Source organism: Myxine glutinosa, chromosome 2 (assembly GCF_964187855.1).
Source record: "Myxine glutinosa chromosome 2, kmMyxGlut1.1, whole genome shotgun sequence".
Lineage (NCBI taxonomy): Eukaryota > Metazoa > Chordata > Myxini > Myxiniformes > Myxinidae > Myxine > Myxine glutinosa.
In genome coordinates, this window is record NC_136262.1 from 260,897,215 (window position 1) to 260,969,303 (window position 72,089).

Sequence of the window (72,089 nt, forward strand, 5' to 3'; positions counted from 1 at the left end):
TTCCTATGCCATCTCCAGGCATTGCAAATCGTCATTGCTGGGCACCGAAGGGGGCTTGGCAGTGACGCACGCTGAAAGGGAGTACTCAGTTTTCACACTGGTTGTTTGTTTTCTTGCTTTCTTGTTGTACACCGCACCTTTCCTATGCCATCTCCAGGCATTGCAAATCGTTATTACCGGGCACCGAAGGGGGCTCGGCAGTGACGCACGCTGAAAGGGAGTACTCAGTTTTCACTCTGTTTGTTTGTTGTACACCGCACCTTTCCTATGCCATCTCCAGGCATTGCAAATTATCATTGCTGGGCACCGAAGGGGGCTCGGCATTGACGCACGCTGAAAGGGAGTACTCAGTTTTCACTCTGTTTGTTGTACACCGCACCTTTCCTCTGCCATCTCCAGGCATTGCAAATCATCATTGCTGGGCACCGAAGGGGGCTCGGCAGTGACGCACGCTGAAATGGAGTACTCAGTTTTCACTCTGTTTGTTTGTTTTCTTTCTTGTTTGTTTTCTTTCTTGTTTTCTTTCTTGTTTGTTTTCTTGCTTTCTTGTTTGTTTGTCCGGACAATATCTCAGCCATCCTTTGAGCTAGGAAGCTGAAATTTCGGCACAGTAGTGAGGAAGTCCTTTGTCAAAAATGTTATTTTTTGTTTTTTGAATAATCAATTAATTGAGGAGTTATTTAATTATTGGCGATTAATTAAGTACTTATTTAATTAATCAAATTTCCTTTCTCTTCTGACCATTAACTCAGGCACCTTTTGAGTTAGGAAGCTGATATTTGGACATGCCAATGACCAGGTGATTTGGCTGCAAAGGATATTTTTGATTTATTAATTAATCAATTAATCAATTAATCGATTAATTATTTAATTATTCGATTAATGACTAAATTTTTTTTTTTTTTTTTCAGTTACAGATTCTGATGAAATGGTGGTGGTTTATGTGTTCTGTGACCGAATTGATTAATAATTTAATTTTTTCATGATTATTATTTATTTATTTTCATTATTAATCATTTATTTATTTTCTTTCTCATTTGGCCAATATCTCAGGCACCTTTTGAGCTGGGAAGCTAATATTTGGATATGAGTGACCAAGTGATGTGGCTATCAAGGATATTTTTGATTTATTGATTAATCAATTTATCAATTAATCGATTAATTATTTAATTATTAGATTGATTACAAAAAAAAAAAAATCAGTCACACATTCTGATGAAATGGTGGTGGTTTATGTGTTCTCTGACCGAATTGATTAATAATTTAATTTTTTAATGATTATTATTTATTTATTTTCATTATTAATCATTTATATTATTTTCTTTCTCATTTCACCAACATCTCAGGCACCTTTTGAGCTGGGGAGCTAATATTTGGACATGACAGGGACCAAGTGATGTGGCTATCAAGGATATTTTTGATTTATTGATTAATCATTTTATAGATTAATTATTTATTGGTGAATAAATTAATTATTTATTTTTTTATTAATGACTTATTTAATTACATTTCTAAAAGATACATCTTCAGATGAAGCACGAGTGGTTTAGTTATGCTATTAGCCAATTGATTAAGAAAATAATTTGTGATAATCTTTTATTGATTTTAATTATACAATTAATCAATGAATTAGCGTACACCTCTCCCTCCCAAAGCAGCCTCTATGAGCTGCACTGCGGTATTGCCGGGCGCCGGAGGCGCCCCGGCAAAGCCGCGCTATAGGATATTTAATTATTTGGCAAGGGGGCGGTGTACTTGTTTTCTTTCTTGTTGTACACCGCTCCTTTCCTATGCCATCTCCAGGCATTGCAAATCGTCATTGCTGGGCACGGAAGGGGGCTCGGCAGTGACGCACGCTGAAATAGAATACTCAGTTTTCACTCTGGTTGTTTGTTTTCTTGCTTTCTTTCTTTCTTGTTTGTTTGTTTGTTTGTTTGTCCGGGCGATATCTCAGCCATCCTTTGAGCTAGGAAGCTGAAATTTCGGCACAATAGTGAGCAAGTCCTTTGTCAAAAACAATTTTTTTTGTTTTTTGATTAATCAATTAATTCATGAGTTATTTAATTATTAGCGATTAATTAAGTACTTATTTAATTATTTAAATTTCATTTCTCTTCTGACCATTAACTCAGGCGCCTTTTGAGTTAGGAAGCTGATATTTGGACATGCCAATGACCAGGTGATTTGGCTGCAAAGGCTATTTTTGATTTAATAATTAATCAATTAATCAATTAATCGATTAATTATTTGATTAATGACAAAAAATTTTTTTTTTTTTTTAAAGTCACAGATTCTGATGACATGGTGGTGGTTTATGTGTTCTCTGACCGAATTGATTAGTAATTTAATTTTTTTATGATTATTATTTATTTATTTTCATTATTAATCATTTATTTGTCTTCTTTCTCATTTGGCCAATATCTCAGGCACCTTTTGAGCTCAGAAGCTAATATTTGGACATGAGTGACCAAGTGATGTGGCTATCAAGGATATTTTAGATTTATTGATTAATCATTTAATCGATTAATTATTTATTGATTAATCAACCAATTATTTAATTTTTTATTAATGACTTATTTCATTAAATTTCTAAAAGATACATCTTCGGATGAAGCACTAGTGGTTTAGTTATGCTATTAGCCAATTGATTAAGAAAATATTTTGTGATAACCTTTTATTGATTTTAATTATACAATTAATCAATCAATTAGTGTACACCTCTCCCTCCCAATGCAGCCTCTATGAGCTGCACTGCGGTATTGCCGGGCGCCTGAGGCGCCCCGGCAATGCCGCACTGCAGGATATTTAATTATTTGGCATGGGGGCGGTGTACTTTGAATGTATCTGCACTTGTTGTACACCGCACCTTTGCTGTGCCATCTCCATGCATTGCAAATCGTCATTGCTGGGCACCAAAGGGGGCTCGGCAGTGACGCACATTGAAAGGGAGTACTCAGTTTTCACTCTGGTTGTTTGTTTGATTTCTTTCTTTCTTTCTTTCTTTCTTTCTTGTTTGTTTGTTTGTCCAGGCGATATCTCAGCCATCCTTTGAGCTAGGAAGCTGAAATTTCTGCACAATAGTGAGCAAGTCCTTTGTCAAAAACGGTATTTTTTGTTTTTTGATTAATCAATGAATTGAGGAGTTATTTAATTATTAGCGATTAATTAAGTACTTATTTAATTAATCAAATTTCCTTTCTCTTCTGACCATTAACTCAGGCACCTTTTGAGTGAGGAAGCTGATATTTGGACATGCGAATGACCAGGTGATTTGGCTGCAAATGCTATTTTTGATTTATGAATTCATCAATTAATCAATTAATCGATTAATTATTTAATTATTTGATTAGTGACAATTTTTTTTTTTTTTTAGTTACAGATTCTGATGAAATGGTGGTGGTTTATGTGTTCTCTGACCGAATTGATTAATAATTTAATTTTTTAATGATTATTATTTATTTATTTTCATTATTAATCATTTATTTATCTTCATTCTCATTTGGCCAATATCTCAGGCACCTTTTGAGCTGGGAAGCTAATATTTGGACATGACAGTGACCAAGTGATGTGGCTATCAAGGATAGTTTTGATTTATTGATTAATCATTTAATCGATTAATTATTATTTATTGATTAATCGATTAATTATTTAATTTTTTATTAATGCCTTATTTAATTAAATTTCTAAAAGATACATCTTCGGATGAAGCATAATTGGTTTAGTTATGCTATTGGCCAATTGATTAAGAAAATAATTTGTGATAATCTTTTATTGATTTTAATTTTACAATTAATCAATGAATTAGCGTACACCTCTCCCTCCCAAAGCAGCCTCTATGAGCTGCACTGCGGTGTTGCCTGGCGCCGGAGGCGCCCCGGCAATGCCGCGCTGTAGGATATTTAATTATTTGGCAAGGGGGCGGTGTACTTTGAATGTATGTGTACTTGTCTTGTTTGTTCCTGTTTTAACACTATCAAATGTAGAACATCAGTAGGGGAAGAATGTTGCTTCTGGGACACCCCCAAATCCTCATTCACTTACATGTTAATTTTCCTCTCATCCTCACTTTTCTTCATTTCCCCTTAACACCCCCATTACTGGCTATCACATTCCCCTTAACACCCTTATGAACCTCCTAACATTTACCCTGATGGACCTATGATCCTTCTAGCCTTATGAACCTCCTAACATTTCCCCTTATGGACCTATGATCCTTCTAGCCTTTTGGACCTCCGATCCTTCTGGCTCTTCTACTATTGCCACTGCCCCCCCCCCCCCCCCCCCCGAGCCACACACCATTTTTAAATTAAAGTATATTGTTTTTCCTTTGATCAATTGACATCCATCAAAGTTTTCCGTCCACTCAAAAATATTTCCATCTTTTTTACCCAACTCACCGGTATTTAAATTAATTCTCTTTTTTGTTTTGTGAACTTTTTTACCAGTTGCCATTTCAATAACTCTTATTTGATATTTTTCACATTCATTATGTTTTCCATTTATATACCAAGGTTGATTACACCTCCACTCTTTAGTCTGGTTGATACTTGGTTCTATCATTTATATAATAGTAAAAAAGGTGGCGGTAGCCCGTTAAAATCCCTAACCCCCCTTTTTAACTTATCACTGTGGGTGGGGTCTGTGTGGGCGGGGTCTGTGTGGGTGTGGCTTATGATTTTAATTTATTTATTTATTTAATTTTTTATTATTATTACTACGAATTAAATTAGCTAATCTGGGTGGGGTGGATGAAAGTATGGATGGTTGTTGTTTAATGAATTATCGGTTTTGTTTTTCGTAATTCTTGTGAGTAAAATGAACCCAAGATTTCTTCTCCATTTAAATCAAATAATTTGTAGGTCCAAGGACTGTATCCATTACATCAACGATTTTAAATAATTCATTAGTCCATCTCTTTGTATAACCTTTCTCAAAATGACTTTTCCATCTGTATATTCTTACAATATCACCAACTTTGAACTTGTAGTCTAGTAGGAAGACTAGGTCCCCCTGCACCCCCCGGAGATATACTTCTAATCAGTGTTTCTAGATTGGAAAAAATGTGTAGAAAATGACTAGCTATGGCCCCAAGCTGAAAAAATGTCCCACATACCATTTTTATGCAAATTACTGCTGCAAATTTTATGCAAAATTATGCAAATTTTATGCAAATTTTTGATGAGGAGTAGAGTTGAGGGGTCTTTGAGGGCTTCATCGAGGTGCTCTCGGTTGCAAGACTGGGTCATTCTGAGAAGCACAGCAGGGTCAGAGATCATGATGTTCTCCTCCTCAGTGAATCTCTCCATCAACAGCCTCTCCATTGCCTCACACACTGTTTTGAGGCAAAAGAGGGACTTTGCGTAGGCCTTTCCACTGAGAACACCTTTGAGAGATCCACTTGTTACTAGTTGTGCCTCAAAGAGAATCTCTGCATATCCAGAACCACGCATCTTGTGTCCAGTGAGCATCCCGATGTAGTTCATGGATGTGTGGAAGGGTCCAATCGTTACTACATGACTAGCAAATTCATTTGGCCAGCGCCAGATGATGGGAAGGGCTTTCATGCAGACACCCAGATCAAATGTATTCAGGACCCATCTCTGACCCACCTCAGCAGTTGCTGCCTTGGAACGCTTCAGTAGCTCACGAACAACTGCGTTGTCTGTGATCGGTCTGTGCCTGGTGCCTGCATGGCATGGCAATGGCCTGCAGCCTGTGCCTGGGCTAGGGGGTTTCACCTCTGCAACTGGTTCTCCCCCACCCAGCAAATCAACAGTCGACTACTGCACGCCTATCCACCAACCGATCACAGACAACGCAGTTGTTCGTGAGCTACTGAAGCGTTCCGAGGCAGCAACTGCTGAGGTGGGTCAGAGATGGGTCCTGAATACATTTGATCTGGGTGTCTGCATGAAAGCCCTTCCCATCATCTGGCGCTGGCCAAATGAATTTGCTAGTCATGTAGTAACGATTGGACCCTTCCACACATCCATGAACTACATCGGGATGCTCACTGGACACAAGATGCGTGGTTCTGGATATGCAGAGATTCTCTTTGAGGCACAACTAGTAACAAGTGGATCTCTCAAAGGTGTTCTCAGTGGAAAGGCCTACGCAAAGTCCCTCTTTTGCCTCAAAACAGTGTGTGAGGCAATGGAGAGGCTGTTGATGGAGAGATTCACTGAGGAGGAGAACATCATGATCTCTGACCCTGCTGTGCTTCTCAGAATGACCCAGTCTTGCAACCGAGAGCACCTCGATGAAGCCCTCAAAGACCCCTCAACTCTACTCCTCATCAAAAATTTGCATAAAATTTGCATAATTTTGCATAAAATTTGCAGCAGTAATTTGCATAAAAATGGTATGTGGGACATTTTTTCAGCTTGGGGCCATAGCTAGTCATTTTCTACACATTTTTTCCAATCTAGAAACACTGATTAGAAGTATATCTCCGGGGGGTGCAGAGGGACCTAGTCTTCCTACTAGACTATTGGGTTTTCTCAAATTAATCTCCTTTTCATATTCTAATTTTGTAAATGATTGACGGTTTTGATTTTGTGGATGAATGAACTGTATTGTTGTAATTATCTACAATATCCTGAATTAAATATACCCACTGTTGAGAACCGAGTTGCATGAAGTTTTTAAATAGTTTCTCTTTCAAAGTGCGATTAAAACGCTCAATAACAACTGCCTTTCCTTCATTAAAGGTGCTGTATAATTTAATACCCTCCCCCTTAAGAAATTTCATAAATATTTTGTTATAGAACTCTGTTCCCTTATCAGTCCATAACTTCTTTGGTTTCCTTTTATCCCTATCAAATATTGGTTTAAAGGCTAACATTAAAGTATCACCCCTTTTATTTTTTAAAGGAACAACCCAGGCAAATCTACTCCTCAAATCAATAATAGTTAAAGCATACCTGTATCCCCTATCATTATTCAATTCAATTAAATCAGCCGACCATATGTGGTCAGTGTCTTTTGAATAAACCTTCCTTCTTTTAAACTTGGCGATTATAGGTTTGTGTAATTCTTCAGCCAAAAGCTCCTCAGTCTTGATGACATCATTAGAGCCCAATAGTTTTTTGAGGGTGAATAACCAAGACCAAGTTTCAATTTAGCATTTATCAAATTTCTCACAATAAACCTATCAACTTTCTCTCTCAACGTTGGATTTTGTATCAAAGACAAATTATACAACATTTCTCTGTCGGCTTTATGTTTTTCAGTCAACGTAGTGGTTTTCCCATAAGCAATATCATGCTTCATACACACTTCGTCAACCCTATTTGTAGGTTTAGACCAAGGTTTAGGATTGTCAGCCTCATCTAATCTTTTATCCAAGTTTGTTCCTGGGCCACAGAAAGAATACCCTGGAAGGTGTAATTCCCCTGGAATTCCAGTTGTTGTAAATTTGCTCCCTGACAAAAACTTTTGTATGTCTCCTCAACTTTTAGGAGAGATGAATTGGCACTTTTTAGAGTCACACACTTGACATATTCCTTTTTGATAAACTCTATTATTTTTAACTTCAACATAAGAGATATTTTTAGATTTAGTTTTCTTTTTACATTTGAGACAATAACACATATTTATTTATGAGAAGAAGTCCTACATAGTGCCAAAACCTTTTTGGTTTTCAACATATACATTTCGATCTTGATTTTTAAAACATAAAGAATCCTTAGGAATGCCTTCACTCTCTCCTCCATTTATGTACAAATAAAACTAACTAAAGTCAATAACACCAACTTCATCAACTATAATATGTATATCTTCCTTAATCTTAAAGGTTACCTTAATCCAGACAGCCGCTGATTTGTCTTATTGCACTATCTGGTTTTGTACAGGGTTTTCCTTAAAATAATACCGCATTGAAGGAACTGTGCTCCAACGCGAGTCGAAAGAATTGACGCGACCAAAGACGGAATTCGTCCGAGTTGCTTTATTGAAACAAAACAGCTCAGGTATTCTGACAAGCCCGTTTATCGGGCAGCAATATATATACACATTTATGTCGGGAAGTTTGCCCGGCAAAAGCTATACCGGGCATGCCCGGGTGTCAAGGGCGAGCCTTGGAAAGGCGAGTCTGGACCTGCCCGGGCGTGTTTGGCTGCGGCCTGGCAAGTCGAGGCTGGGCGTGCCCGGGCGCTCTGGACGAGCCCTGGAAAGGCGATAGCGGGCATGCCCGGACGCTCTGGGCGAGCCCTGGAAAGGCGATAGCGGGCATGCGCGGACGCTCTGGGCGAGCCCTGAAAAGGCGATAGCGGGCATGCCCGGACGCTCTGGGCGAGCCCTGGAAAGGCGAGAGCGGGCATGCCCGGGAAAGACGAGACCGGGCGTGCCCGGGAGGTTCGGGCGTGCCCGGGTACAGTGAGTCCGGGCATGCCCGGGAGAGGCGCGTCTGGCCGTGTTCTGGCCGGTGCAAGGCGATTGTGTGCATCCAGCGGTAACCGCTACACACGCCCCTCCAGAATCGACCTGCACCGGCAGGGTCAATTTAAGGGGGGTCCGGATGACCCGGCCGAAGCGACCCCTGGAGGGTCGTGGGGAGGGGTCCGACATGGTGGTGGGTGGTCGAGCGGGGGGAACTGTGGACGGGGGGCGGCCTCGCCGTGGAGGAAGGGCCAACCGTGGTGGTCGGTCGACGTCCATGTGCGCCGGTTTGAGGCGGTCCACAGAAATCCGGTCCGGCCGGCCGCCGAAGTCGACGATGAAAGACTTGTCGCCCCGTCGCAGGACCCGGAAGGGCCCGTCGTACGGCGGCCGGAGTGGCCCCCGGTGCGCGTCATGACGCACAAAGACGTACTCCGCTGTGCGAAGCGCCGGGGGGACGTAGGACTGGGGGCCACCGTGGCGGGACGTCGGCACGGGGGCAAATCGTCGGGCGGCCTCCTGGAGGTCCGAGCGCTGGCGAGCGGCGGACCAGGGACTGGTAGCGTCGGGCACGAATTCGCCCGGGACGCGGAGCGGCTGGCCGTAGACGAGCTCGGCGGCGGATGCCTGGAGGTCTTCCTTGGGGGCCGTGCGAAGGCCCAAAAGGACCCACGGCAACGAGTCGGCCCAACCGTCGTCCTGAAGGCCGGCCATGAGTGCGGCCTTCATGGAGCGGTGAAACTGCTCGCACAACCCGTTGGCTTGGGGGTGGTAGGCCGTGGTGCGGTGCAGCGTGACCCCCAACGAACGGGCGACCGCACCCCAAAGCTCAGACGTGAACTGTGGGCCGCGGTCGGACGAGATGTCCGCTGGTGCGCCGAAGCGCGCGACCCAGGTGGCGATGAACGCCTGCGCCACGTCGGCGGTAGTGGTGGAGGCGAGGGGCACGGCCTCCGGCCACCTGGTGGTCCTGTCCACCATGGTGAGCAGGTGGGTGAACCCCCGCGAGGGGGGCAGGGGACCCACCAGGTCCACGTGGACGTGGTCGAAACGCCGTTCAGGCACGGCGAAAGGTGCCAGCGGGGCCTGGGTGTGGCGGTGGACCTTGACCCGCTGGCAGGCCGTGCAGGCGTTGGCCCAGTCGCGGATGTTTCGTCGAAGGCCGTGCCAGACGAAACGCGCCGACACCAGCTTCTGAGAAGCTTTCCGGCCCGGGTGAGAAAGGCCGTGGATGGAGGCGAAGATGCGGCGCTGCCAGAAAACGGGCACGATGGGGCGAGGCTGGCCCTGGGAGACGTCGCAGAGCAGGACGGTGCCCGCGAAGGGAATGTCGGCCAGGCGGAGGCCCGTGTCCGCCGCACGGAGTGCCTGCACCGAGGCGTCGGTGGTCTGGTCGGCCGCCATGAGCGCGAAGTCCACGCCGAGGTGGACCGCGTTCGCGCTGGCCCAAGAAAGACAGTCGGCCACGGCGTTGTCTTTGCCGGCGACGTGCCGGATGTCCGTGGTGAACTCCGACACGGCGGAGAGGTGGCGCTGCTGGCGGGCCGACCACGGCTCCGTGACCTTAGCCATTGCGTATACCAACGGCTTGTGGTCGACGAAAGCCGTGAACGGGCAGCCCTCCAGGAGGTGTCGGAAATGGCGAACGGCCAGGAATAGCCCGAGCAGCTCGCGGTCGAACGTGCTGTAGTTTAACTCGTTCGGCCGGAGTTGCCGGCTGAAAAAAGCGAGTGGCTGCCAAACCCCGTCCACCCATTGCTCATGGACGGCGCCCACCGCGTAGTTGGAGGCGTCCGTAGTGAGGGCGATGGGCGCGTTGAGCACCGGGTGAGCCAGCAGCTTTGCGTCGGCGAGGGCCCGTTTGGCGCTGGCGAAGGCCGCGTCCATGGCCGCGGACCAAACAATGTCATGCTTGGCCGGCTTGCCCCGGAGGGCCTCGTAAAGGGGCCGCATGAGCTGAGCAGCGCGGGGCACGAATCGGTGATAAAAATTCACCATGCCGAGGAACTCTTGGAGGGCCTTGATGGAACGGGGACGCGGGAACGTGTTGATGGCCTCGACCTTGGTCGGCAGCGGCACGGCCCCGGTCTTGGTGATGCGGTGGCCCAAAAAGTCAACGGTCGTCGTGCCGAAGTGGCATTTGACCGGGTTGACAATTAAGCCGTGCTCGCTGAGGCGACCGAACAGTGTTCGGAGGTGGAGGAGGTGCTCGGCGCGGGACGTGCTGGCGACGAGGATATCGTCCAGATAGACGAAAAGAAACGGCAGGTCGCGCAGCACGCCGTCCATCAAGCGCTGGAACGCCTGGGCCGCGTTCTTGAGGCCAAATGGCATCCGCAAAAATTCGAACAGGCCGAACGGCGTGATGACGGCCGTCTTCGGGACGTCGGCCGCCCGGACAGGTACCTGGTGGTAGCCCCGTATCAGGTCAATTTTCGAAAAGATGACCCGTCCCGCCAAACGGGCGGAAAAGTCCTGAATATGCGGGATCGGGTACCTGTCGGGGGTGGTAGCGTCATTGAGACGGCGGTAGTCGCCACACGGGCGCCATCCACCCCCCGGCTTTGGCACGATGTGCAGTGGCGAGGCCCACGCGCTATCGGAGCGCCGCACGATGACGAGGTGCTCCAACACGTCGAACTCGGCCTTCGCCACGGCGAGCTTGGCCGGGTCGAGGCGGCGGGCCCTGGCGTAGACCGGCGGGCCCGTAGTGGGTATGTGGTGCTCGATCCCGTGCCGCACCGCGACGGCCGAAAACGTCGGCCGCGTGAGGGCCGGGAATTCCGCGAGCAGGCGAGCGAACTCGTTCGCTGCCGGGAGGGCGCACGCCAGTTCGGTCGGCGCGGAGCTGCTCATCGTGCACGCCAGGGAGCTGAAGGTCTCGGCGTTGACAAGGCGACGACGTTTGACGTCGACCAGCAGCCCTTGCGCGCAGAGGAAGTCGGTGCCCAGCAAAGCCATGGGGACGCAGGCGGTCACAAAAGTCCATTGAAAACGCTGGCTGCCGAAGCAGAGGGTGACGACGCGTGGGCCGAAAGTGTGTATGGCCGAGCCATTAGCTGCGACCAAAGAGGGGCCGCAAACGGCGTCCCGCCTGTCCTGCTCGGAGGCGGGTATGACGCTCAGTTGGGCGCCGGTGTCACACAGGAAACGCCGCCCAGACGCTTTGTCCCGAATAAACAGCAAGTTGCCCGAGTGGCCGGCGCTCATGGCTGGAAATGAACGCCGGCCCGGCCGTTTCCCGACCTGCCGAAAGTGCACGGGGGCCGGCATATCCGAGCCTTGTGTCCGAACCTGGCATGGTAATAACACCACGCCCGGTCAGGTGGAGGCCCCGGCCATCGTGTCGGAAGCGGGCGGTGCGGCGTGGCGGCCGCCAGTTGCACCGGCAGTTCGGCCTCCAACCGCGCAGGGCGCTCGGGCGTCGTGGGCGTCGCCTCGGACGGCGGTGGGCTCCAGGTAACCAAGCCGATGTGCTGGCCCGCCGAGGAGATCTTATCGGCTTCCCTGGCGAGGGCGCGGGAATCCGTGATCAACGTGCCAGCCAGGGCGAGGCGTACCGGGTGAGGCAGCTGGCGAAGGAACAGCTCGCGGAACAGAAAATCCGGAGAGTGCTCACCGAGCAACGAGAGCATATAGTCCATGCGCTCTGACGGGCGCGTGACGCCGAGCTCGGGCAGAGCGAGCAGGCGCCGTGCGCGTGCTGCCGGTGAGAGGGCGAAAGCGTCGAGGAGGAGTGTCTTCAGCGCGTCGTATTTGTCAGCAGCCGGCGGGTGCTCGAGGAGGCTCAAGGCGCGGGCCGCGGTGGCGGAACCGAGTGCCGCCACAACATGGTGGAAGCGGGTGTCGTCCGCGGTGATGCCTCGCAGGGCGAACTGAGAGTCCGCCTGAGCGAACCAAACAGCCGCGTGAGCCTCCCAGAAGGTAGGCAGTTTAAGCGTCACTGCCGTATCCATGTCGGTAGGTCACCAATGAAGGAACTGCGCTCCAACGCGAGTCGAAAGAATTGACGCGACCAAAGACGGAATTCGTCCGAGTTGCTTTATTGAAACAAAACAGCTCAGGTATTCTGACAAGCCCGTTTATCGGGCAGCAATATATATACACATTTATGTCGGGAAGTTTGCCCGGCAAAAGCTATACCGGGCATGCCCGGGTGTCAAGGGCGAGCCTTGGAAAGGCGAGTCTGGACCTGCCCGGGCGTGTTTGGCTGCGGCCTGGCAAGTCGAGGCTGGGCGTGCCCGTGCGCTCTGGACGAGCCCTGGAAAGGCGATAGCGGGCATGCCCGGACGCTCTGGGCGAGCCCTGGAAAGGCGATAGCGGGCATGCCCGGACGCTCTGGGCGAGCCCTGAAAAGGCGATAGCGGGCATGCCCGGACGCTCTGGGCGAGCCCTGGAAAGGCGAGAGCGGGCATGCCCGGGAAAGACGAGACCGGGCGTGCCCGGGAGGTTCGGGCGTGCCCGGGAACAGTGAGTCCGGGAATGCCCGGGAGAGGCGCATCTGGCCGTGTTCTGGCCGGTGCAAGGCGATTGTGTGCATCCAGCGGTAACCGCTACAGCATGCTTTAAAAGATGCTCATAAGTATTTAATTGTATTCATTGGTTGTTTGTTCCTGTTTTAACACTATCAAATGTAGAACATCATTTATTTACATGTTGATGTTAGCATGAAATGCTTATAAATAGATTTGCTTAAATCTGAAGAGCTGTCTGTGTAGCTTAGATTAACGAGCACTTGTCTTTGAGCCTGTCTTGTCTGCGTTTGAATCTAGACCCAGCTACAAACTAACGCCTTGGTATTTTGCATGTATGACAATGTATAAATGTGTCCGCCATCCATCTGAAAGACATTAAGTCAGAGGATCCATTAGCTAGCACTGGGAATATTGGAAGGCGATAAGGATTCCACAGTCTTTCATGAAGAGTAGGCAAGTTATCACTGGCCTCCTTGAACAAATTACATGTTCCTGCCAGTCGAATATCAATCCTGGCCAGCTGGTTCCAGACCAATTCCCTCTTACCACCCCCTCCCCAGACAACCCCACAGTAGGAATAATAGGGGTCGTTAAAGAAGAAGAAGAAGAAGGAGGTCACACTTAAGTCTCAAAGTGACTTTGAAAGTACAGTTTGAAAGCGTTTTTATTCTGAATTAAAAAAAAAAAAAGATTTAGGATGGTTTCTTCTCCCACAAGATGGAGCTCTCCACAACTACTGTCTCCACATTAATTGCCATATTCTGAAGATGCATAGATTGATGGCCAGGGACAGCCAGTTTGATGGCCTATCTGAAGGATGACATGTCGCCAGCAATGTAATATTGTATCACAAAGAGTCTATTGTGAAATAGTTATTGGTATCCTTTTCATTTTCTGCAGGTTGAACTGAAGGAATACAGTTGTATACAAGCGTTACGCCTTGGCCCCCCGTCGGTGAAGTGATGTGAGTTGACAAAGTGGAAGATGCAAGGCGACCATCTTGGATTTTGATGTGGCGACCCAATTTTCAATAGCGTTCTTCCTTATGCCTAGATACACCCACACACCAGATTAGAAGTTGGTACTTCGCTTATTTTTCAAGATATTCCGCTCACAAGGTTCAGACATACATGGCGGTGGCCATCTTGAATTTTGACGTTTCGACCCAATTGTCAATAGCGGTCTTCCTTATGTGTAGATACACCCACACACCAGATTAGAAGTTAGTAGTTCATTTATTTTTCAAGATATTCTGCTCACATGGTTCAGACATTTACTTTTCAAGATATCGCGCTCAAAGGTTTCGATATGGTGACAGCCATCTTGGATTTTGACGTGGCGACCTAATTTTCAATGGGGTTCTTCCATATGCCTAGTTGCACCCACACACCAAATTAGATTTCGGTCCTTCGCTTACGTGCGCACGCACGCACGCACACACGGATGGAGGGGAAAACCATAGTCCCCCTTTTGCTCCGCGGTGCGACAGGGGACAATAACTATTTGGGTTGATTTATCATTATGGGAGCCATCAACATTGTGTCCACAGGAGGAATAAATGTGTAAAATAATATTGAGAAAAAAAATGAAACGGTTAGGGATTAAGGGGGGGGCAGGGAAGAAAAAGAAATCTGAGAGATGGGAGTATTCAAGAGGGAGAATGAATGAATAGGGCATTTTGTATTCTTCATCGTTCATCTCATTTTTTCGAAAAGGCCATACTTGCTATATCTTTGTTCTGTTTGAATCACTGCCAAATGTGTGCTACAGAAACATCAGTTGCTTTCAGGGTGGGTGGAACGACTGTTCGGGCAGGTGCAGGAGTACACCTCTATATCCGAAGTAAGAAAGCATTTTAAACTAGAACGCCACTCAGTAGAGCGCATGCTCCCGCCGTGGGTCAAGTTGGAATAGTACGATTTCACAAAAGTTTGAGGGAGTAGTTCAGTGACAACACAAGGCAAGACAACACAAGACAAGACAGACACTGCACAGATATATATTTAGAATATATAGAAGATAATGTTTAAAAAAAACAAGGCAATTTCACTTACATTTTCGGATTCAGCGTTCAATTCTATATAAGTGAGTGTATTTTGAGGCATGTGTGACTTCAAATAAAATTGTAAGCCAGGAAAAACGTTCGTTTCATTCCTTAGGGATACAACATGTAAAACTGGCCCAAACGTCAAAACAAAACTCGCTCATTTTAAGTCGTATAAGCTAATGCGACCACTCATTCTTCTGGGAAGAATCCCGTGCACATGCTTGTCACACTTATAACTCACCTAAGTCTTTATAAGTTCATCAAACACTGACACCGCGATTCACATTCGCTGAGGTAAATGTTGATATCTCTTCTGAGGTAAAAAAAAAAAAAAGTTTTAAAGCATTATACGTATCAAACGATACATTTTATGAAACGGGGAAACCTAATACACACTTTTGTGGTTTTAAAATGACAGAATATGTCTTTATTAGAAAAAAAAAAAAAGAACCTTGAAGACGACGCTACTAACAAAATACACCGCTCTAACGCATAACCACGAGTTTAAACTACACTTACAACAAATATGAAAACTATTTTCATATCACAATGTTAAATATAGAATATATAGAAGATTTAAAAATGAGCCCTATCTTCCAATGGTAAACAATCCTTCAAAAAATTCCTGGATCCGGAATAATATCCTGAGCTTCACCAAAAACTAATCAATTTATTCCTTATCCCAAGGGCAATCATCCCACCAACCTTCATCCAAATCCGTTCAGAACTTTTCCAGATATCTTGTTCACAAACACACGAACACACACACGCACACGCACACGCACGCACGGACACGATCGAATGCATTACTCCCTGGCGGGAGTAACAACACTTTTGTGATGTGTGACACCCTCTTATTATTGAAATATAATATGATGATACTGGTTAAAAATATTTTTGAACAACTTTTTGTTTTGGTTAAAATGACTGCTTATCAGGTTTTCTTTGTCGTTTTTGTCCCCCGTCGCACCGCGGAGCGAAAGGGGGACTATGGTTTTCCCCTCCGTCCGTGTGTGCGTGCGTGCGTACGTGCGTGCGTGTGTGCGTAAGCGAAGGACCGAATTCTAATTTGGTGTGTGCGTGTATCGAGGCATATGGAAGAACCCTATTGAAAATTAGATCGCCACGTCAAAATCCAAGATGGCCACCGCCATGTTTGTCTGAACCTTGTGAGCGGAATATCTTGAAAAATAAGCGAAGTACCAACTTCTAATCTGGTGTATGGATGTATCTAGGTATAAGGAAGAACACTATTGAAAATTGGGTCGCCACGTCAAAATCCAAGATGGCCACCTTGCGTCTTCCACTCTGTCAACTCACATCACTTCACCGACGGGGGACCTAGGGGTAACGCTTGTTCATTTAAAGCTTCATGTGTTCTTGGTATTGTTGCTTTTTATTGATAGGACCTGCGAAGAGAGAATACCTCACTGAAGACGTTGCTGGCACAAACACAGCAGGAACCTGCCTTGTAAGATGTTGATGAGTTTGCTGCTCTCTCTACTCCATTTCACCTCCTACCAGGCCACTGCCTGTAGTCATCTGAGTGACCTTGCTCGTGTTGTACCCTGCTTTACATGTGGTTCTGGTTAAGCTTGTGTAGAAGAATCGAATACCCGGTTTGAATTGATTTTCCCCTACCCGAACCGTGATTCAAATCCCAGATTCTCCGGAGTTCCAAATTGAAATGTAATCAATACGGAAAACTGTATATCAACTTCTCATTTGAAAAGAAGGAAAGGCATTGAAACATTAATGAAAACATTCATCTTTGCTGAAATCTGTTAAAAAAAAAAAAAGGTTTGCTTAAGAGATACTAGGGGATCCAAGGGTTGCAAATAATTGGATCTGGATAAGAATATAAGCACCGAAAGGTGCACATGGTGCAGCAAAGTTGTTGTTTCCCTGTTTCCCACACCCAAATTATAGTCTTCCCAAGGAGTTTCGTTTACAGTTCCATGGTGGTCTTACCGTATTTTGTGGCGTACAAGTTGTTTTTTAACTCAACTGGACTATGTCCAGCTGAGTTTTTGTCGACACCCAGTGTCCGTCGTCCGTCGTCTGTCTGTCGGTCTCTCTGTCGTCTGTAAACAATTCGACGTCTGCGCTCTAAAAGTCACAAATATTGATTAAATTTGATGAAACTTGTTATGCAGCATCTTTAAGACATAAACTAGTTTGGGATTGCATTTGGGCGTTGCACGCCCAAAAATGGGTGCGGTAGCACGGCCATATTGAAAAATAAATTTTTGTCAATCTGGTACTTCCTAATGTAGCTGGAAGGCTGAAACATGGTGTGTAGATAGTATGTAACAAACCTCAACATATATATTACGGGTTTTGACGATGTCCAAAAAATGACCTCGTCGTGACCGATGACATGACTTGACCCATAAACATCAGTTTGTACGACGTCCAAGCTCTAAAAGTCACAAATACTGATCAAATTTGATGAAACTTGTGCCTTTTGCCACTTAAAGATATTTGATAATTTTCATTTTTCTGGTTTCCATGGAAACAAGCTGGACATAGTGCATTTTGTTATACATTTTGTTTCCGGAGCAGAACTCAAAAACCATTCAATATATCTTAACCTAACTTTGCACACATATTAGTTAGGTGCTGACCTGGTGCCTTTTGCCACTTAGAGATTGATTCAATACCATACATGTGTATTGTTTGACCAAGTCTTTCTAAATAAATTCAAGTCTGAAATCTGAGAAAAGTAATTGTAGTTTTAGTTTTTATGCCTCACTGAAAACTCAATTTTTTCTAGTTTCCTGTTTAAACATGAGATATCTTCAACGTTACTGTACCTCTTCAGCACATATAAACTATATAGTTTGTGGTTCTATTATGCATATTCTAACCATATTGATATAGACTAGTTGAGTTCAGGTTCCCTGGAACCTCGAGTTTCAAATACTTTTTCCCCGGAAGTCCGGGCCGAGGCTCGACTTGCACCCGGAATAGACTTCTTCTTTTTTTTTCTTTTTTTGGATACAAGATCGAGGCTCGTGAAACAGCTAACATTAATCACACAAAAAGTGAAACCGACATATAAAACACAAAAAACAAGGGGAGCGGTAGACAAGATGGGGAGAGAGGGGGAAGGACACAAACACAACATTTGAGAGCAGGGACATCGGGAGAAATGTGGGAGGGGGAGGGCTTGGGGGGAGGTGGGAGAGGTATAAAACATATGAACACTGCAACGACTTCCAGGAAAGAAGTTGGAATTTCCAAAAAAAAACGTGTATCTGGGGTGAATTAGCGGGGTTTTGATCAAGGTTTTGATCAAAAAGATCAAGGTTTTGGATGGGGGAAGATAAGAGATGGTGGTGAACAGCTGTTTTAAAGCCCTGGAAGGAGGAGTGGGATTGAAGGGAGTGGGGGAGTTTGTTCCAGAGGCGGGAGAAAAGGGGAATGAAAGAGTGAAGGTGAGCAGAGAGCCTAGATTATGGCAGTTTAACCAACCATTAGAGGGTTGCAGGCAGATCTTGTGCGACCTGAAGGAATATTGGGGGGGACAGAGCACAGAGAGCTGGGGGAGCAAGGCCGGACAGGTGTCGGTAGAAGACAGAAAGACCACCAACCTGCCTGCGGTGAGTGAGTGAAAGGCCCTCAGAGTTAACTTCATCGCAGGAGATTCCAATGATTCTGAAAGCTTTGGTTTCAACAGCGTGAAGCCGAGCTTGGTGTGAGGCAGGAGCACCAGCCCAGAGGGGGGAACAGTATTCCATTGAGCTGCGGATGAAAGCCTTGTATGTGGTGAGGAGCTCAAGTGTGCCAAGGAAGGACTTCGCACGATGGAGGATGCCCAGTCGGCGACTGGCTTTGGAGGCCAGCTTGGAAATGTGGTTTTCCCAAGAAAGATCATGGCAGATAGTGAGACCGAAAAGCTTGAGTGACAGAACTTATTGGAGAGGATTGTTGAGAAAGTCGATGGGAGGGTTTTCCAGTCGGTCCTTTCGGAGAGACATTGTAAGAGTGTGAGATTTGTCAGGATTGAAAGAAATGTTCCACTTGTTTGAGCAGTCTGTGATGTCCAGGTCTGCAGAGAGTGAGGAGGCTGCAGACTGCCGATCTGAGGGATGAGGAATGGAGCGGCAGATAGTGGAGTCATCAGCAAAGAGATAGAGAGGATTTTCCAGAAAGTCGGAGAGATCATTGATGAAGACCAGAAATAGCACAGGGTTCAGAAAACTACCTTGGGGAACTCCAGCCAGAACAGGAAGGGGGAGATGAGAGAAATCCATTCAGGGCCACACGTTGCCGACGACCAGAGAGGAAGTCCGCAAGCCATGAGTGGAGATTTCCATGGATACCATTGGAGGAGAGTTTGGTGAGCAGAGCTGGGTGCCAGACCGTATCGAAGGCACGTGATATGTCAAGTGAGACAGCTCTGATTTCCTGTTTGGCATTGAGGACCTCCATCCATTGTTGAGACAGCAGAAGCAACATGTCCAGAGTAGAATGACCTGGTCTGAATCCAAATTGATGATCAGAGATCAAGCCATTGGAGAAGAGGAAGGATTTGATATCCGAAGCAATGATGGATTCCATGACTTTGCTGATAATTGGAAGCAGGCTGATTGGTCTGTAGTTGCAAGGATCTGTTTTTGCACTTTTGTGTAAAGCAGTAATGTTTGCTGATTTCCAAGCTGCTGGCAGATGACCTTGAGCAAAAGAGAGGGTGAAAAGAACAGAGAGAGGGTGAGATTGAGCGGCAGAGCAGGATTTTAGGACCCTTGGACTGATGCCGTCTGGTCCAGTTGCAGAATCAGAGTCGAGGTTTGACAAAAACTTCTCCACCTTGTGAGGAGAGAAGGAGACAAAGTCCAGGAGCAGTTGGGTTCGACTGGGAAAGGTGGGAACAGAGAGAGATGCGTTTGGGACACAGGATTTTGAGGCAAACACAGAGTTGAGGCATTCGGCTTTGTCACGTGTGGTGTCAACTGTGTAGCCATTTGAGGTAAGGGAGGGGATGGAGGGGGAACAAACACCAGAAACGGATTTGACCAGACGCCACCAGGATTTGGAGGAAGGAGACAGGTTTGAGAGTTCAATCTTGAGTGTGGAGAGATAGTGCTTCCTGGCACTCCAGAGGGTAGACACACACTTGTTCCGAGCTTGGTGGAAGGAACTGAGATTGCCTTCAGTTGGATTTGCCTTCCAAGAGGCAAAGGCATGTTGTTTCAGGGCAACTGCCTCACCACATGATTCAGTGTACCATAGACGAGAGGAAGGGTAAGACAACTGGAGACGAGATGGGATAAATCTGTGCATGAGAGAGAGCAGTTTGCTTTGGAAGAATTCCCAGGAAGAATTGATGTCAGAGGCAGTGGAGATGGGAGACCAGTCCAGGTGATTGATGGCTGCTTGCAGCCCATGCCAGTCGGCCTGAGTGAAATGCCAGACTCGTTGGCGCTGAGGAGGCTCTCTAAGAATGGCCAGAGAGATGTCCACTTTAACAAGCACATGATCAGAAGAACCGATTGGAGCAGAAGAAGAGCAGCAGACCTTTGCAGGGAAGTTAGTCATAACCAAGTCCAGAAGAGAAGATACTCCATTGACTGAGATCCGGGTCGGGAAATTGACAGATTGTGTCAGTCCCAATGAGTCGCAGAAGTCCTTTGCTGAGGTGCCATGGCTGGTGAGAGATGAACCCACACCCAGCCAGCTGCACATGATGACAGTTGAAGTCGCCACATATGAGGAAGAGAGAGTTTGGATGAGTTGATAGAAGTTGGTCCATGTTGTCCGACAGCGAAATGTAAATGGAGTCATCACTGTTTGGAGGACGGTCCAGAACACATATGAACAAAAGGTGGGAGCAGAGAGGAATCCGTAGCCAGAGGTACTCCTGGGGGTGGGGTGGATAGAGCGCAGTGCAAGGGGAATGAGGAAGAGAGTTTTTGATAAAGATAGCCACCCCACCACCAGGACGAGGTTCAGGTCTATCATACCGGAGGAGGGAGTAACCAGGAAGAGAGTATTAAGGAATCAGAGACATCTTGAAGGAGGAAAGTTTCTGTTTAGCAGATCAAGTCTGTATTGTCAGAAGCAACCTGCATGGAGAGATCAATCAGGTTTGAGCGAAGGCCCCGGATGTTTGAGGGCCATACCGTTAATGAGAAGAGAGGGGGAGCATCGGGTGCAGGACAGGGGAGGGGAGGGGTAGGGTCAAATGAAGGATGTGAGGGGGAGGTAGGAAGAACAGTTGATTGTGTGTCAGAGATTACAGAAGAGTTACAAGACAGGGAAGGATGAGGAGGATGAAAGGTTTGATGGTGATGGGATGAGGCACAGTGAGGGGTTGTTTGAGGGGGTGGGCAGAGGAAAGCAGAAGGTTGGGGGAGGTGGAGGTATGAGATAGAAGGGAGACGAAGTGGGGAGGAGGCAGCTTTGAGAAGGAGGTGGGAGGAGGGAGAATTTGGGAGGGATGGTTGGGGGGGGGGGGAGATTTGAAGGGGAGGGGTTGGGGGGAGTTTTGAATGGGAAGGGCAAGGGTGGAGTTTAGGAGGGGAAGGGCAAGGGGGGAGTTTGGGAGGGGAGGGGCAAGGGGGGAGTTTAGGAGGGGAGGGGCAAGTGGGGAGATTTGGAGGGGAGGGGAAAGGGGGGAGATTTGGAGGGGAGGGGCAAGGGGGAGTTTAGGAGGGGAGGGGCAAGGGGGGAGTTTAGGAGGGGAGGGGCAAGGGGGGAGATTTGGAGGGGAGGGGCAAGGGGGGAGTTTAGAAAGTGGATGATTCATGAAAGATGAACATTTATAACAAATTGGGTTTGTTGTGATTTTCAAGTTGGCGATCCGTTTAAGAACGATGGAGGAGGGGTGGAATGAATGAGAATTTAGAGCATGTAGTGAGAAAGAATTATAAGAGACTAGCAGAGGTACCCGGCTTTGCACGGGAGTGGGAGGAGGAGGGGAGGGGGAAGAGGAGGGGAGGGGAACGGGGGGGAGGGGGGAGGGGGAAGCGGGGGAGGAGGAGGGGAGGGGGAAGAGGAGGGGAGGGGAATGGGGGGGAGGGGGAAGGGGGGGGAGGGGGGAGGGGAAGGGGGGAGGGAAGGGTGCGGGGGTGCCCAGGGGAAGAAGGGCCCCTCCCCTCCCCCTCCCCCCCCTTTCCCCTCCCCCCCCTCCCCTCCCCCCTTCCCCCTCCCCCTCCCCCTTCCCCCTCCCCCTCCCCCCCCTCCCATCCCCTTCCCCCTCGTTCCCCTCCCCTTCTCTTCCCCCTCCCCTCCTCCTCCCCCTTCACACCAGGGGGGTTGACTCAGCCTGTCATCCCACCGAGGTCGGAAGTCGGAACTCATTGTCGTCAAATAAATGTAGCCTGTATGTTTCACTCTTTGTCACATGCCGTTGGTCCCATGTCAATCGGATGAAGTTGAAAAATTAACGTTACGAAGGTTCTCTCGGACGTACTGATTCCGAATAATGAAGTTGAAAAATTAACGTTCCGAAATACGCTAATTACGCTAACAGAAGCGCTGGAGGGAGCACTGCGCTCCCTCCCTTAGATTCCCTCCCTCTTCTGCTAGCGCTAATTACGCGTAACACACTAATTTTAAAACCCGAAGTTTTTTTAATTTTAAGGTGTGCTGTAGTCAGAAGCGCTAGAAGCGCTGCGCTCCCTCCCTTCGAATCCCTCTCTCTTCTGCTAGTGCTAATAATACGCTAATTTTAAAACCCGAAATTTTTTAAATGTTTATGTCTCCGTGACATTCCTGGGACCATCCCGAGTCGAACAGTACTTTCCGCTCGCAAATCCGTCCACGGGTTCTCGAGATCTTAGAGATCATAGATAGATCAGGATACAGACACAGAGGCCAACTCTACTTTATATATATAGATTGAATATTTTTTTGAAATGGAATGAGTTGAAGAGGAAATTGAAAGGAGCCTTTTAAATAGGAAGAAAAACAGCGTGTTGTAATAAACCACTGAATAAAACACTCCAGGGGAAAGTTTAAACATATTTAAACAGAACCGTGAAGGACAATCTTATATTCACAAAAATACCAATGGGGAGAGGGAGCCGAGAGGGACAACCACGAGTCACTTGAACAGGGCAAAAGGTGGAAGGCAAGGGGATAATGGGGGCCGGGCGAGACAACGCACATGGGCAGAGGCAAAAGCACACGATGGGACAAAAGCACACGAGGAGAAAGGGAAATAAAAGTGTTTTTTTTGTTGTTGTTTTTTTTTGGGGGGGGGGGGTGGGGGTTACAACGTCAGACAAAGAGTAGATGTTCGGTGAAGTTTGGGGGAGAAGTGAAAATCAAAAAACCTAGCAAAACCAGCGAAGGAAGGAACAAACTTCGACGGGGGAAGCCTAAGGCTGCAAGGCCTCACACGTGGCACGGCAAACAGAAAACGATTAATTTATGAAAGATAAACACCGAGAAACTTGCAAGGGACACACTATAGGTTCACACACCAAAAGATAAATACAGTTTCGACAAAATACAATTGTGAACAGACTTAACTTTGAAAACGTGGAGACCGTGTGGAGCTTCGAAAATCCGTGACGTCATCTCCAAGATCTCACGAGGTCTCGCGATTTAAGCAAACTATAGGGACCCATGGAAATTTAGCGTAATGTCCAATGACTTATTTAGGGTTTAAGACATTTAATTGCATATAAATAAAAATAATTGTAATGTGTGATATTTTCTGAAATAAATTGTATAATAATTAATTTAAAACATTACAGAAATCATTGCCCGAAACGTTTGCCAATCGGGTGAGCAATTGAATGTTAATCCCCTTGCTAATGCATGCGAAGTTATCCAATCAATAACGAGCACACACTCACCAATTAGTTTCATCCAACACTTTCAATCCGATTCATATGTGTCAATCCTTACAACATCACCTTAAAATGCCTCCCGTAAAGTCACGCAAATCGTACACAGCAGCTTTTAAGTTGGAAGTTCAGTTCGCTGAGGAAAATGGAGGGAATATGGCTCCTTTGCACAGGAAATATGGTATCAGCGAGAAATGTGTTCGGGATTGCTAAAATGTAAATGTGCTGTAAGCCAGCGCTGATAATGATTTATCTTGTTTTAAATACTGCACCTCTATATGACAACAAACATGTTGAAAAACTATTTGCATTCCTAATTTATCTGAAAGGTTGTCCCACAAACTAGTTCAAATAATATGCCCAAATCAGCTCATTAATGTTCATGACCCTGAAATTACCATAGGCAGCAATGTGTTGTGACAGTGTCAGGGAGGAATTAACACTTCTGTTGTTCTGAATGACTAACAGTTTGTCTATCTACCATAGTTGATCGAGCTTCGTCTTGTACTCCTTATGGACTTATCTATGAATAAAGGAAAGAAAAAGGTGGAAATTATCCAATTCGACTTGTACTCCACATCAAGCTAAATGCCGAAATATAAAGGGAATGAAATGTGCTTCCAGTAGGAGTGTAAAATAAACCCTTCAATATCGCGGGGGTTATGGTCCTAGAAAATGCTGTGATAGTCAAACTCGCAATAGTTAAAACCAAGGGCTGATGGGAAAGAGGGGTTAGGTTCCTGGACTTGGAGAAAATGCAGAGGAAGGTGAGTGGGAGCCAAAAATATACATATTACAATTGGAATAAAGATGTAAAATGAATAAAAATCGGTTTTACCACGAGGTCTTTCCTTTCATGCTGGATTGAAGCAGAAAAACGTGGCCCCTCTCTTCTGTAATGTGTCAAACCCCCCCCCCCCTTTCCTCCCGTATGTATGAATCATTTAAATTAGACACACACACACACATATATATACATATATATATATATATATATATATATACAGTCGTCCCTCGCTATATCGCGGTTCACTTTTCGCGGCTTCGGTACATCGTGGGTTTTTCTCGCTAGTATATGTAAAATTATATCGCGGATTTTTCGCTATATCGCGGGATTTTGCGGTATAAATGTATTTTTATATACTATTATTTTAAATATTTTTGTGGTAAAATAAGCATTTTCTAGCCTAAAAAATTAAAAAACGTAAAAAAATAAGAAAAATACAGTAATTAAAACATATTACAAGAAATAAAATACTGTGCATAGTGTACAGTAGAAGAGTAGACAAAGAGACAAAGAGTCGTGCGTATGGAAAACGCAGATGCGGCAGCTTCCACTTGCGCTAGTTACCCACGTAATGGGTAACTGTAATGCTCTTTCTGGCTGTGCAGTACATTCATCATCGTCATCACCTTCATCGTCATCAGTACTGCACAGCTAATTCATCATCATCTTCATCACGCAAGTTGTAGTATTGAAGAGCCGGGGCTCTTGCTTGATACGGACGAAATGACGGGCAAGACAAACTCGTCCGAGAAGATATTTATTCTCAAAACCAACTCGGGAACACTGAAAAGCCAGTTTATCGGGCTGCATTATAAAGCACAACCAGGAACCGAAACCGAAAGCCACGCCTCTCAAGCGTGGGGTGCTTCGGTGGTCACGTGATCAACAGGTGTAGCTGATTATACCCGCACGCGCGGCACGCTTTGGTGGTCACATGACCAGCCACTCTTGCACCGCGGATCCCCGCCGGTGACGTCACCGGCTGGAGCAAGGAGATTCTAATGCTGGTCTTGCTTGGGAGACCCATGGGTCGCTACAGTATCTTCAATGGTGAGTACCCATTAGAATTTTATATGTTGTTAAAATTACGTATGTTTAAGAGTGTAAAAAGTGTTTAAGAGTATAGGAAGTGTTTATAAGAGTATGGGAAAGGTTAATAAGAGTGTGAGAAAGGTTAATAAGAGTGTGAGAAAGGTTAATAAGAGTGTGGGAAAGGTTAATAAGAGTGTGGGGAGGGTCGTAAAGCTTTAAAATATATATAAATAATAAAATAAAAATATGGTCGCTACTTCGCGGATTTTCGTCTATCGCGGGGGTTCTGGAACGTAACCCCCGCGATAAACGAGGGATCACTGTATATATATATATATATATACATACAGTGCATTCAGAAAGTATTCAGACCCCTTCACTTTTTTCACATTTTGTTATGTTGCAGCTTTATGCTGAAATCGTTTAAATTAATTTTTTCCCTCATCAATCTACACTCAATACCCCATCTATCTATAATTCCAGTAATCTCTGTCTGTCTGTCTGTACGTCTGTACGTTTGTCTGTGACCGCTGTTTCTCGACAACCACGGGTCCGATATACTTTTAACTTGCCAGGTATATTGCTGGGGACCCGAGGATGTGCCTTTTCAAGGTTTCATATTAATCGGACAATTACTTACCGAGCTATGTCCAAAAAACGATTCAACCAATCAGAGAGCAGCGAACGATCGCGTGTGCCGAACGTGGCGGGCACACTCTGCCTCGGATGGCACATTTGAGAGCGTATTCATTTATTTCACGTTTGCAAACTATGTTGGCGTTAAACTATGTTTTACAACTAATAAAAACGAATTTGCGATTCATTCGCTTTCCTGCGCGTTTGTGCACGCGATGGCGATTTCTTTACCAAACTCCGGAAGCCGTTCGCTTTGGACCAAACCATTGCATGTAAATAGAGGGGGGGGATTGTCACCACTCGCAAGCCGTTCGCTTTGGACCAAACCATTGCATGTAAATAGGGGGGGGGGATATAATTTTAGATATAGATATAGTACGGGCATGCCCTAGTATTGACAAAGAGAAAACAGGATTTTAGAAAGTTTTCCAAATTTATTAAAAAGAAAACACTGAAATATCACATTTACTTACATAAGTATTCAGACCCCTTGCTATGACACTTGAAATTTAGCTCAGGTGCCTCCCATTTCTCTTGATCATCTTTGAGATGTTTCTACACCTTGATTGGAGTCCACCTGTGGTAAATTCAAATGTTTGGACATGATTTGGAAAGGCACACACCTGTCTATATAAGGTCCCACAGCTGACAATGCATATCAGAGCAAAAACCAAGCCATGAGGTCGAACGAACTGTCTGCAGAGCTCAGAGACAGGATTGTGTCGAGGCACAGATTTGGGGAAGCCCACGAAAAAATATCTGCTGCATTGAAGGTTCCCAAGAGCACAGTGGCCTCCATAATTCTTAAATGGAAAAAGTTTGGAACAACCAGGACTCTCCCTAGAGCTGGCCACCCGGCCAAACTGAGCAATCGGGGGAGAAGGGCCTTGGTAAGAGAGGTGACCAAGAACCCGATGGTCACTCTGGCTGAGATCCAGAGATCCTGTGCGGAGATGAGAGAAACTTCCAGAAGGACAACCATCACTGCAACACTCCACCGATCTGGGCTTTATGGCAGAGTGGCCAGACGGAAGCCAAACAGTTCAATCTTGGTTTCATCAGACCACAGAATCTTGTTTCTCACAGTCCGAGAGTCCTTTAGGTGCTTTTTTGCAAACTCTAAGCGGGCTTTCATGTGTCTTTCACTGAGGAGAGGCTTCCGTCTGGCCATTCTGCCATAAAGCCCAGATCGGTGGAGAGTTGCAGTGATGGTTGTCCTTCTGGAAGTTTCTCTCATCTCCGCACAGGATCTCTGGATCTCAGCCAGAGTGACCATCGGGTTCTTGGTCACCTCTCTTACCAAGGCCCTTCTCCCCCGATTGCTCAGTTTGACCGGGCGGCCAGCTCGAGGAAGAGTCCTGGTTGTTCCAAACTTTTTCCATTTAAGAATGATGGAGGCCACTGTGCTCTTGGGAACCTTCAATGCAGCAGAAATTTTTTCGTGGGCTTCCCCAAATCTGTGCCTCGACACAATCCTGTCTCTGAGCTCTGCAGACAGTTCGTTCGACCTCATGGCTTGGTTTTTGCTCTGATATGCATTGTGAGCTGTGAGACCTTATATAGACAGGTGTGTGCCTTTCCAAATCATGTCCAAACATTTGAATCTACCACAGGTGGTCTCCAATCAAGGTGTGGAAACATCTCAAAGATGATCAAGAGAAATGAGAGGCACCTGAGCTAAATTTCAAGTGTCATAGCAAAGGGTCTGAATACTTATGTCAATGTGATATTTCAGTTTTTTCTTTTTAATAAATTTGCAAAACTTTCTAAAATCCTGTTTTCTCTTTGTCATAATATGGGGTATTGAGTGTAGATTGATGAGGGAAAAAATGAATTTAAACGATTTCAGCACAAGGCTGCAACATATATCAAAATATGAAAAAGTGAAGGGGTCTGAATACTTTCTGAAAAAACACAGACACACAAAAACACACACACACACACACACACACACACACACACACACACACACACACACACACACAAACGCGCGCACACACACACACACACACACACACACACACACCTTTGAGACCTGGTAGGGCTCCGTTCCACCTTCTGAAACCCACATATGGAGATACCAATCTACGACACACACGCACACGTACAAATGTGGGTTACCTCTTGCAATTCATGTGCATTAACACATGAACAACATACTTCAATACAACGCACTGTTTCCACGTTACACACAAATGCACACATTATGGTTGAAATGGTTTTGAACCAGTTGTAATTGAGAAAAACAAACTTGTCTGTGACGTTTATTCTCTTTAAGACATTAGGTTCTTCTGCTTCTCAACTTTTGCTACCTGATTGCAGGCAGAGTCAGAATATGAATGAGGAGCAGCATTGTCAATCTGTGACACCTGGGAACATACACCAGGAGATCGCTCTGGCACAGCAGCTCCAACAGGTCTGCTTTGTCAGCCTGCGCATAATTAGATGGTGGATGTTTATTTTTGTTGCTTATTGTGCTCCCAACAGTGGCTTTGTAATGAAATTTTTCTTTAAATGAAATAATCTTCTGCAGTCATTGAAATCTGATGTATTATTTGAACAATTTCGCCCTTACTTCCTCAATCTCCCCAACTCCCCTCCGTCAAACCTTACAAAGTTGACTCAATAATTTAAAATTCTGTTTTGATTGACATTGTGGGAGACTATACAACAAGCTTTGGCACACTTTTATTTCCTAGTGAAACGTATTAAAGGTGGAAACCTCACACTTCCTGGAATTAATAGCCTGCGGATAGCCATCTAAAGGCCAAATTTTGAAGGCTCGCCTCTAGTCTCACGCATGTCTAACAACAAATATGGTGCCAAATCCCGGTTGAAATAAACACAATTAATAAACACAAGACAACAAGCAATGAAGAAATAAATCCCAAGTATGGGCCCACATACACAGCAATGCTACACACACAACTGGACAAGATAATTAGGGGCTAGTAGTTTGTCCTGGAATAACACTGTGCTTGAGGAGGTGGCAAAGTACTCCACCGTGTATTGGAGCATAGCACACCACTCTCAAGGGGTGGCCAGAGTTAGAGATGACAAAATAGATAGCCACAGACCAGAGAGAGAGAGAGCCAAGAGCCCTCGTCTTTAAGTATCTGCCCTCAAGAGGTTTCCATCAGTGTTGGCAGACACTGGCCAATGGCTTGTCACACCTGCACGTACCGACAGTCTCACCCAATCAACGGCACTGATCCAAACCAATGGGCGCTGTACCGTCAAGCAGCGTGTTCAAATGGTGTGCTGCCCAGCTCGTCCCAATCCTAAAACGGCCATGTTGGGGTTGGGGGCAACCCTCATTGCTGGAAGGTCTGGAGCGCCTCCCTCACCCAGCTCCCTCCATGTTCAACAGCGTAAGCGTCACAGGACATTCTCCACCTCTCCAGTCTAAAATGGATAAGGCCCGTCTATCAAATGGGCCGTAGGCCAGACACTTATTCTGAATACATGTTCAAAAGTCCGATAAACGAAATGAAACACAAACGGTTCTCAGGCTTTAAATTCTAACTACTGCCCCATCTATATATATAAAGTAGAGTTGGCCTCTGTGTCTGTATCCTGATCTATCTACGATCTCTAAGATCTCGAGAACCCGTGGACGGATTTGCGAGCGGAAAGTACTGTTCGACTCGGGATGGTCCCAGGAATGTCACGGAGACATAAACATTTAAAAAATTTCGGGTTTTAAAATTAGCGTATTATTAGCACTAGCAGAAGAGAGAGGGATTCGAAGGGAGGGAGCGCAGCGCTTCTAGCGCTTCTGACTACAGCACACCTTAAAATTAAAAAAACTTCGGGTTTTAAAATTAGTGTGTTACGCGTAATTAGCGCTAGCAGAAGAGGGAGGGAATCTAAGGGAGGGAGCGCAGTGCTCCCTCCAGCGCTTCTGTTAGCGTAATTAGCGTATTTCGGAACGTTAATTTTTCAACTTCATTATTCGGAATCAGTACGTCCCAGAGAACCTTCGTAACGTTAATTTTTCAACTTCATCCGATTGACATGGGACCAACGGCATGTGACAAAGAGTGAAACATACAGGCTACATTTATTTGACGACAATGAGTTCCGACTTCCGACCTCGGTGGGATGACAGGCTGAGTCAACCCCCCTGGTGTGAAGGGGGAGGAGGAGGGGAGGGGGAAGAGAAGGGGAGGGGAACGAGGGGGGAAGGGGATGGGAGGGGGGGAGGGGGAGGGGGAAGGGGGAGGGGGAGGGGGAAGGGGGAGGGGAAAGGGGGGGGGAGGGGGGAGGGGAGGGGCCCTTCTTCCCCTGGGCACCCCCGCACCCTTCCCTCCCCCCTTCCCCTCCCCCCCTCCCCCCCTTCCCCCTCCCCCCCCATTCCCCTCCCCTCCTCTTCCCCCTCCCCTCCTCCTCCCCCGCTTCCCCCTCCCCCCCTCCCCCCCCGTTCCCCTCCCCTCCTCTTCCCCCTCCCCTCCTCCTCCCACTCCCGTGCAAAGCCGGGTACCTCTGCTAGTACCCTATAAACTTAACAATACCTAATCTAGCACCTGAGAACAAGCTCACACAACAGTTACACATACACACACACGCATACCAACAAAGTTGCCAATATTCATTACAAGAAGTCTATAATCCCTGATCTCTTTTACACACACCGATTCTTTCCCATTTTTCCCTTCTGGTCATTGTTACTTGTTTTTGTGTTAGTCTGAGAATCAAGTTTTAAAAGGACCACTAAAAATCAATTTTGTTGCACCCATCCCCTCCACAACATTACTTGTATGGTACCTTTGAAAAGAGAAAAGCTTCATTAGTATCATGAGCTAGCCTGGCGTTGGCTTAGCGGTTAGGGTGCCGGCTTGGGATCCTAGGATCCTGGGTTCGAATCCCGGTCGATCGCTGAATTAACACCAGGGGGGTTGACTCAGCCTGTCATCCTTCCGAGGTCGGCAAATTGAGTACCAGCTTGCTGGGATGAATGATCACGGTGTGTACCCCGATTTAGAATAGGTACACCTTATCCCTGCGCATCGTAAGAGCGTGACCAAGGGTTGGCGTCAGGCCGGGCATCCGGCCATAAAAAACATTGCCTCAAACAGGGAACCATGAGCTTATGGGGCCCGCAAGGCTAACCCCCGCTCTAGCGGGGAAAAATGACCTTAAAACGACCATTCATTCATTCAGTATCATGAGCTAGGGTGTCACTTTCTACGCTCACTTTCGAGTGAGTTATGTGTGGTTTTGTGAGGTGCCCCGCTGCTTGCAAAAAAACGGACATATTGTAATTTTCATATCACTATAGCCTTGTGTTGGCTTAACGGCTAAGGTGGCTGGCTTTTTTTTTTGTGTGTGTGTTTTCAAGATCGAGGCTCGTGTAAGAGCTAACATTAATGACAAAAAAAAACAAACGGACACATAAGACGAAATAAATGGAGCGGGAGACAAGATGGGGAGAGAGGGGAAGCACACAAGTACAACAATTGTGAGCAGGGACATTGGGAGATATGTGGGAGGGAGAGGGCTTTGGGGGGAGGAGGCGTGGGAAGTGGGGTGGTGGGTGGGAGAAGTATAAAAACACATGGACACAGCTAGGTATTCCATGAAAGAAGTCGAAGTCGGTATTTCATAAAAGTGTATCTGGGGTGAATTAACAGGGGTAGAACAGATCAAGGTTTTGGATGGGGGAAGATAAGAGATGGTGGTGAACAGCTGTTTTAAAGACCTGGAGGGATGAGTGGGATTGAAGAGAGTGAGTGAGTTTGTTCCAGAGGCGGGAAAAAAGAGGAATTAAAGAGTGAAGGTGAGCAGAGAGTCTTGATTTTGGCAGTTTCACCACAAGAGGGTTGCAGGAAGATCTTGTGTGACCTGTAGGAGTATTTGGGGGACAGAGCACAGACAGGGGGGGCTAGACCAGAGAAGAGTCGGTAGAGAAGACAGAAAGACCACCAACCTGCCTGCGGTGTGAGTGAGTGAAAGGCCCTCAGAGTTAGCTTCATCGCGAGAGATTCCAATGATTCTGAAAGCTTTGGTTTCAACAGTGTGAAGCCGAGCTAGGTGTGAGGCAGGAGCACCACCCCAGAGGGGAGATCACTATTCCATTGAAAGCCTTGTATGTGGTGAGGAGCTCATTAGTGCCAAGGAAGGACTTCGCAAAATGGAGAATGCCCAGTCGGCGACTGGCTTTCGAGGCCAGCTTGGAAATGTGTTTTTCCCAGGAAAGATCATGGCAGATTGTGAGACCCAAGAGCTTGAGTGACAGAACTTCTTGGAGAGGTGTTGAGAAAGTTGAGAAAGTAGATGGGAGGGTTGTCCAGATGGTCTTTTCAAAGAGACATAGTGAGAGTGTGAGATATATCAGGATTGAAAGACATGTTCCACTTGTTTGACCAGTCTGTGATTTTGTCCGGGTCTGCAGAGAGTGAGAAGGCTGCAGACTGCCGATCTGAGGGATGAGGAATGGAGCGGCAGAGAGTGGAGTCATCAGCAAAGAGATAGGATTTTCCAGAGAATCGGAGAGATCATTGATGAAGACCAGAAAAAGCACAGGGCCCAGAACACTGCCTTGGGGAACTCCAACCTGAACAGGAATGGGAGATGAGAGAAATCCATTCAGGGCCACACGTTGACTACGACTAGAGAGGAAGTCCGCAAGCCATGCGTGGAGATTTCCATGGATACCACAGGAGGAGAGTTTGGTGAGCAGAGCGGGGTGCCAGACCGTATCGAAGGCACATGATATGTTAAGGGAGACAGCTCTGATTTCCTGTTTGACATTGAGGACCTCCATCCATTGATGAGACAGCAGAAGCAGCATGTCCAGAGTACAGTGACCTGGTCTGAAACCAAATTGATGATCAGAGATCAAGCCATTGGAGAAGAGGAAGGATTTGATATCCAAAGCAATGATGGAAATTGACAGATTGTGTCAGTTCTAGTGAGTCGCAGAAGTCCTTTGCTGAGGTGCCATGGCTGGTGAGAGAGGTACCCACACCCAGCCAGCTGGCATGATGACAGTTGAAATCACCACATATGAGGAAGAGAGAGTTGGGATGAGTAGATAGAAGTTGATCCATGTTATCAGACAGCGAAATGTAAATGGAGTCATCACTGTTTGGTAGACGGTACAAAACACATTTGAACAAAAGGTGCGAGCGAAGGTGAAGCCGTAGCCAGAGGTACTCTTGGGGGTGAGGTGGAGAGAGGGCAGTGCAGAGAGAGTGAGGAAGAGAGTTTTTGATAAAGATAGCCACCCCACCACCAGGACGAGGCTCAGGTCTATCAGGTCTATCAGGCTTGAAACCTTCGAGTCGTGAGTATGAGCCTGTCAGCCGTTGAATTAACACCAGGTGGGTTAACTCAGCCTGTCATCCTTCCGAGGTTGGCAAAATGAGTACCAACTTACTGGTTATAGAGAGGCAATGCATCAGCAGCAGTGACTCCCCCAGAAAATGATGCAACCAGCAGCCAGAGGCTGCACACGAACCGCCACCATATCAATATGACCAAACTTGTATACATATTGTCATGCATATTGATGTTTATTACAAAATTCCTTTGTCAGGTAATAGAAAATATTTGTATGGTGGATGACATTTAAAAAAATTATCTTTGAGAGTTTGGTTTTGAAATCAGACAGTAGATGTTGGAAAACAACAACATGCATTTTAAGGCCATTTTCCCTGCTAGAGCGGGGGTTAGCCTTGCGGTCCCCATGACAATCTTCTCCATTTTGCCCTATTTACTGCATCTCCCCTTGTTAACCCCCTTGCCCGCATTTCTTCCTCCACCATCTTTAGCCAAGTCGTTCTCGGTCTTCCCCATCCTCTACCTCCTTCCACATTCATCTCCATCACTCTTCCCAACCAGTCACTTTCATCCTTCCTCAACACATGACCAAGCCATCTCAACCTGTTCCTCTTCACAGCATCAATCGCAGACTCTACTCCCATCATCTTTTGCAATTCATCATTTGTCTTCCTCTCTCTCAACAACACTCCACACATCCACCGAACCATTCGCATCTCCACCCCTTCCAACCTTCGTTGCTGCCCCACGTTCACCACCCACGTCTCGCTCCCATAAACCACAACACCCCTCACACATGCAGCATACACCTTTCCCTTCAGCTTCAATGACACCCCCCCCCCGCCCCCCTCATCAGCATGCCACCCAGTTCCCGAAACCTCCTCCATGCACATCCCACTCCCACAACCATTGCCGAGTCCGATCCACCTTCTCCATTCAGCATGTCTCCGAGGTAGCAAAATGTTTTCACACCCTCCAGCCTCACGCCGTCTCCAAGACCCAACTCAACATCTCCATCTGCACCTCCCTCCGTGCACACCCTACACTTGAATGCAGCTGCCACACTGGCCAATGCCCCCCTCAGACCACTACACTCCCGATGAACCCACTCAGCGCACACCGTACATTGAATGGAGTTCACTCCGACACCCTCCCCGCAAACAGCACACGGCCACCTCCCAGTCCTCTCCACCTCACCACATGCTTCACCACCTGCCATCACCTTCGTCCTTCCTATATTCACCATCAGACCTTTTGTCTCCACACACCCCCTCCACCCGTTCATCCCCTCCCTCAGTCCATCCATACTCCCCGCAACCAACACCAGATCATCCGCACACAACAACTCCCACGGCAAACCCTCCCCCACGCTCTGAGCCAGCACCTCCATCACAGCCACAAATAGTAGTGGACCCAGCACCGACCCCTGATGCACTCCCGCCCTCACCCCAAACCCACCACTGTCCCCGTCCCTCATCCCCACAGCTGTGCGTGCTCTCCTGTACATTGCCATCACTACTCCGATCAACCATTCCTCCACTCCTAACTTCCTCAATGCCCATGTCACTACTTCGCGTGGAACCCTATCGAATGCTTTCTCCAGATCAAAAAACCCAAGAAACAACTTCCTCCGCTTCTCCATGCACCTCTCCTGCAACTGCCTCACAATAAAGAGCGCGTCCGTCATTCCTCTTCCTGGCATAAATCCAAGCTGCATTTCGTCGATCTTCACCCTCTTCCTTATCCTCCTCCAACACCCTTTCCAAAACCTTCATTCCATGCTCCAATAACTTTATCACTCGGTACGAGCCACACTCCAAAGGGTCACCTTTCCCCTTGTATAGAGGGCCGAGGGTACTCAGTTCCCAACCCACTGGAATGCGGCCTTCTTTCACCACCAGATTACAGATCTCTGTCATTCTCCCCACACCCCAACTTCCCGCTGCCTTCAACACACCTCCCACAACTCCCGTCGGCCCTCCCGCTTTTCTTCTCTTCATTGCTCTTATCGCTTCCTCAACCTCCCTCTCAGTTATCTTCTCTGCCGGTCCCAAAACTGGGCCACTGTCTATGTTGCCATCCCATTCATTCTCTGTTCAACAGCATTTCCATATATCTTTTCCATCTTCCTTTAATTCCATCCGGGTCCACAACGATCCGTCCCACCTCATCCTTCAAGCAACTAACCCCCATCACATCACACCCCTCCCTCGCCATCCGCTTTGCAATCCTGAACACCGCTCTCTGACCCTCCTCCGAATCCAAGCCCTCTCCGAACATTTTCCTGCATGCCTCCTGCGCCTTTGCTACCTCTTTCTTTGCAGCCTTCTTGGCTGCCTTATAACTTTCGTGCTCTGCTTTTTCTGCTCCCGTACCCTTCGCCTTCTGCCACTCCTTGAAATTCTTCCTCTTCTCGTCAATCCTCCCTCCAACTTCGTCATCCCACCACCATGTTTCCGAGTGCCTCGGTGGTCCTTTTGTCCATCCACATACCTCACCAACGGCTCACAACAGACTATCTTTCATTGACATCCAACCACGTTCAAGCTCAACCACATCATCCTCTACCCTACTCATCCTCTCTTTTAATGCCTCCCTTACTGTCACCTCTTTCAACCTCCACACCTTCATTCTCGGTTGGTACTTCACCCGCCGAGCTCTCCTCGCACCTTTCACCCTTATGTCCCAGACAACCAATTGGTGCTGTGAAACAGCCTCCTCCCCCGGGATCACCTTTGTGTCCCGGAGGTGCCCCCTATCTCGCCTACGCACCATCAGGTAGTCAAAGGTTGTCGTCGACCCACCTGACGTGTATGTAATAAGCTTATTATCCTTTTTCTGGAACTGAGTATTACAAATCAACCAATCAGCTCCATCAGCAAACTCCAAAATCCTTTCACCTTCTACATTTCTCACACCATATCCATAACCCCCATGAACTCCCTCAAAACCATCCATACTCCTCCCACCACAACAACCCCCCCATCTTTCACGTTTTCCATCAGCTTCTCTATCGCACACCAGAACTTGTCCTTCTCTTCATCGCTCCGACCAACCTGCGGAGCATATCCCGAGATGACGTTCACCAAGAGCTCCCCAACCATCACCTTCACCATCACCAACCTATCACTCACTCTAGTCACACTCACCACACTGTCCACAAACTCTCCAGAAAACAGGACACCAACACCATTCACGCCCTACGGGCACCCTTGCCACACAAACTTGTATTTATGTCCCTGCCTACCCTTCACCATTCTCACACCACTTCCCCTCCATCTCGTCTCTTGCACACAACATATGTCCACTCTTCTTCTGATCAATACTTCCACCACTTCTCCTGATCTCCCCGCCACCGTCCCCACACTCCATGTCCCAAACCTCAGAAACCGATCTCCACTTCGGGCTGTACCCTGCCCATATGTAGTTGTAATTGTCATGGTTCTCTTTTTGAGGCAATGTTTTCATTAGATGTTGTTACTAAAAGTTAAAAGTTTAGATGTTTCAGACATTAGATGTTGGAAGAGGTAAGTATTTGACAATAGATTATATACCATAACTTAAATTATGGTCATATAGCCCAGATCGGTGGAGTGTTGCAGTGATGTTTGTCCTTCTGGAGGTTTGTCCCATCTCCACGCAGGATCTCGAGAGCCCAGCCAGAGTGACCATCGGGTTCTTGGTCACCTCTTACCAAGGCCCTTCTCCCCCGATTGCTCAGTTTGGCTGGGCGGCCAGCTCTAGGAAGAGTCCTGGTTGTTCCAAACCTTCTTCCATTTAAGAATTATGGAGGCCGCTGTGCTCTTGGGAACCTTCAATGCAGCAGAAATTTTTTGTAGGCTTCCCCAGATCTGTGCCTCGACACAATCCTGTCTCTGAGCTCTGCAGGTAGTTCCTTCGACCTCATGGCTTGGTTTTTGCTCTGATATGCATTGTCAGCTGTGAGACCTTATATAGACAGGTGTGTGCCTTTGCAAATCATGTCCAATCAATTGAATTTACCACAGTTGGACTCCAATCAAGGTGTAGAAACATCTCAAAGATGATCAAAAGAAATGGGAGGCACCTGAGCTAAATTTCTAGTGTCATAGCAAAGGGTATGAATACTTATGTCAATGTGATATTTCAGTTTTTTCTTTTTAGTAAGTTTCAAAATTTTCTAAAATCCTGTTTTCTCTTTGTCATTATGGGGTATTGAGTGTAGATTGATGAGGGAAAAAAATGAATTTAAACGATTTCAGCAAAAGGCTGCAACATAACAAAATGCGAAAAAAAAGAAGGGGTTTGAATACTTTCTGAATGCACTGTAGGTCAAATGGAATTAACTGGAAACAAAGAAGGACAAGAGGAAGTCAACTAACCTTACAGAACTGTGGAATGTACTATCGGATATTCGGCACAATATTCCTGTAAGTCCTTCAGTCTGATACAGGAAGGAATCTCTAAAAGACTTTTGGCACTCAAGAAGGAAGTGCCGGGACCAACATATTCACCAATGCAATAAAATAAAATTCCCTTTTTTAGGCCATTTTCCCTGCTCGAGCGGGGGTTGGCCTTGCGGGCCCATGACAATCATGGTTCCCTGTTTGAGGCAATGTTTTTACGGCCGGATGCCCTTCCTGACGCCAACCCTTTAGTCGCCACTTACAGGGATACTGTGTACCTATTCTAAACCGGGGCACGCACCGGCATGATACGACAAAATAACACCGATCTTATTTACTCGAGTCGTTTATTTCACACACATTTATAAAGGCTGGCAATTAAAATAAATAAAAAACACATATAACCGTTATCAATTTGATGAATTTACCCTCAAAGGAAAAGTCTAAATGTCATTGGAATAATCTAAAGTTTGCACAGTACTGTTACTGTATAATGAATATGTCATGTTATGGTTTTGATGGTAACTTTGTTTCACCATTGTATGTTTGGTAACCAGACTGAACCAGCTGAAGACGAAAACGAGAGCCTGATGACCGAAGGACCCTGTGCTTTTCGGTAAATGATGCATGCAGCCAGTTTTCATTGCCTTTATTGATATGTGAATGATTTAAGAGTCCTCCTTCAGCTGCTGTTTCCTTTGGACATTGTCGACTCTGAGAGTATCAATGCTTTTCTTATTCTATTTAATTTCTTTCAATGACGGTTCACCTGAAACACAATGATGACTGTGCACACCTTTCCCTCCCCTCTTGCAGACTTATTCTACCTTTGTTGCTGTTATTTTTCTGCCTCATTGCTTGTGTTTGGCTCATCATCGCAGCATATTATTGTGGGCCATTCAGCGGAACCTCAAACCATCCATTTTGTCGTTTCCTCGAGCCATACGTGTCCTTAACCTGGCGGGAGGCACCACCTATGTGACTGTTTTTATTCATGCAATAATTTTTTAACTGGGATATTTTTATTAACTGCGTTAATTTAATGTAATGCACTTCTTGTTTGCACATTTAGTTGCTGATACTTAACAGCATTACCTTAATAGACATGCTTTAGGTTAACATGGCTGAGTTTACCTTTTAGTGATTTATATGACCTCTTTGTCACTTTAATATCCGAAATGTTGTTGCTTCATAAATTCGGTTATCTTACCTTTGTTTGTTACAGAACCCTTGTTCATGTTCCTTTCCTGGTTCTTGTTCTTTTGGATAAAAAAAAACGTGTATTGCAACCTTGATTTATTATGACCCAGGAACCTGCAGATGTTGAGTAAATGTTAGCCAAGTCTGTGGTTTCTGTTTCATGTTTGCGTTGTATTTTATTGTTGAATAAAGTTGCAATCGATTATTGATCCATCCACCTCAACAAAATATACTTTTGGAGATGAGAACAAGCCGATTCAATTTCGGTTCAGGTCTGGATGCAAATCCGGCCGGCCTGTTAGTGAGATACAAAACGAAAACAGTTCTCTACCAAAAAGTATGCTCTCTACCGAGTGCCGTTCTCGTTAACTCAGTCCTCCTTTGGTGGTTTTTTACTCCTGTTTGTCTGTCGGTCTCTGTCTGTGAGCAGGATATCTCAAAGGTTATGGACGGATTCAGACGAACCCTGGTGGACAGTTTGGGTGTGTGACAAGGACGAATTGATTAGATTTTGAAGATCCGAATACTATCCTTTTTTTTGTCGAAAGATCTCACTGGAAGCTGGTGATGGGAGTAAAAGTAGCCTCACTACCCCCAATAAGATTTTATATTTTGTACAATATATTCATATTGTTATGGATCTCGGGGGTCGGCTCTCCCCTTACCATGGGTGGGAAGGGGTGGGGGGGGGGGGGGTTAATCCCCTTGTCCTTTTAGCTGGCCGTCCCGAGCCCTGGGAAGCTATAACGTCCTTCCCGGCGCAGCGTTAGGTAGGGTTTGCTAGGCCTAGGGGTTCGCTGGTACCTAAGTACTAACACCCGCCAGAAACGAGGGAATAACTCCCGCTCGAACCACGGATATGATGGATAATGCCGAGCAGTTAGCAATCCGCGATCCGAGCTATTAACCAAGAGACTAAACCCGATTCTAGTGGTTCCGAATCGTGCCACGTTTACCCAATGAAAGAAAGGACGGATGCGATCGGATTAGGGAAAACCAAGAAAGAACAAGGTAATTTATTTACAAACCAAAAAGAAAGAATGTACAAGAAGAAGAAGAAGAAGCAGGACACAGGGCAGTCTTATTACAGTCTTATTCTACGACCCCAGACAAAAATACACACTCACACGGGGATTGTAGCTGGTAGGGTGGAAGGTCCAGGTAGATGGCCCAGGCGATGGGGTCCAGGTTCCGGTCCCGCGGGCGAAACCCGGCAGGCAGCTCCGCGCATAGTTGGAACGCAACCGGACCTTACATATGGCGGGGGGGGGGGGGGGGGGGGGAGGCTTGTGCACTTTGTACGTAATAAGCGTATGGTCGTGTCAAATGCTCTCTCTCTCTCAAGTTCTCTATTCAGCGCCAGCGAGTGAGTCCTCCTTTGCCAATGTGCGCTCCGTATAGGCTTTCGCAATGCACTCAGCGCTCTCTCATCAAGTCCACCAAAAGAAGGAGTCCGTGCAAGTCCAGTTACAAGAGCGCCGCTGAACAAGTCCTCACAAGTCCGTAAAAGGGCTTTGCGCTCGCGCTTATATAACGCGTGCCAAGATCACTCCGCGCTCCACAAAGGCCACGCCCGTCGGTGATCTTCCCTCAGCCCTGGTTGGCTGGTGGGGGCTTACTGGCCACGCCTTTGACGGCTAGTTGACAGGCCACACCTTTTTCTTGACGTTCCACCCCCTTTTTCCTCGAGCCTGACCGCATGGTCAATGGCGGCGCCTGAGCGAGCGCCAAGGCAGTGAACGCTGCTGGCAAGGCGCGTAATGGCGGCGCTTGGAGAGGGAGGTCGCAAAATGGATGGAATGGATTGGGACCTGCTCTTATTTAATTGATGCAATGCAGATTCAACTATTGGAAACACGGCCTTATCTGAAACACATAATAATGAAATAACTGAGTTCCTATGGTGGCCTACGTGTTGCTTGTGGACTAACTAGGGGTGCAACATTTAACCTTTAATGTCATATTTACAAGTGATTATTTATTTACACAAGTGTGGGTTCTAAAACCGCAACACTATCCTTTAAATTGTAGGATTTTAAACATGTTTTATTATTGCCAATAGTAGATGATAAATGTTCCTGGTACACCCCCAAATCTCCATTCACTTACATGTAAATTTTCCTCTCACCTCACTTTTCTTCATTTCCCCTTAACACCCCCATTACTGCTACCCCTACTCCCTTATGAACCTCCTAACATTTACCCTTATGAACCTATGATCCTTCTAGCCTTATGGACCTACGATCATTCTGGCTCTTCTACTATTGCCACTGAGCACAGGTCCTTATACACTATTGCTTCTTCCATATCATCTGGCAGATCATCTTTGGCCCACTCAAACAATGATCCTACAAATATTTGTTTATGTGTAGGAAATAATTTAATTCTCCTCCAACTCTCATCACCATCTAATAAATTAACAAAGAAGATGTTTGAGTTTGGTTCTTTATCAAGATATTTTAACTGAGCTAAGATAAAATGATAAACCTCCCTCAATGTTCTTGTTTGAGCACCTCCAGTGCCACACACCATTTTCAAATTAAAGTATATATTTTCCTGAAAACCACAAAGTTTTCCATCCACTCAAAAAATCTCCATCTTTTTGACCCAACTCACCGGTATTTAAATTAATTCTCTTATTTGTTTTGTGAACTATTTTACCAGTTGCCTTTTCAATAAGACTTATTTGATATTTTTCACATTCATTATGTTTTCCATTTATATACCAAGGTTGATTGCACCTCCACTCTTTCGTCTGGTTAATACTTGGTTCTATCATTTATATAATAGTAAAAAAGGTGGCGGTAGCCCATTAAAATCCGTAACCCCCCTTTTTAACTTATCACATATATATTTTAACACTTAAATCCATATGGAACACTATCAATTGCATTTTCTAAAATAAACCTCTTATCATCAAAAGCTCCTAATGCTTTCTTATTTATCTCTTCTGTATATAATTGGTGTTTATAACTTCTTTTTCCATTAATCTTTCTAAACTCTTCTTTCTTTGTTGTTAAACAGTTATAATAATCCTTAAAGTTTATTGTTTCTTTAATAACATTTTTCTTTACACCTTTTAACTTCTTATCAGTCTTTTCAACGTTATTCACAATGTATTTATAAGCATAAGCCTTGGACCTCAATCCCACAAATTCACTCATAACACTTCCTCCCAATTCATCCTTAAACTTTCCAATCACCTTTTTATTTTTAGAAGAGAACAACTCATTCTCTGGACTATAATTACTAGTGTCATAGATATTAATGTTCTTTTTAATGTCTGAATAAACATCATCAGTATTCATTTTCAAAATAAAAAGATCTGTATCCATATAAAGTAGATTAACATCATTTTGATATTTCTTCCTCAAGTTATTATAAAAGTAATCATACATTAATGACTTTGATAAATCGTGAATTGATGTTCCAATATAAATAGGTTTGTCCATTTCAATACTCTCTTTAATCAAATGGATCGCACAAAAGTTCTCAGTAAAGACCTCAGCTCTTGTAAAACTCGGTCTATTAATTAATTTTTATGCTTGTTCCCAAGATGTTGCTAGTCTGATATTTTGTCTTTTCCTCACGTTCTCCATGGTCTTACCAAAGACCGCATTATTCATCAATTTATAAAAGTCTTTCTCAAAATCTGTTTTTGACTCTGTTCTTCTTTGTGTATTAAAATCAATGTACTCCTTTAGCCAATGACTTTGATTGAACTTTAGAACCCTATGGATCTTCTCTACTCTTAGACCTTTTGATAAATATTGTCGCAAATTTATTTGGTGTAGAACATAATTTTTCTTGTTATATAATGTAGTAAGTAATTTTTCTGTTGATTCACCTATATCAAACGATCGTTGATAATCACTCAACCATTCTTTCTTTGGACTTTCTTTCTCACAAGCAAATGGAAGATCTTTATGTTTGATATGAAGTTCTTCAGGATATTTTAAATCGACCTCAAAATAATAACCAACCTTTGAATCATCCAATTCTTTTTGCGTAGAGATACATACATCTTGTAAAACCTTTTTGTAGTCTTTTTCCTTTACCCATCTTAGTTTACCATAAGGAAGAGCTTGAGACATTGCCCAGCCATACAAGTTGTTTGCATCATAGTACATCAAGTAAGAACTCTTTTTCATTGAATCATAATTTGGAAGATATTTGTTATTTGCTTTTGCGTATCTACTCGAGCAGACTTGTGAAATTCCACCTCTTTTTGCCTTTTCAATCATCAAAAGCATATCAACATCGGTTATCAAATCCAAATCTTGTTTTGCCATTTTCAACATCGTGCTCCAAGCCAATCCAGGTGCTGTGTAGTAGTGAGCAGGATCCAATCCATATCCAGTGCGACAAACAGATCTAAAGGCTTCAAATACATCGGCCAATAAAAGCACATCAGTTTTGAGATACAAATCGTGATACTCGCCAAGATTCCTGATGTTATATATTTCCCAAACATTTTGTGCGTGTACATAATCTTTATCAGATATATGACTGTTGTTTAATTTGTTATAGAAATTTTCTTTTGAAGGAAGTTGTGTTTCATTGAATCTCTCAAATGAGTCCATATAGTCATAGGGGTAAATTCCCTTTTGTGTTAGTAAATCTTTATCTGAAAAATACTCTGAAAGGCATGAAAACTCTTTTAGATTTTGAACCAAGTTAGCCAATGGACTTGCCATGAATTTAAATGTATCAAGAAATCTGATATGAGTAATAGGAGATGTGTGAATTGTTTTTGTGAATGAAATGTATTTCTGATCCGTGTTAGGAATTGCTGAAATGTGTCCAGATGTCTTTGAAAGTTCATTAATAAATAGATGAGTATCATAATGAGCATTGTTATGAAGAAAGACAGGAATGAAAGAGGGGAATTTATAATTAATATTACAACTTTGATGAGCCGGACCTCTATATTTACCAGTGAGATGACAATGATCTCTAACCTTTAGTCCTTCACCAATTTTCTCCTCACAAATATGACAGATAGCCTTTGACTGCCGAAATTCTGTTTTTTCTTCTTTTGTTAAGGACATTGGTTTATTGGTTTCTCTCATTATCTTGGTTAATCGAACACAGTCTTTTTCTAGTCGTTTCACAAACTCCTCTGGGACATTTGAGCCTCTATACTCCTCTAACTTGTTATATTTATCACCAACGGATGATTTGATATAATAACAAAAACCGCAAGGAGTATGTTTTTCATATTTATTTGTGTATGATTCTTTTGGATCTGGAGAAGCAGTATCTATTTTTTCTAGAATTTTTTCGAAATCAGCATATATTACAAACGGATGTTTGATCGTTTTCTTTTCATCTTTGAATGTGATATTTGAGCCTTCTTTAGGCATATTGATTACCGTTGATTTATGATCACCACAATAATTTGAATGTTTATCTAATCTTTCTTGTGAATTGAAGAAGTTAAGACAATGCAAACAAATCTATATTTTATTTGTTCTTTTACACTTGTGGTTTTATTAATTTAGCAATATCTTTGATGTATGTATATTGTATAATGTGAATTTTCCTCTTAATGAAAATATAGAAGATGAATATGAGTTTGTTTACAATTGTCAGAAAGCTTTAAAACCTGAATGTTGTTTGTTTCTGTTCGACCATAAACATTAACTGATAAAGTTATTCATCTTTTCAAATTTAGGAATATCATTTAAAGCCATAGGAAAATTTAGATCTTTCGTATTTAATGTATTCTCATATTTTTTATAATGAGATACTCTTTCATCATGAAAATGTGGAGGATGTAAGTGTGCTAGAATAGACCAGAGAAAACATTTATTGTCTTTATTTTTGATATTGATAACTGCTTTTCTATTTTTGATAACACTGGGTAAATCAATGTAAGAAGAAGCTTTTAGAGGATCTGATTTAAGAATATGAATGTCTATGAAAATAATTTTTCCTATATTGAATCCACTTCCTACGATTGAATTATCCACATCTTGCTCTTGTTTAATAAGTTCATCATAGACTCCTGATGTTTTAAAATCTTGATATGAAGATATAAAGTGTGGCTCAGTTCTCATGTATGGTGTATCTATAACTCCTTCGTCCTTTGTCATTTCTAATTTTACTCCCATATAAAATTTAAGTGGTTTCATTTCTTTTAGTGTTTTTTCAATCAACGTTTGAACAGCAGGTTTAACTATTTCTACAGCATCAACTATAGACTCTGGTTCAGGAGGTTTGAAGTTGAAGACTTATTTTAATATGTCCTTTGAATGCTCCATCACTGTTTTTAGTTGTGATAAAATTTGATAAATGTTGATTTGTTTTCAGATGTATTTTAAAGCCTTCCTTAAGGATATTTTTATTACAGACATCGCAGTGTTTTGTTTCTCGACCAAGTGGAGATATTTGCTTGGAAAGATTGCGTGTGTGTTTGATGGTTTTAAGGTGTCTTTTGTATTGTTTATATACTTGTTCACAAATGTTGCAATACGTTGCTTTCATCATATTTATATAGTAAAATTGTGCTTGAAACAAAGTGCCTTTTTTAGAGGCTTTTTACAGATGAACCTGTGCTTAAAACAAAACACCTTTTGCAGGTATAGAAGAAAGTGTGCTGAAGTAAAGTGCCTTTTTACAGGCTTTTTAGAGATGAAACTGTGCTTAAAGTAAAACGCCTTTTTCGGAGGCTTTTATAGATGTAAGTATACTTCAAACAAAACACCTATTTAATCACTAAATTCAACACTAAAATCATCATCATCACTATCATCCAAGTTCAATGAGAACACAGTATCATTTGTGTACACTGAATTATCATCACTAAAATCACTATCACTATCACTCATTGATTCACTATCATCATCAATAAAGCTACTCTCATAACTATCATTTGTGTATAGACTATTAGTATCATAACTATCACTCGAGTTCAATGAGTACACTGAATCACTATCACTCAATGAATCACTATCATCTGAGTATAATACAACAACAACAACATGCATTTTAAGGCCATGTTCCCTGCTAGAGCGGGGGTTAGCCTTGCGGTCCCCATGACAATCTTCTCCATTTTGCCCTATTTTCTGCATCTCTCCTTGTTAACCCCCTTGCCCGCATTTCGTCTTCCACCATCTTTAGCCAAGTCTTTCTCGGTCTTCCCCGTCCTCTACTTCCTTCTACATTAACTTCCATCACTCTTCTCAACCAGTCACTTTCATCCTTCCTCAATACATGACCAAACCATCTCAACCTGTTCCTCTTCACAGCATCAATCACAGGCAATATTCCCATCATCTTTCGCAATTCATCATTTGTCTTCCTCTCTCTCAACGATACTCCGCACATCCATCGAACCATTCGCATTTCCACCCTTTCCAGCCTTCGTTGCTGCTCTACGTTCATTACCCATGTCTCGCTCCCATAAATCATAACACTTCTCACACATGCAGCATACACCTTTCCCTTCAGCTTCAGCGACACTCTCCTCCTCATCAGCACGCCACTCAGTTCCCGAAACTTCTTCCATGCACATCTCACTCGAGCAACCGTTGCCGAGTCTGATCCACCTTCTCCATTCAGCATGTCTCCGAGGTAGCAAAATGTTTTCACACCTTCCAGCTTCACGCCGTCTGCAAGATCCAACTCAACATTTCCTCCATCTGCAGCTCCCTCTGTACACACCTTACATTTGAATGTAGCTGCCACACTGGTTAATGACCCTCTCAGACCACTACATTTTTGATGAACCCACTCAGCACACATTGTACATTGAATGGAGTTCACTCCGACACCCTTCCTGCACACAGCACACGGCCACTTCCCAGTTCTTTCCACCTCACCACATGCTTTACCACTTGCCATCACCTTTGTCTTTCCGATATTCACCTTCAGACCTTTTGTCTCCATACATTCCTTCCACTTGTTCATCTTTTCCTTCAGTCCATCCATACTTTCCGCAATCAACACCAGATCATCTGCATACAACAACTCCCACGGTAAACCCTCCTTTACGGTCTGATACAGCACCTCCATCACAGCTACAAATAGTAGTGGACTTAGTACCGACCCCTGATGCACTCCCACCTTCACCTCAAACTCACCACTGTTCCCGTCCTTCGTCCTTACAGCTGTGCGTGCTCTTTTGTACATTGCCATCACTACTCTGATCAACCATTCCTCCACTCCTAACTTCCTCAATGCCCATGTCAATACTTTGCGTGGAACCTTATCGAATGCTTTCTCCAGATCAACAAACCCAAAAAACAACTTCTTCCTCTTATCCATGTACTTCTCCTGCAACTGCCTCACAATGAAAAGCGCATCTGTCGTTCCTCTTCCTGGCATAAATCCAAACTGCATTTCGTCGATCTTCACTTTCTTCCTTATCCTCCTCTCCAACACCCTTTCCAATACCTTCATTCCATGCTCCAATAACTTTATCGCTCGGTACGAGCCACACTCCAGAGGGTCACCTTTCCCCTTGTATAGAGGGACGAGGGTACTCAGTTCCCAATCCACTGGAATGCGGCCTTATTTCACCACCAGATTACAGATCTCTGTCATTCTCTTCACACCCCAACTTCCTGCTGCCTTCAACATATCTCCCACAACTCCCGTCGGCCCTCCCGCTTTTCCACTCTTCATTGCTTTTATCGCTTCCTCAACTTCCTTCTCAGTTATCTTCTCTGCCGGTCCTAAAACTGGGTTACTCTCTATGTTGCCATCCCATTCATTCTCTGTATTCAACAGCATTTCCATATATCTTTTCCATCTTCCTTTAATTCCATCTGGGTCAACAACGATTTGTCCCACTTCATCCTTCAAGCAACTCACCCCCATCACATCACACCTCTCTTTCGCTATGTGCTTTGCAATCCTGAATACTGCTTTCTGACCCTCTTCCGAATCCAAGCGTTCTCCGAACATTTTCCTACATGCCTCCTGCGCCTTTGCTACCTCTTTCTTTGCAGCCTTCCTGGCTGCCTTATAACTTTCATGCTCTGCTGTTTCCGCTCCCGTACCCTTCGCCTTCTGCCACTCTTTGAACTTCTTCCTCTTCTCGTCAATCCTCTTTCCAACCTCAACATCCCACCACCATGTTTCCGAGTGCCTCGGTGGTCCTTTTGTCCATCCACATACCTCACCAACGGCTCCCAACAGACGAGCTTTCATTGACATCCAACCACTTTCAAGCTCAACCACATCATCCTCGACCCTACTCAGCCTCTCTTTTAATGCCTCCCTTACTGTCACCTCTTTCAACCTCCACACCTTCATTCTTGGTTGGTACTTCACCCGCCGAGCTCTCCTCGCACCTTTCACCCTTATGTCGCAGACAACCAAGTGGTGCTGTGAAACAGCCTCCTCCCCCGGGATCACCTTTGTGTCCCGGAGGTGCCCCCTATCTCGCCGACGCACCATCAGGTAGTCAACGGTTGTCGTCGACCCACCTGACGTGTATGTAACAAGCTTATTGTCCTCTTTCTGGAACTGAGTATTACAAATCAACAAATCAGCTCCATCAGCAAACTCCAAAATCCTTTCACCTTCTCCATTTCTCACACCATATCCGTAACCCCCATGAACTCCCTCAAAACCATCCATACTCCTTCCCACATGTCCATTCAGGTCTCCTTCCACCACAACAACTTCCTCATCTTTCACGTTTTCCATCAGCTTCTCTATCGCACACCAGAACTTGTCCTTCTCTTCATCGCTTCGACCAACCTGCGGAGCATATCCCGAGATGACGTTCACCAAGAGCTTTCCAATCATCATTTTCACCATCATCAACCTATCACTCACTCTAGTCACACTCACCACACTGTCTACAAACTCCTCAGAAAACAGGACACCAACACCATTCACGCCCTCCGGGCACAATTGCCACACAAACTTGTATTTCTGTCCCTGCCTACCCTTCACCATTCTCACACCACCTCCCTTCCATCTCGTCTCTTGCACACAACATATGTCCACTCTTCTTCTGACCAATACTTCCACCACTTCTCCTGATCTCCCTGTCATTGTCCCCACATTCCATGTCCCAAACCTCAGAAACCGATCTCCACTTCGGGCTGCACCCTGCCCATATGTACTTGTGATTGTCATGGTTCTCTTTTTGAGGCAATGTTTTCATGGCCGGATGCCCTTCCTGACGCCAACCCTCTTAGTCGTCTCTTACGACACGCAGGGATACGGTGTACCTATTCTGACCAGGGTACACACTGGGAAACGTTTAAAACATGTAAATTCTGGGGGGGGGGGGGGGGGCGTCAGCATCACGGCTGCGGTTTAAACATATTCCAATCCAAACAGAACGACGAAAAAAAAACAATCCGGGAAAAGTCTCCAAGCGAGAACGTGGATTTGAGTAAGAAGGAGCAGAGGCGGAAGAAAACGAGATACAGGGGGCGGGGCACAAGCCGAGATGAGGAGGAGAGCGAACAAGCACGTGTCCGGGAGGAGAGAAAGAATCAATATATAATTATTTGTCTCAGGAGGTGAGGTGAGGGGGAGAAAACAAAATAAAAGAAACAAGCAATACAGCGAAGGAAATAACCCAAACCGACAAAACACCGACGGGGGGAGGGAAGCCCCAAGTCACCAGGCCGCGCACGAGGTACGACTCAGAAAACGATTAACTACACACAAGTTTGCACGAACCACAAACCAACACAAACTAGAAACACACAATAACACGTACACAGCAAAATAACCAGTGGAAATTTGACAAAGACAAGAATGGGAAAACACTCAAACTTCGATGCCGTGGAGAGCTCGAAGCACGCCTCACTCGCCCGAGGAACCGGATGACCGGACCCAGAGGGGTATGATGTAAATTATAATGTCATCGTAAAATGTAATGAATGTAATGTAATGTAATGAATGAATGTAATGAATTCATCTGAGTATAATGTCATTGTAAAATCTTCACTGCTATATTGACTCATTTAATTAGTAGAAAAAACGTTTCCATCTATATCAATATACTTTCTTTCATTAACGGATTCAATCACTACATTTTTAATATCAAAACTTATCTTAAAATAATCTCTAATTAACATAGAACGAAATGACATTTCACCAGAAATATTATCATCATTCATTTTACTTAGATCTACACCCTTTGGATTATTAAAGAAAATACAAATTTCTCTACGTGTATTGTTGATGGTCTTATCATTCATTTTCAAAGTATCGTGTCCGATCACTTTTTCAAGCTTTGAATAAATTGCTGGGAGTAGAGGAGAAACCTTTGTTAGATATACTTTAATAGATGTCTTTCCAGGCATAGTTAGAGCTCTTCCTTTCAATGAAATCGAGGGGCTCATGTTATTTTCCATTATAGGTTTTATCCAATAATTTCCATATTTATCTTTGTTCAATTTAACATCTTTGACATATTTTTCTGCTGGTACCAAAGTAGAGATTGATTGAAATTTGTCTTTTGTGTTTTGAAACATTGTATTTATTAGCTAAAAAAAACTTGCGTTTAGTTTAAGTAAAAATTTACTGTTTAGATATGATAAATTCTGAAGGAGGTTTAGAATTTCCAGACTCTCCATATGATAATTTCGAAATCTGCCGCCGTTGTGATAGAATAGGGCTTAATAATGAGGGTTCATATAAACAATGTATTTTCTGTGATTTAATTTTAATTAATGATTATAAAAAATATATAAATATATATAACTCTTTTAAATTAGAAGCAAAAATGAATTACTTTACAAGATTAATAAGAGAGATGAATGTTAAGTATTATGATGATAATACACCATTTCTTTCAAGGGAAGAGACTATTTGTATTGAGGAAATGTATAAGGGTCTAATGATATTTATTATTCAAAATAATTTTGATGGAAATGTTAATACAAGATACTATATAAATAAAATAATGAATTATTTTGAAATTAAACCTGAACTCAGGATAAAATATAGAGTTTCGAAAATAGCTCAAAAAAAGTTGGATGACTTGTTTTCCAAATATATAAATGAATGATTTTTTACCCATTTGGGAAAACAAGATAAAATTTAACAACCATAAAAATCTTCCAAATTCATTAAGATGTCTAATAGTTGGTTCAAGCAGATATGCAAAAACCTGTTTGCTTTTAAAGATGCTCCTTACCCCCAACTTTTTAGATTATGATAATTAATTGAATAATTTTTACAAAGTCAAGTTTTCAACCCGAGTATCAACTACTATCACAAGGTTTTAATGCGGGTCTTCAAAAAGAAGATATAATTGGTTTATTTAAACTTCAAAACAAACTAAATGATTATAACATTGAGGATATAATACAACTATTTTGTGATACACAGATATCAAAACCAAAACCCATAACTTATATTCTCAGTGATAATACGGATGATATACCTTCACCCCAAGATTTAGACAAATCAAAAAAGAACCTCGTTGTCTTTGATGATTGTGTTAATGAGAGAAACCAAACGGTTATGGATAGCTACGATACAAGAGGGAGACATTCTTGTAATTGTATTTATCTCAGTCAATCATACTTTCAACTCCCTCGTCGCTCAATAAGAAACAATGCCAATACTTTTATTTTATTCAAGTTAAATTCAATAGATGTAAATAATTTTTGGAGAGATAATTGCTCTACGTTATGTAGTAAAAAAGAATTTGAGACTCGCATAAAACACACGATTGGAAAATATATATATATTGTTGTGAAACAAGATGAGATACTAACTGATATTTTACACACATAAATGACAACTATTATTATTAATCTTGTGGGTAAATCTGCTTCAGGAAAGAACTTTCATAAATCTAAACTCTTGAATAGTAAAAATGAAAAGATTGTAAGTTTTGTTAAAAAACACCCTATGATTCGTATTGTAGGTACTACAACCAGAGCAATGCGACCAGGAGAAGTAGAAGGTGAAGATTATTACTACATTTCAATGGAGGAACATATGCGATTGAGGAATGAAGGTCAAATATTTGAGGAGGTCTCTCTTGGTTCTACAAAATATTCACATTGTAAGAGTGAGTTAAATAAACTAAAATCCAATGGTCTTGGGATTTTAGAAACTAATCCTGAAGGAATGAAACAAATTATTAAACATTTGCGTGGTGATGGAGTTAAGATTTTATCATTCGGTTTTGATATCGATGAGGAGACTCAACGCAAACGTATGAAAAGCAGAGATACAAGTATTAGTGAAGAAGAAATAACAACCCGTATTAATACTAATAAAGAATTTGATGAAATATTTAAAGAAAAGGATTTATTTCAACACATTTACTATAATGATGAAGAAAAGGAAAATTTCCCCATTGACCTTTACAATTCATTAAATGATATTTTCCAATAAATAAATACAGAAAATGAATGTCGAAGAAAGAGCAAGAAAGTTTAAGGAACATCAACAATTATTTTCAAAAGTTGTTAAACAACAGGAAGAGATAAAGAAGAAACGGAGACAAAAACTAACTGGTGAAGAAGCCTTTGAAAGAAAACAAGAGAAATTTTTTAAACCACTTTTAAAAACTCAAAACGATTTCACCTACAGTTCCCATGATAGAATTGACTCCAAAAAAACTTCAAATGCTCAAAGATTTTAGTCAAATGACAGAGCAAGAACTTGGAGAATTAGAATATGATGATGAAGGATTATTTCGGAAACTTGAGGAGGTAAATCAACCCCCTAATTATATTGTGGAAGCTCTTCAAAACAATGAATATTCAGCGGATTCAAAAACCAGAGCAGGTCTCATTCCAACAGAAGAACCAGCACAGTTCTATCTTGTGAAAGAAAAGGTATTGATATTTAATGATAAATTGGCGTTCTTAAGTTCTGCTCAACCAAATGTTAAATTATCCCCTAGATTAATGTTTCTTCTCACAAACTCCGGATTCAGAGGTTCAAAATATTTTGATGAACCACTTGATATGGAAAGAGAGGAAGATAGAGAGTATATTGAGTTGCTAAACGCACTTGATTATGGAGTTTCTGTTGCTGGTAAAAGTAAGAAGAATGAGAAGGAGAAACATATTATTGATGCTTTAAGTAAGCTTGGTTCAGGTGTTAGTTTTTTTCCAAATGACCCATCACAATTAGTTAATAGGCTATTATTGCTGTTAGGTAGTAAGAAGGCTGGAAACAACAATTGTTTTAATGAAGCCTCAGCCATTTTAGATCAGTTGATGAATATGAAAATAATTAATAAATGTCAATACAAAGATATTTTATTTCATATTAAATAAGATGAGGAGCACAATTCTTTGTTTTAATTTCACGACAAGTGATGACACAGCTTCATTCCCCGACCCACTACAACTTGACCCCACAAAAGAATATGAGGCATCTTTGTTGTCAATGGAAACTTATAATACCTTGTTTAATATCACAGAGAAAAACAAGTTTAGTTATAATTCAGGAAGTGGATATAAAACTATATCAGTTTCACCCGGAGCTTACGAGATTTCTCAAATATCTTCTGAAGTCTCTCGCCTGATGAAAGACAAGGTGATGAACCAAAAAATATGGTAATAGATATTCAAAAACACACTTCAAAATCAACTATTAAACTTAAAAATAATTATAAAGTTGATTTCACGATTGAAAATTTGTTCAGAGAGCTATTGGGGTTCTCTTCAAAAAAGATTGAAACTAACGGGACGTTTTACAGTGATAATGTCATTCAAATATCCTCCGGTATAAATTCGGTATTAATTCATTGTGATTTGATTGATGGTGCTTATAACGATGGAATAAGAACAAATACAATATTTTCATTCAGCGCATACTCAACACCGATTGGTTATAAATTTAATATGGAACCAAAAAATCTTGTCTATTTACCTGTGTCAGGAAAAACCATATACAGAGTAAATTTTAGGATAACAGATCAAGATAATCATATGATTTCCTTTAATGAAGAAATTATATCCATCACAATTCACCTACGTGAAGTTTTTCAATAAATAAATAATGGTTATTGTGAGAAAACACGAGTTAGGAAAATATAAAATAATTACAGGGGATGGGATTGGAGAGGGCATGTACCTTTCACCATACTATAAGGGTGAAGGTATGTTTCTTGGTGGAGGATACTATAAACCGAAGAGACAACGGGGTGTGGGACATCAATTCAGAAACAAAGGAGATGGGATAATTGATACTCTAATGGGTATTGGTTCAACCATTCTTAAACATAAAGACCTAATTGGTTCAACTGCTTCTGCCGTGGGCTCAGTTGCGGGTGCTATAAAGAGTATAAAAGATGCTCAAAAGGAGTCTCATAAATTACAAGCAATCAAAGAAATAAAAAAAGGTAAAACTCAACTATCTTCACAAGAACGACAAAAAATCATTAAAATACTTGGGTCAGGGTTTCAACGATTTTAATACGATATAAATACAAGTATGGAAGCGATTGATAGTATCTATGATTTGGATGATACGATAATCATTTCAAACTCCACTAAAAAGGAAGCCTATTTTAAGGTAAATGCTATAACAGGAACAGACTGGAATTCAAACGGAACAAAAAGTTTTGAAATAAATAATCAACAAACTTACTTGAATCTAGCTGATAGTTTTTTGCTGTGTAAATTTAAATTCACTAAGGCTGCGAATAATACTAATGCTACACTCATAAATGATTTCGTCTGGAAAATGTTTGATAGTGTCCGCCTGTATATTGGAACACAAGAGGTTGAAGCGGTTGATTATGTCTGCTACATCTGAAATGATGAAATTTACACTATATTCGTTTAGTGATACAATGGGTAAGGGAGCTGTTGAAGGTTTTATTCCTGATATGTCAACGGGTACAAACGCAGACCCTGCTTATCATCAAAGGAAGGCAATATATAATGATGCTACAAAAGCAGAGAATAGTTTTACCGTAGCAGTACCTCTGAAAGGTATATTTGGATTTTGTGATTATGATAAAGTTTTGTATGGTCTTAAAATTAGATTTCAACTACAAAGGAATGATAATGTAAATAGGTTGCTTTTTGGGGCTGAAAATGCTTTTGGCGACAATAATAAATTTGTTATTAATGATTTGTGTTGGTATATCAGCGAATATACTCCTAATCTTAAAACGGAAGAGATGTTAAAACGAAGACTTAACTCAAAGAAACCGCTAAATGTATCATACCTTAAAAGAAGATGTCAACACGTTAAACTGGAAAACATTATCTACACTTGGAATTTAGGTGTTCTTCAAGGAAAGCCGCGATACCTATGGCTCATTTTTTAAAAACCAGATGGAGAGGAGGGTACTGATAAGAATAATGCGCTGAGTGATAATGCTAAGGTGAAATAACTTCGGGTTTCTCTTGATGGCACATTTTATCCGCGAGATAGATTGGAAATTGATTGGGAAAAAAATGATTATGCGGAAGCCTACAAGTCTTACCAAAAGGTGTGTGAAAGCAACGGTAATAATGATCCTATTTTGGATATGACTGCGTTTCAAAAACTTTATACAATCTATGCAATGGACCTGAGTTCTCGAAAGGAAACTATACAGTCTAATAGAGTGGATACTTCTCTATACATTGAAAGAGGAGAGAATGAAGAAGTTGATGCTTATTGTTTGCTTTTGGAAGAAACAGAATTACAGATTAATACAGATAATGGTGTTATGATTAATATCACATAGATTTTTTCTCATAAATAAATGAGTCGGAAAGAACCGGAATATATTAATCAAATCAATCTTAATAAATTAACATCTTGTATTCAAAATCAAACGCCTTGTATTATTAATGTTAATACAATTCAAAGAAAAGGAGCATTAAGAATTGATGTTTTACTCACAATAGAGCAGGTAAAAACACTAAATGATGCTGGATCATTTAAAATTAAAATGTCAAAACCTATGTTAAAGAAATATTCAACAAGGGAAACGAGTGGAGGATTTCTCCCGTTTCTAATTCCTTTATTTGCTGGTTTAAGTGCGGCGGGAGCATTGACTGGTGGTATTTCAGCAGTGGTAAAAACTGCTAACGAAAGGAAGGCACAACTAAAAGCTCAAAAAGAATTGGAAAGACATAACAAGGAGTTGGAGAAACAAATTAGTGGAAGTGGTGTCTGTGGATTTTGCTCAAAAACTTGAAATTCTACCTGATAAAACTAGATTGTTGGTTAGAGATATGCTTTCCTCTATCGCTCAAGCGGGTGTTAAACTAACTAAAAGGGGTAATGGGTTATATCTTTCTCATAAATAAATGGATAAATGGTTTAAACAATTTGGAAAGAATACAACGTCAAATATTGAACTTGCTAAGTATTGTAAAAAACAAAAAATTGATAATGTGGTTATTTGTATGAGAGATGAATTAACAAAGTTGTCCAAGAATATAAAGAATATTATTATGAATTTAGACACACCGAATGGTTCTCATTGGGTTTGTATTCATAATAGTCAGGATAAATATTATTTTGATAGTTATGGTATGCCACCACCTGTTGAAGTAATACAATTCTTACAGAATGGTGTTTATCAAACATTTCAAGTTCAAGAAATTAATTCTAAATGTTGTGGTCAATTATGTTTATATGTATTATTTCAACTCAACAATAATGAAAATTTTTATGATGTCATTTTAAATCTAATATAAATGACATGTTGGAAAAGATGGGTCTATCTTTGGAGAATCCTCTCAGGATATTGATTTATCAAATTATTATACAAAGGCACAGGCTGAACGACAAAAATATAGTATAAGTAAAAATATTAATATGAAGAATACTTATAAATTAACCAATTATCTGGGTCCGACTGACGTGAATGGTTTGGTGGGATTCAGTGATTTATCACAATATATATCTTTAAAGAAAACAGCACGTTTTGTTAAACAAGTAAAATTTACAACCACAACACCTGGTTATACAGACCATACACCTTTCCTCATTCAAATTAACTATCTGCTTACAATTGAATTTTATAAAGAAGGACATATAGTTAATATGCGAATTAATAAATGGGGGTATGATATGCCTGATTTAGGGTATAATTGGTTTTTTTCAATAAACTTAGAAGACCTACATGATTTTAATCAGTCTCGTAAAGAAGAATATTATCTGCTTTGTGAGGATAAGGATTTATGTGGAAGTACAATTAGCAAACAACAAATACATGATTTTAAGAATAGAAAATCATATGACAGCAAAACAATAGTTTATATGACAAAGAAGGAAGGTAATGAGATAAGGATAGATAGCCGAGGAATACAAACCAATTTGGTAGTGGGAAGATGGGGTGGTATTACCTGTCATAATATTAATCTCACATATATTTCTGATACATAAATGACAGGAAGAAGACAACAAGAGAATTATAATTTTTGTATTCAGGGATACCTACAAGAAAAGGGTGCTCGGTATTACATACCTTATGATTTGGAGCATATACATGGGAATTTTGTCATAAAAAAACTGGCCTTATACTGATATTGCTAAACCCACAAATAGAGACTTGATTAAAATTTTAAATAAAAATGAACTTCTCAAAGTTATGAAATATAAAACTCTTTTAGAAATCATCAACAAATCTTATTGGTATCCTATTATGAGAAAAATAATTATAGATACAAGAATATCTCAAAATCCAGATGAGTGTATGTATAATGTTCTTTGGGGCTCAAACTTAAGGGTAGCAAGGGATGAGGAAGGAGTTGAAGAAGGGAAGCAGGAAAGGGATAAAAAGGAGAAGGAGGAGAGGGAGAAAAAGGAGGAGGAGAGGGAGAAAAAGGAGAAGGAGGCGAGGGAGAAGGAGGAGAGGGAGAAAAAGGAGAAGGAGGAGAGGGGAAAAAAGGAGAAGGAGGAGAGGGAGGAAAGGGAGAAGGAGGAGAGGGAGGAAAGAGAGAAAAAGGAGGAGGAAAGGGAGGAAAGAGAGAGGGAGGCAAAATATAAAAAAGATGGAAATCAGTGAGATTAATAAAAGATTGAATGTATTATGGCAAATAAATCAATCTCAACGCACTGAGGAGGAAAATAAAGAAATGAAAAGTCTCAGGGAAATATTATTTGAAAGAATGAAAACAACCTTGACTTCACTTTCAGGGAGGAGATTTAAACGAGAAAGTGGTGAAGAAGAAGAAGGAAAAGATTATGTGATTGATGATGTTGGTGTTATTGACTTTAGTTAGTTTTTATTTGAAAATAAATGGAGGAGGAGGATGGAGGAGCCTCACATAAATGGAGGAGCCTCACACCTGGCTCGGCTTCACGCTGTTGAATCCAAAGCTTTCAAAATCATTGGAATCTCCCGCGATGAAGCTATCTCTGAGGGCCTTTCACTCACTCACCGCAGGCAGGTAGGTGGTCTTTCTGTCTTCTACCGACTCCTCTCCGGCCTTGCTCCCCCAGCTCTCTCTGTACTCTGTCCCCCAAATATTCCTACAGGTCGCACAAGATCTGCCAGCAACCCTCTGATGGTTAAACTGCCGAAATCTCGGCTCTCTGCTCACCTTCACTCTTTCATTCCTCTTTTCTCCCGCCTCTGGAACAAACTCCCACACTCCCTTCAATCCCACTCCTCCCTCCAGGTCTTTAAAACAGCTGTTCACCACCATCTCTTACCTTCCCCCATCCAAAACCTTGATCTTTTCTACCCCCACTAATTCACCCCAGATCCACCTTGTTTGAAATTCCAACTTCTTTCCTGGAAGTCCTGGCAGTGTCCATATGTTTATACCTCTCCCACCCCCCCCCCCCCCTTCACATGCCTCCCCCCCCAAAGCCCTCTCCCTCCCACAGATCTCTCGATGTCTCCATGTCTCTCGGTCCCTGCTCTCAAATGTTGTGTTTGTGTCCTTCCCCCTCTCTCCCCATCTTGTCTACCACTCCCGATGTTATTTGTTTTATGTGTCTGTTTGTCTTTCTGTGTGATTAATGTTCGCTCTTTCACGAGCCTCGATCTTGTATACAAAAAAAAAAAAAAAAAAAAAGGCATTCCTAAGGATTCTTTATGTTTTAAAAATTAAGATAGAAATGTATATGTTGAAAACCAAAAAGGTTTTGATACTCTGTCAGAATTTTTCTGATAAATAAATATGAGTTATTGTCTCAAATGTAAAAAGAAAACTAAATCTAAAAATATCTTATGTTAAAGCTAAAAATAATAGAGTTTATCAAAAAGGAATATGTCAAGTATGTGGCTCTAAAAAGTGCCAATTCATCTCTCCTAAAAGTGGAGGAGACATACAAAAGTTTCTCTCAGGAAGTAAATTTACAACAACTGGAATTCCAGGGGAATTACACCTTCCAAGGTATTCTTTCTGTGGTCCAGGAACAAACTTGGATAAAAGATTAGATGAGGCTGACAATCCTAAACCTTGGTCTAAACCTATAAATAGGGTTGATGAAGTGTGTATGCAGCATGATATTGCTTATGGGAAAACCACTACGTTGACTGAAAAACATAAAGCCGACAGAGAAATGTTGGATAATTTGTCTTTGATACAAAATCCAACGTTGAGAGAGAAAGTTGATAGGTTTATTGTGAAAAAATTGATAAGTGCTAAATTGAAACTTGATCTCGGTTATTCACCCTCAAAAAACTATTAGGCTCTAATGATGTCATCAAGACTGAGGAGCTTTTGGCTAATGAATTACATAAACCTATAATCACAAAGTTTAAAAGAAGGAAAGTTTATTCTAAATACACCGACCACATATGGTCCGCTGATTTAATCGAACTAAATAATGATAAGGGATACATGTGTGCTTTAACCGTTATTGATTTGAGGAGTAGATTTGCCTGGGTTGTTCCTTTGAAAAACAAAAGGGGTAATACTCTTATGTTAGCTTTCAGTGGAATATTTCGTAAAAGTAAAAGAAAACCAAAGAAGTTATGGACTGACGAGGGAACAGAGTTCTATAACAAAATATTTATGATATTTCTTAAGGGGGAGGGTATTAAATTATACAGCACCTTTAATAAAGGAAAGGCAGTTGTTATTGAGCGTTTTAATCGCACTTTGAAAGAGAAATTATATAAAAAATTCACACAACTCGGTTCTCAAAAATGGGTGTATTTAATTCAGGATATTGTCGATAATTACAATAATACAGTTCATTCATCAACAAAATCAAAACCATCGGAAACATTTACAAAATTAGAATATGAAAAGGAGATTAATTTGAGAAAGCCCAAATTCAAAGTTGGTGATATTGTTAGAATATACAGATGGAAAAGCCATTTTGAGAAAGGTTATACAAAGAGATGGACTAATGAATTATTTAAAATTGTTGATGTAATGGATACAGTCCCTTGGACTTACAAATTATATGATATGAATGGGGAAGAAATCTTGGGTTCATTTTACTCACAAGAATTACAAAAAACACAAGTAAGCAGATAATACCCTTGAAAACAATACACCAGGGTGTGGTATTAAAAATAATAAATAAATAATAAAATGTAATGGGGATACGTTCTTGAGGATCCTGGGATCCTGGGTTCGAATCCTGGTCGATCGCCGAATTAATGCCAGGGGGGTTGACTCAGCCTGTCATCCTTCCGAGGTCGGCTAATTGAGTACCAGTTCACTGGTAATTCCCTGTTTGTCGTTAAAGGCGGCAAAAAGGGTTGGCGTCAGGAAGGGCATCCGGCCGTATAACATTGCTTCAAAAAGGGGACCAAAAAACAACTACCACGGTCCCCGAAAAGGCCAACCCCCGCTTTGCGGGGAAAAATGGCCTCTAAACGGTGGTTTTTTCCTGTTGCGGGCAACGTATGATGTGCTTCCATCACCAGTAAACTTGAGGTGCAGGTGGTGGCAGACTTAAAGCTACAATTGGTATTCCCAGAGGAGCTCTGTGTGACAATATATTGTTGCGGATATGGGATTTGGCCTCCATCCATATCCGCTTGTAAATATTCCCCTATTTCCCCAATACTCCCCAACTATCCCCAATCCCCCATTCCCTAGTCCCATTGTCTGTAAACAACACTCTGTAGAACCGACCTTCCCCTTTTTCCCCCATTAAATGTCGTGCCCAGGTTCACCGCATCTCACGTAGACAACTATAGGACATCTTGCTAGTTATTCTTAGTCTATGTCAGTTAAGGACTCGTTTCCATTAACTCTGACTCTTCGTTGCACCAGAATGTGATTGTATGGCACCAGTAGTGAGTTTAGGACCTCCCAATACCTCCCCACAACCTCATCTCCGCATCCTCCCATCATCTCATGGAACTACAACAACAACAACAACTACAACCACAGCGGGGGCGGCGCGGCGGCGGTGCGGGGAGTGGGCGTCCTCACTCCGGCTTGGTTAGCCGCCATTGCCCATGTGCTCCGACGGGATTACCACGAAGGGGCTGACTGTCAGCTCCTCGTCAAGGGCGGAGCCCGGTAACCCCCCCGCACCCAATAAGAAGCGGCGGGCCGATTCCATCTGGGGCGGAGCTAACGAGCCGAGGGCGTGTCACTCCCCGCTGGATATACGCAGCCACTTACCGGAGGTGACGTCAGATGCGCCCCCAGCTTGAGGAGAAACAGACACCACCTCCAGCGCGACGATACCTCCCCGCATATCTGGACCGGACCGTGTGGATCCTGTCCCTGAGCCAAGGTGCACCTTGAGCCATCGATTCTGCCCTTCCTTGCCATCAATCCCTGTGTGAGTCAGTCTTGTCCCGTTTATCTGTGGTCTGTCGGGGCTAAGATAAGGCCGTATTTAAGTGCCCACCTTTCTATGCTGTACCTCTTGTCAGTGTAATCTAAACGTTCTGCAAACCAATATTATAACCTCCTCCGGAGGTCTTGAGAACTGTACCCCTGGTGTCGTGTCATTTAACCCAGCCGTTGTGTCCTTTCCTTAATTGATTTAGCATAGCGCGATTTGGCCAACGTTCGAGTGGAATCGGGTAAACTGTGCAGACGCGGTCATACCAAACCGCTCGGTAAACTAACATCCAAAACCGCGTCTGTAACATTTGGTGTCGGGAAGTGGGATTCGATCCGGAGCGCGTTTCACGCGCTCGAAATTATAACGGCGAAATTTGATTGTGTTTTACAAAAAAAAAAAAAACCCGAATTTTGAAAGTCGCGCTATGGCAGACCAAGACGGCTGGGTTCCGGTAGAGGACAGTGAGGCAGGGTCGATCCAGGACCAAAATGAGGGACATGAGGAGAGCGAAGCAGTGAGGGTAGCAGGGTCGCAAAATGGCGTCGTCGCGCACGAGGTTACGGGCGCGCAAAATGGCGCCTCGCACGAACGCGCGGTAGCCGAGCCCGCTGTATCAACGGGCTTTAACATGCAGCCGATTGACATGCAGGCCCTCATTGCGCAGCTACAGGCAGCTGTACAGATGAGTATGGGGAGCCAAATTGAGCGATTGGGTGAGCGGTTGGGAAACCAAATTGTGGGAATGAGGGCTGATAGTGAGCGATTAGAGGGCCAAATGGGGGTAATGAGGGACGAAGCGAGGGGTACCGGTGAGGCGTTAGACAATGGGATAAAAGAGGTAAAGAATGGGTTAATGGGGGTAGAAAACAGAATGGCCGCTCAAGAGAATCAAATGGAAGGGATGCAAAAGGGGTTAGAGGGGTTAGAAAACAGGATGGAAGGCAAATTGAGGGACATGAGGGACCAAGCGGAAAGGGAAGTTAAACAAATGGGGCAGCAGATAGAGGGGGTCAGAATGGGGGTAGAAACCAAACTGGATGCTCACAGGGAGGAAATGGAGCAGATGAGGGTGGCATCTGGGCAGGAGATGCAAGTGATGGGAGAGGAGATCAGAAGAGGTGTGAGTGAGGAGGTCGGAGGAGTGCGCGAGGAGGTGAGGCACTGTAAGGAGCGCATGGAGAAGGAGGTGAGAAAGGGGACTGTAAAATTGCAAGGGGGTATAGAGGAGTTGACGCTGGGAGTAGAACAACTGACAGTGGGACAAAAGGAGTTGGGGGCCCAGGTAAAGAAGAACACAGCGGTAATAGAGGGTTTAAAATCGACACAGAAGGAGATGAAAAAGGATGTAGGGGTAATTAAAAAAGAGTGTCAGACGGTACATGAGGACCTGACGAGGAAAATGAACAAAGTGGTAGAGGTGATGGAGGTTAAAGAACGGGAGGTGCGGGAGCACATAGAAAAAAATAAAGTGGAGTTAGAGGAAGAACTTAAAGGGGCGCACGAGGAGATGAAGGAGGTGAAACAGAAATTAGAAGAAGTGGAAGAAGGGGTGAGCGAAATTAAGAAGCGACGGAGAGAGGATAAGAAAGAGATAAAAGAGGAGGTAAAGGAATTGGTCCAAAGTCTGTGTTCGGATCGTGATGATGTGCTCATTAACCGGATGAGGGATTCGCAGGTGATGGAGGAGAAGCGAAGAGAAAGAGGACCCGGTGTAAGTGGTGACCAATATGGTCGTGCGTATGATGCGCCAGGTGATTTAATAAGCTTGGGGGTCGAGATAGACCCGGATGTTCGTGAGAGGCCAAGAGTGAGGTGTATGGCTGGTCCGGAGGGTATGGAACGAGAGGTGCGAGGTGTGGGTGAGCAAGGTTGTGGTGGTATGGAATGGGTAGCGGGTTGCGGAGGTGTGACCCATGCATCGACACCAACAGGGGTAGTTGTTGGAGGGACTGGGGAGGCACGAGAGCCCCTTGGGGGTAATGTACTGTGGGGGCCCGGCCGGTTCGGCCCCGCGCTGACCCCGCAAGGGGCGACGCACGGGGTCCGGCAGGCGGGCAACGACTCGCATACGAGGTGGTCCCACAAGGTCCCACTCACGCCGTATGACGGTGGGTAAGGGTGGCATCCCTGCTGCCCTTCCCATGATTGTGGGGCAAATGCGCTATAGCTTATGGGGTTGATGGCAGTGAAAACTAGCCCGGGTGGGTTAGGATATTGATAGGGCCCTAGAAGATGACATTAGGTAACGTTAAGGTTAGTTAGTGACTGATACCTGTAGTGGGGACGCAGGTAGATTAGTGTGGATGATAATGACGAGGGAGCGCAATAGGTTAAAGGGACGACTGGGAAGCGCAAGTTTCAGAGGGGAGTAGTTAGATGAGATGATGCCGTGTGGTTGAGAATTGAACAGGTGTGATTGCACAGGTGTGCAACTGGACAGGTGTGTGGAGCAGTGTGTGAGTAGTGAGTGTTGTGGATCAGCGCGAATGCGCTTGGGGAGAGAAGGGTGCAGGCGGCACCAAGAGTGAGAGCACAGGTGTGCAAGTACAGGTGTGTGGAGAGAGTTGGAGTAAGTGGTACGGAGTGGTGTGCATGGTGCGAAGGTGTGGATGGGGGAAGAGTGGACCCCTTTCACGAGTACCCGGGGCGGGTAGTGTAAGTGTTAGGTAGAGGGTATAGGTAAATTGTGGTTGGATATTGGCATTTGTGGTGTGGTTGCAGAATGGTATTGTGAATGGGTGCATTAGTGTTGTGGAAATGGCTGGGCGTGTAGCCTGTTAGTGTGTGTAGTTGGTTGGGCACTCCACCACTGTGAGGATGTCGGCCAGGTGAGGCCGCAGGTGGGCTCTGGGAGCCGTTAGTGTCGGTGGGGCCCGAGGATCCGGAGGACGGACCCGGGTAGCCCAGTGCCAGAGAGGGCACCGAGTGGGGAGAGCGCCAGAGGGCCTTCCCCAGGTAGTTAGGTTAGGGTGAGGAGCAGGTAAGCTCGGAGGCAACTGCAGTGGTGGAGGTGTGCAGGTGGGTAGACCGGCTAGGAGAGCTACACGTCGCGGCCCAGAAATTGTGCGAGGGCAACGGGAGATGAATCAGGGGAGTGAGACCCCAAATTGAAAAGCACCACAGTTTGGTCAATGGGAATTGGTTTTTAGAACCCATAGTGTAAGAGGGCCAATGGTTTGGCAGGAGAAAGACCCCGGGTAATGTAAAGTTGTTAAAGTCATTTAGGAAATAGTTAGGATTGATGAACCTGTCGCACCATACGCAGCCACTTGCCTGAGGTGATGATGATGACTCCACACCTGTGTTTTCTTTGTTCTGTGTGCAGGAAATGAGAATTGCTGTGTGGATTTGTGAGACGCATCACGACGTGGATGAGACATTGGGGTGATTCCATCTCTCCCTCCTTAGGAGGGACTGATGATGAATTGGTGATGGCAAATTATGATGTTGAGTTGGAGATGGCAAATTTTGATGAGAGTTGAAAATGGCAAATTTGATTGGTTAGGAGGGAGAGAAGACGAATTTGGTTTATGGGAGGAACGGGGAAGACAGTAGGGACGTTTGTTGATTTGTAAAGTAGATGTTTATGGGTAGTGTTGTGTTTTGTGGATACAGTAAGGGGTAAGGGAGGGGCAATGTAGGTTACCTGGTGGGGGAGGGGGGGGCGTACGGTAGGAACGTACCTGTCTCACCTGGTTCCCATGTGCCCCTAGTGTGCATTACCTAATGTTGCGTGCACTTTTGCGCCCTTACCACCTTACTCACTTGTCTTCTTCTTTTGTCTCCCACCTCCGAGGATCTGGCTTTGGGGCAGAGAGAGAGGAGAGAGAGGTGCTGGCTCCGCAGTGGTCGGCCTGCACTTTCGCTGCTTGCTGCCGGGATCGATACACCATATGGACCGCAATGTTTGTGGCCGCCCACCATGGACCGCAGTCTTTTGCGGGCAAGCACCACCCGTTGATGGACCTATGGGTCAACGTGGCACCTATGCCATACAGGTGAACCACTAATAGTTGGCCCCCTGACGGCCACAATTTAGAAATGGACGCGGTTGGCGCCTTTCTTTATTTTTGAAGGAAGCCAGAACACCAAGTGGGCTCCAAGGCAAGACCAGCGGCAGAACATCGGCCGGCTGCGACACCACCGGTGATTTATGAACATTTTATTGGTGCACCGGATGGTGCTGACTGTGTTATGGGGTGGTGCTTTTGGTGCTTGGATGGGGTGCTCTGCACATTATTAAAGGCCGTAAGGCCACAGAGCACTCGTGGGTTGGTGTATCGATGCTGGCATGCGTGCTCTCTCTATGCATAACATCTGCATGTGTTCCTCCAAAAACAGGTCCTGGATCGTAGTGTAAATATCAGCGTAGTCTTGTGTAAATAATGCTCCCTACCGGCTGTATGTTTAGTTTGAGAATTCTTTCCGCGATTCGGTTATCCTGTGGGTGTGTTTCTGTGAGGAGAAGGGTGCAACGTCGCAGGGGGACATATTTACTCATTTGTGAACATCTGTAAAACTGTCGCACTCAGGGTAGAGTTAATAGTAGAGGGAACTACATCTGAGTGCCACACTAAAGTAGGTAAAGATTTATCGGGTCGGGACGCCCCGAGGTAGAGAAGGGTGCAATGTTGCGGATATGGGATTTGGCCTCCATCCATATCCGCTTGTAAATATTCCCCTATTTCCCCAATACTCCCCAACCGTAACTATCCCCAATCCCCCATTCCCTAGTCTCATTGTCTGTAAACAACACTTTGTAGAACCGACCTTCCCCTTTTTCCCCCATTAAATGTCGTGCCCAGGTTCACCGCATCTCACGTAGACAACTATAGGACATCTTGCTAGTTATTCTTAGTCTATGTCAGTTAAGGACTCGTTTCCATTAACTCTGACTCTTCGTTGCACCAGAATGTGATTGTATGGCACCAGTAGTGAGTTTAGGACCTCCCAATACCTCCCCACAACCTCATCTCCGCATCCTCCCATCATCTCATGGAACTACAACAACAACAACAACTACAACCACAGCGGGGGCGGCGCGGCGGCGGTGCGGGGAGTGGGCGTCCTCACTCCGGCTTGGTTAGCCGCCATTGCCCATGTGCTCCGACGGGGTTACCACGAAGGGGCTGACTGTCAGCTCCTCATCAAGGGCGGAGCCCGGTAACCCCCCCGCACCCAATAAGAAGCGGCGGGCCGATTCCATCTGGGGCGGAGCTAACGAGCCGAGGGCGTGTCACTCCCCGCTGGATATACGCAGCCACTTACCGGAGGTGACGTCAGATGCGCCCCCAGCTTGAGGAGAAACAGACGCCACCTCCAGCGCGACGATACCTCCCCGCATATCTGGACCGGACCGTGTGGATCCTGTCCCTGAGCCAAGGTGCACCTTGAGCCATCGATTCTGCCCTTCCTTGCCATCAATCCCTGTGTGAGTCAGTCTTGTCCCGTTTATCTGTGGTCTGTCGGGGCTAAGATAAGACCGTATTTAAGTGCCCACCTTTCTATGCTGTACCTCTTGTCAGTGTAATCTAAACGTTCTGCAAACCAATATTATAACCTCCTCCGGAGGTCTTGAGAACTGTACCCCTGGTGTCGTGTCATTTAACCCAGCCGTTGTGTCCTTTCCTTAATTGATTTAGCATAGCGCGATTTGGCCAACGTTCGAGTGGAATCGGGTAAACTGTGCAGACGCGGTCATACCAAACCGCTCGGTAAACTAACATCCAAAACCGCATCTGTAACAATATATAAACTGAACATCAAAAGAAACTTATCACTTTCATTCTTTTAAATGTGCAGTTTTACAAACACGTTTCTTCAATTGCAATGGCTGATTATGTAACGGGAACTTCACTTCAATCACCTTGGTTGATCAACAATGGCATGCTTGAGTGGTTCTTTATAGGGATCTTTCCCTTTAAATATTGACCCTTATAATGAAATCCTTCAGTTCTCGTGGTTAGACTTTCATTCACTGCTGTCTATAGTCACTCTAGAGCAGGGTTTCCCAACCTTTTTTGTGTTATGGCCCCTTGGCTCCCAGAGCACATCCCCAGCACCCCCCTCCCTTTCAGGAGGATTGAGCGGCAGAGCGCGTGTAAGCAGGCTAGTGGGGTCTGGGGGCATGCCCCCCAGAAAAATGTTGATTTCTAGATGCTCTGTGGTGCATTCTGAGAGGTGTTTTTTCCTTTAATTGGCTATTTTGTTTGTATGAGAATTGGTAAATTATTACACTGAAAATGAGGAATTCCCAGGAGCCAACAGGAACATTTAGTTCCATAGTTTTTTACTGTTCCTTACTGGCTCCCAACTACATCGTTTTTGGAAGAAGCAAGCAAAGCAACGTCGCTCGAATGATGCATGCTTGATATGAGATTTTAATATTATCAGTAGCAACACTATGGACAGCATAAAATAGAACTGTCACACAAGAAAACAGTACGAAAAGGCTCCAAGTCAAGAATATGTGAAAACTAAAAACCTCTGCTGTGTCTGTATTTAACGCAGTGTGTTATAATCTCACAAAAAGAAACTCAATTCGACAACAACTCAGGTAATCAAAACTAGGGACACGGTGCATGCGCCGTAAAAGTGAATTAAAAACTCAGTGGGATGGCTGAAATTGCATTTTAGCTACCAATTGGGGTATCCGTGGTTGAGTCAGTCAGGGCACAGCGGAGGTCATCTTCCACGTGGAGCCGATTATGCTGTTTCGATTTGATATTCAACAGCGTGGAAAATCCCGCTTCGCAGAGATAGGTCGACGAGAATGGCAGAAGCACCCGGATAGCTATCTGGCTGATATTAGAGTAGCGACCCCATTCCCACCCAAAACTCTGTCAAGCTCTTCTCTTCGAATGTGTCTTTGGCAAATGAATCGTTTCGGAGATGGAATTCCAGGAATTCATCTTGCATTGCCTCCGGCATGCTATCCATGCAAATGTTGACGGAAAAAGGATTCTTCATAATTTTTGCCTCATTGTCGTCTAAATCAGGAAAATACTTATGAAATTCTAACCCCAGTGACTGCATATGCTCAAGAATGTCATTTTCCAGTATGGGATCAAGCTCTTTTCCCATGCTGTCTTGCAATTCAGACATTCTTTCAAACATAGCAATGTTTCCTGTGTTCACTTTCCTGCGCCAGTTTTGGAGCTTGGCAACAAATCCTCAGATGATCGTGGAAAATAATAATATTAGTCGCTCGTCCTTGGAGCTTGAGGTTCAGCTGGTTCTGCTGCTCGAAAATGTCAGCAAGATAAGCAAGTCGTTCGTTCCACAATTCTTCGTCGTAATGCTGAAGGAGGTCATGTTTCCCTTGAAGATTCAAGAAATGTTTGACTTCTGCACGAAGTTCAAAGACTCGGTTCAGAACATTCCCTTTCGAAAGCCAGGGTACAGCAGTATAGTACAGCAACGTTTCATGTTCCTCGTTCATGTCTTTGCACAGCTCCTTGAACATTCGGGTGTTGAGAGCCCCTGCCTTGATGTAGTTAACAATCTTGATTACGACTTCAAGAACCTTCTTCAATGAGAGAGGGAGAGTCTTTCGCTTGTGGTGCCAGAATCTTCACTTTTGCTTGGAATCCGGATTTGGAACAAAGCATGGCAGGAGCACCGTCAGTACAGACACCGCATACATTTAGTGTAGGAGCATTTGGAATCCCGTGGGCATTTAATGGTTAAAGTAAACCACCTATCTAGTTATCTTTATTAGACCCCAACCAACCACAAAATACTTGGTGGCCATCTCAAATATGGGTAGAACACCATTTTATGACGTCATCAAGATGGCCGCCATGAAAACGATGCCATAATCAGGTTTTCAGTCATAACTTTGAAACTACTCAACCAAATTTAATGACGTTGGGCTCAAAATGCTCAGAATGATGCTGCAGAGATATCTATACTGTTTTCACATAATATTCTACCAACAAAAAAAATGAAATTTGTGTAAAAAATGAGTATTTTTTGTATTTTTTGTATGTATTAAATAGTACTATACTGGAAAGATAACATGAAATGATTTTGTTTTTATAACATTGAAATTTATTGACAAAATATATTTTAAATGCAACTACATAAGAACAGCTCTTGGCACAAGTACTATACAAGAAAATACAGTAGGTAATGTGTACCCAGTATTCCCCATTGGAGGTGGGAGAAAGGGGTTCATAAACATCGGGAGATGGAGCTTGACGTCCCACTCCCTCCATGCATTATACTAATATATTTGTCCAATCAATTGAGACATATACATATAGATGTATGAACATTTAATAAACTGATATACTCTAAAACATTGCATTTCCCAAGTCAAACCTGGCCTTCAGTCAAGACTGATAAGCATAACTGAATGTGGGGGGTGAACTAATAACTCAGAAACATGTTAGATCAGTTCATCCTCAGTGTCTTCATCATCCTCACTGGATGTATCCACTTCCATATTTTCACAATCATCACAATATTCAATCAAATACCACGGACTCCTGCGACGACCCAGATATATTCATAGAGGCTCTGGTCGTAAGTTTGTTTACTTACAAACAGGTCACGTCATTCCCGTACTCTGGTCGGCTCAGCGCACTCCCACTCATCGTCCCAGTGCACCTGGTCACAGCAACGCACACGATCGCACCTCCTGTCTGCAAACCCTGGCTAAATCACCTGAGTTCACCCCCTTCGTACAAATAAACATGAAGCTCACCCTGTTCAATACCCAGTCCCTCAACAACAAAAGCCTCATCCTGAACGACTACATTCTGGATAATAAACTGGACTTTCTCTGTCTCACTGAAACCTGGCAACAAACTCTGGACTACTTCTCACTCAACCTCACTACACCCAATGGATATTCATACATCAATAAACCACGCTTGGAGGGCCGAGGTGGTGGAATTGCCGTAATACACCGACAGGACATCAAGACCAGCCTCATCTCCATCTCATCTGCTCCATCATTTGAACACCTGGCTTTTAAACTCTCTGGTCACACGCAGTCAGTCATGGCTGTCGTCTACCGCCCTCCCAAACCACACCCATCATTCCTGTCTGACTTCTCCTACTTTCTGACCCAGCTCTGTTCCCTCTCCCCCTCAATCCTCCTCCTCGGTGATTTCAATATCCACATGGACTCCACTGACTCCACAATAACCACTGACTTCACTGATTTACTCACCTGCTTTAACCTCACTCAACATGTCAACTTTCCTACCCATAACTGTGGGCACATTCTGGACCTTGTCTGCTCTACTGGATTAATTTTTTCACCATCTCTCTGGCTCCGACCTCACCCTCTCTGACCACTTAGCCATCACTATGACCATCAACATCCCCACCCCAGCACCAAGGCATTATCGCACTATCAACTTCCGTAAGCTAAACGCTCTTTCACCTACCTCATTCTCATCCACCCTCTCTGAAAAAATGTCCACTTCTCCCTTCGTTGACCTCCACACCCCTTCTGACCTCACTGACTACTACAACCACACTCTCTCCTCCTGCCTTGACCAGCTTGCGCCTATAAAAACCAAATCAGTTTCTTTCACCCATTCTGCTCCCTGTTTTACCCCTGAACTCCGCCTGATGAAAACTCGTGCTCGCCAACTTGAAAGACTCCGCAATAAAACAGGTCTCACAATTCACTCCCAAGCCTACAAGGACCACCTACAGCACTACAAAGATGCCCTCTCCCATGCCCGCTCCGCCTACTACTCTCAAATTATCCATTCTGGCTCCGGAAACCCAAAAGCACTCTTCTCTACAATAAACAAACTCCTCAGCCCCCTGAACACCACCACCCAGTCATTCACAGTAGACAACTGCATCTCCTTCCTTTCATTCTTCCAAAGCAAAATTGACAACATCTACAACAGCTTAACCACCACCGCACCCGCTCCCCCTCAAACCACCTGCCCCCCCCCCCCTTATCCTGCCAACCCCTGTCTCAGTTCTCCCCAGTCTCCCCTACTGACCTCTCTGAACTCCTCATAGGAATGAAAACTGCCACCTGCACTCTTGACCCCATCCCCTCCAGCTTTGTCAAGGCCTCCCTTCCTGCTCTCTCTCCACATATCACTGCAACAATAAACTCCTCCCTGTCTACAGGCATCGTCCCACCATCCCTCAAAATTGCTGCTGTTACCCCCATTCTGAAAAAACCTGTACTAAACCCTGACACCCTAAACAACTTCAGACCCATCTCCAACCTACCCTTTCTGTCAAAAGTTTTGGAACGCGCTGTAGCCACTCAACTCAAACATCACCTCTCTGCCAATAACCTGTATGAAACATTCCAATCCGGATTCCACTCCAACCACAGCACTGAATCTGCTCTCCTCAAAATCACCAACGACCTTCTCCTCTCCTCTGACGCCGGGAACCTCAACATTCTCATCCTCCTCGACCTCAGTGCCGCCTTTGACACCATCAATCACA

At 44.0% G+C, this 72,089-nt stretch overlaps 1 protein-coding gene across 1 annotated transcript; it reads left to right on the forward strand.

Moving 5' to 3' along the window:
- Positions 1–28,488: 28,488 nt before the first annotated feature.
- Positions 28,489–38,811, forward strand: LOC144890964 (uncharacterized). Its single transcript, XM_078772844.1, has 3 exons — positions 28,489–28,576; positions 38,387–38,445; positions 38,646–38,811. Exons 1-3 carry the CDS (start codon positions 28,496–28,498, stop codon positions 38,809–38,811), a joined length of 306 nt encoding a protein of 101 aa, XP_078628970.1. The 5' UTR covers positions 28,489–28,495.
- The last annotated feature ends 33,278 nt before the right edge of the window (positions 38,812–72,089 follow it).

Coding starts and splice junctions, on each gene's coding strand:
- LOC144890964 (XM_078772844.1), top strand. CDS start 28,496: ATGAATGAGGAGCAGCATTGTCAATCTGTGACACCTGGGAACATACAC. Junction 28,577..38,386: donor TGGCACAGCAGCTCCAACAG/GTCTGCTTTGTC, acceptor TTTGGTAACCAG/ACTGAACCAGCTGAAGACGA. Junction 38,446..38,645: donor GAAGGACCCTGTGCTTTTCG/GTAAATGATGCA, acceptor CCCCTCTTGCAG/ACTTATTCTACCTTTGTTGC.